Source organism: Lolium rigidum, chromosome 7, assembly GCF_022539505.1.
Source record: "Lolium rigidum isolate FL_2022 chromosome 7, APGP_CSIRO_Lrig_0.1, whole genome shotgun sequence".
Classification (NCBI taxonomy): domain Eukaryota; kingdom Viridiplantae; phylum Streptophyta; class Magnoliopsida; order Poales; family Poaceae; genus Lolium; species Lolium rigidum.
In genome coordinates this window covers 93,287,013-93,358,188 of record NC_061514.1, presented here as the reverse complement: position 1 = coordinate 93,358,188, position 71,176 = coordinate 93,287,013, and the positions used below count along the sequence as shown (strand labels likewise).

The window sequence follows — 71,176 nt, the reverse complement described above, 5'->3', positions numbered from 1 at the left end:
ATGCCATTAGGGTTTCTTCCAGTGTAAGCCACCCTCTCCCCTATATAAGGAGAGGGGGCAGCCCTTCTTCACGGGCACGTAGCGAGACCATAGAGAGATCTGTGTACTGAGAAACTTGTAACCATGTTGAGATCAACGAAGCTAGCGATCTAGTAAAGAGTTCTTCCTCTTGTCTCTCTTCTTGCATACCTGCCTTTGGTTGTGTTCTTGAGGAGAGCATCCGGAAGTTCTTCCCATCTAATCGCAAACCCTCCCCCGAATCCTCATACGTCCATTCGGCCCCAACTTAAGCCATCCTATGGCATCTGCTCGTTCACCACGACGACAGCCGCCAACGGTCGTGCCGCCGCTCCTCCACCCACCTGCCGTCGCGCCAGACCACTGTCCGCCGAAGTGCACTGCCGCCCGCCAAGGTCCCCACGCCCCCAGCGCAGCGACAGGTAAAGACGACCCCGCCACCGCCGGCACCGCCCAGGCAAGGCCCGGCGGCTCCCGCCAACGGCGGCGACAAGGGGGTAGCGTGAGGGGAGGGGGAGCGCCGGCCGGGGAGAGGGCGCGGCTCGGCCGCCGCGGTGGGTGGGGCGGCGCGGGTCGCGGGAGAGGGAAGGGTTTTTTTCGTTCGCTCCTTTTACTACACGGTGCCGCAACCCTCGACACCAACCAATCAGTAAGAAGGACCTAGGTATCAAACGCTATGGTTGACAAATGCTGGTGGAGGAGTTTGTAAAACTGAACATAAATATTGCGTTGTCTGCAGAAAATTACACGGGAGCTACGGATGTTGTCATTAGGGATGATGGAGATATGTTCGTTGCGGGGTACACCGCACGTCGCAAATGCAGCCATGGCCGAAGCCGTTGCCCTTCAAGATGGTCTCCCCCTTGTGGGACAACGTGGATGCAATAGGATTGAGCTCAATAGCGACTGTTTGGAGGTTGTTAACACAATGCAGAACGGAGAAGACTCTATCAGTGTTGCAGCTGCTGTTTATGAGGAATGCTCTTTTCTAGCTCGTAATTTTACAGTAGGGCTAGGGAAGAGATCAAAGGAAAGTCATCGTACCCCCTCGCGTCATCTCCTCTGGGCGATCGGGGGGCGAACCCTAACCTCCGCCGCTGCCGCCTCTTCCCCCACCTCCCCTCCCTCCCCTCACCGTCCCCTGAGGATGTTGTCGGCTAAGCTCCGCAGAGTCGGTGAAGGGGGCGGCGGGGATCTGCACGCGGGATCCCCTGGCGCGGTGGCACATAGGCTGGCTGTCGTGTGTGGGGGGCATGGCCTCTGTCGCTGGCAGCTCAACAGCCCTCCTTCCCCCGTCCTCCTCTCCGGCCTCGTCAGTGTTGGACGTTGGTGGCCGGCGGCTAGGGTGCTGCCCGTCGTGGCTTTGGCTGGGGCCATGGATCTGGGCGGTGGCCCTTCTGGCGTGGCGATGGCGTGCTCGCGGCAGGCGTCGTCACGGGTGGTTCTGGCTGTCGGCCTCGTCCTCTCGGGTGGTGCGACCGGGGCTGCGGCTTGGAGGTCTTCCTTCTCGTCAAATCTGGTGCGTGTCTCCCCGTCTGGATCTCTCTCCTCCACCGATTTGGTTGAGGGTGGCGGTTGCTCCCTGACCTCGAACATGGTGGGTGTTGGTGGTTTGCTTGGGATCAGGGGAAACCCTAGGTTGTCTGGCTCGTCCTAGCGGCGGGGGTCGTTCTTCCTCCTTGGGGCGTGGATGAGGTCCCATGTTTACACCCCGACCTACCTCTCGGGCGAAAGCCCAAAATCTTGTGGATTGGGCGACATCGACGTGTTGCACGCCGTGTCCTTGTTGGAGGCGTCGCCTGGGGAGTGCGGTGCTCTGTGAGAAGAGTTGAAGGCGGGAGCTTTGACATGTGCAGTTGCTTCCCGTGGCTTTCCTTCCTCTCTCAGGTTCTCCAAGGTCGGCAATGGTTTGGCGGATGTGGTGTGCTCCCTTCCTTCGGTGGCCGTGGTTTGGGGCTGTCCCGGGGCTCGAGTCCAACTCCTCTCCAGCTCTCGGGTGAGCTGATCTCATGTCCGACGGTTCGACGCGTTCGAGCCAAGGCGAGAGGGTAGGGGTCCTCTTCGGCGTGAGAACGGGAGGTGTCTGATGCTTGCAAACCAGGGTGTCTTCCTCGAGCACAATCTCCATCCTGCTTCATGGCAGTGCCTCGTCGTGCCTTCCGTTCTTGATGTCTTAGTGTCGGAGCGTGGTAGTCTTCACCTTGCAAGTTCCTTCGGTGCTTGCGTGTGGTGTTGAGTTGTAAGTTGTTCAGGGTGCTTCTTGTATCGTTCGGCCGTTGTGGTGTGTGGTGTGTGGTGTTGTGTTGTGGGTGGGTGGCCTTGTGTAATCCCTGGCCGCTTGATGACTTTGTTAATTCAAAGTCAGGCTCCTCTAAGCCTACTGTTTATAAAAGCTCGTAATTTTACTTATGTTAAATTTGATCGTTGTCCTAGAGAAAGCAACTTCGTAGCTCATATTTTAACTTGTAATGCGGAGGGACCTCAATCAATAGTTTGGCGTGAGGTTCTGCCTAAATTTTTTTCGAGCCTTTTGGTAAACGATGTAAGCTTGTTCAATAATTAATAAAGTTGCCGTTGTGGTTTTCTCTCATAAAAGAAGAACCGAGTAAATTTTGAGGTTTTTCTGACTGCATCCTTAATTGTGTCCAGTGATGCAGCAGTGCCTATCCATTATCCACAATGCGGCTGATTTGAATCATCTGGCGATCTGGGGGTCTTCATTCTTCAGTACTGCCCGATCACAGACCACAGTGGTCCTCGCTCCACCAGAGATACCAGAACGGCTATGTCTCCGATCGGAAATCCTTTTTTTTCGTAATAAATTACTATTATTATTATTAATGGTTTAAAGATAGAATCTTCATTTGAAGTGGAAATGTTGCAATTTGACCTCATATGGCTCCCTCCCATCTCACTAAATTGCCTCACTCAAAGAAAAAAAAATCAACGGGTGATTTGGAAGACAGCACTGTTTTTCGGCTCGCCAGTTCAACAGCCACAAATTATTCATACACCTTCAACAGCCACAAATTATTCACACCTTCTTCCATCGGCTGTAGAAAAAAAATCATGAACCGAATTCTTTGTCAGCATGACCATGAGATGCAAGTAAGGAATTCTGCAAGCACGATCTGACACAGAAGGCAGTCAAAACATGAATCGCAGATACAATTGTACTACAACTCACTGGGTAACTAGGCATATACTCCGGACTGTAGAGATACACACAATAACTAATTTTTTGTAATATGGACATCACTGTAGTCACTTTTAAGACATTGCTATTAGCACATTTAGGATACAAAAATGTACACCACATCAGCGGAGACTCAGGTGTGAAGTCGAAAGAGATGGCAATCAAGTGGAGTACATTTACACTTCTTCACTTCCGCTGCTACTGCCGCTTTTCCGGATACTGAACTTGCACAGAGGGCATGTTGCGTTGATGTGCAGCCACTTGTCAATGCAGGTGCAGTGGAAGTGGTGGCCACAAGGGAGTTCACGCAACTCTGCACCATCATCATATGCTGAAATGCAAATACAGCACTCCTGCATTGACAAGGTGAACAATGAATGAATTCTTAGTATCACAAAGTGTCACTTGTGCAAACAATACAGCATGGTGCATGGACATAATGAGTATATTGTGCATCCGCTGGTTTTAGAAATTAAGTAAAGTTATGCATGGCTAATATATTTTCCCAGACCAAATGATTAAGTGCACCAAACTCAGGTATTTCATTAGTATGGGCTGTCTAAAAAAGCACAAAATCACCCATGATTGTCATGATGAATGATGATCGAAAAATACTGCTACCTGAGATGGTCCAAAGTATAATTGAAGAGGTTCAGAGATTCTGTAGCTCATGCATTGTTCGGGCCAAAGATATGCATGACCAAAAGACGATAACATGAGAACTTACTGCATCTTCCGCTGCAAGTGCTTTCTCAATAGGTTGGTTGGTGCCACACTCTGTCATTATTCCACCAGAAGACTCAGGGGTATCAACGGAATCCTTTTCAGGTTCATCCACCCTACGGAATTTGTACTTCGGAATTTGACGAATGTCATCTTCAGATGCCCCTTCCTGATTTTAGTTAGATGATTAGAAAGGTTATTGGTTGCAAGATTGGCATACTTGAGTTAATTGCATTTAAATCTGCAAGAGAATCAATGTGACACCGAACTGGATCTTGTTGTTCTAGATTGTATATGTAGTAAGCATACTTATATTGCCATATTTCACATACTTCAAAGCCATACCTGGTCAGAGACGGCATATAGAATCGCTATAATGCAAGGGAGGCAGCAACAAACAGCGATACCAATAATGCAAGCCAGGGCAACACAGAATACAACAAAGAACACATCAAACGCCAGAAAGACTATGCAGAGCCTGCAGAGCAAGACATACAAAAACATGTTACATACCAAACGGAAGAAATAAGGAGAGCATAAATGTCAGCTATTACTTCAAACATATATGTACCAGTAAAGTTGAGGTGCATCACGGATAACATCTTCAGCCCCAGCAGATATCCAGTAGAATCCAATTATCCACCATATGAAGGAGAACATTGTATTTGCAGACTCCAGATGCTTTGCAATACTGCCAGAGTAAACAATAGTGAAACCATAAGATACAAATGAATAATACATAATGGAAAAGGTGCATGCTGACAGATGAAAACTCTTAGGTTGAACCACGTAATGGATAATCATATATACACAACACGAATTCACCAACAGTGAGACATTAACAATAAATTCATGTTTGGTCAAACTAAAGAAACAAGGAGATGCATCTATAAACTAGTCATAAACCAAAAAAAATATAGAAACATGTTAAAGAAACAAGAAAGAAAAAGCTATGCCAGTACCATCACAGAGGATAGAAAAACACAGGGCTATTATCAAGTCCACAGCACTAGATTCCTCAAATCCCTTCTGTAGCAGTAGCAGAAGTGCACATGAAAGAGCAGTGCAGGCCAAAATTCCAGCCATAACAGAACAAAATGAACTTCTAACCATATTAAGTCATGACTTTGCACGACAGATTAACCCCACATTTCTTGCAACAGCCACACTTCTCTATTCTCAACAATCGGCAAAGTACAACAATAAAGAGAACATAAACACACCGCTGCAGGACTGTATAATACTTGTTTTAGCTAGAGAACTGTAATAGACACGGGTTATGCAATAATCGGCTGTATTTCCTTGTAGAATGGCTCACAGGCGCTCTACGAATTGAACAGGGAAATTCACTACCGTGGTTAACGAATACATAATAAGGAGAATCCGATTAGGAACTACAACACTGTTCGTAAAGAGTTGGCCAAATTATAGGGAAGGAACGTGTGATTAGAGTTTTAAGAGTTTTGCTGAACTTTCTAGGTTAGCTTGAAACGAGCAAAAACAGCTTAAGAAACACCGATTGCTTGCCAGATCCTTCCAATTACCTGACGTAATCGGTGCCGCGGCCACGAAGGTTGTGCTCGCTGGCATCCTCGTCGCTGGACGAGGAGGAGCCGTCGCTGCCCCTCCCTTCGTCGGCGGGCACCGCGGCGGCCCCGCCGCCGCGCCGGGCGTGGCGCATCCGGTACTCGACGGCGACGCAGACCATGTGGACGACGCACTGCAGGGCGTAGCCGACGACCCAGGTCCGGAGCGGCATGGGGGGGTCCTCGCCGCGGCTGAGCACGAGCACGACGGCGGCGACGGTGATGAAGGAGACGTTCCAGAGGAGATCGAGCGCGACGACGGGGCGGGAGTAGGCCCAGTCGGCCTGCCGCTCCTCGAGGTGCTCGGCCGCGGCCTCCCGCACGAGCATCGACGGCTCGCGCATCGCCCGCCGCCCGCTGCGGCGCAGCAGGCGCGCCGCGCCGCGGAGCGACGGCCGGCGGAGCGCGTTGCCCCGGCGGTGTCCCCCGCCCCCTCCGCCGCCGGCGCCGAGCAGCGGCGCCGAGTCGAGGAGCGCGCCGGCGCGGTTGCTCGACATCGAGGGAGATCGAGAGAAGGAGAGGGGAAGAAGAAGTCTCTTCCCTCGGGGGAATGGAATTGGGAATGGAGACTGGAGAGTCCTTTCTCGTTTTTCCCCTTTTCCTTTCCCGATTCTATGATGGGGCTATGCCGATTGGACCAGCTGTGATCCATGATGTCACCCTGTCAGGCAGCTCTCAACTCAGCCAAGTTCTCAACTGAATATAGCAAAAAAAATTCCAACAAAAATGGATTAACGTACGTATTATCTTTTTTGCAATTAAATTATTATTATTGATTTATTTATTTGAATTTTCATGGAGTCAACTATGTGACTTATTTCATATTAAACTGATGTGTTTCTTATGTAAATACTTCTTTTAATCGGGCTATCTTCTTGGTCAAATGATTCTCACGAAAAAATGTGTCACGTGGAATTAGATCCGTCTGACTGTTCGACAAATTTGACAAAGTTAAGACATGTTCATAAGATGAAGAAAGTACAACTTCTAAAATATGCAATTACTCGGTATTTATATTAGAGAGAAGCAATGTTCATTATTGTTAAATTTTTAAGACGTATAAATATTTGCTCCTTTAGCTATAGAGCTTTCAGTTTTATTTTCATTATACCAGCTAACCAAAATTTCCCACAAACGTACGGTCTTTCAAGTATATAAAATTCTTTCATTTAGAAGTAAAATGCGTCCACAAGAAGTCGGTTAATATTTTTCCATTCTCGTGAGTTTAGAATATAGCACAATCGATCGTATCAATACTTAGTGAGTTGTAAGTTGATGGCATAAATGGTGGTGTGGTTTTATATGGAAGATGGAACATGCTTATATGATCATGTGTCCCCATTATTCACATGGTGCACATGTGTAGTTGTGACACATGCAGATTTCTCAACGATCTTATATGACCACTTGTACCCGATACTTAGGATGGTGCACATGTTTAATTGTGAAACATGCAAAATTGTAAAGAATGTTAATAGAACCACAATGATCTGGCCAAGTGTGTGGCCTTCTTTAGATGGGAAATATGTTGTTATGTAATTCATGTAGTCTAGATGAACTAAGATGATGTTTCTGTTGTGGTGGTTGGACTTTGTAAAACTTAGTTTCTTTAAATAAAATCGGGATAAACCCTCTAACCTTGTAGTAAATACATGAAACATTATTTGTATGATACCTACTATTATGAACTACCATCTCAAAAAAAAACTAGAGAGATACTCTCATTGGCGCATTCACATTTTTTTCGTCTTCCTATTATTACCCAACCCTCTTAGTGTGGCTCTATTGTTGCTTGGGAAGTGAGGAAGGAAAGTTCTACTTGATTTATCTACCATATGTTTACTACACCCCTTTGCTTCATAATGTGTCGACCATGTCATTATCGATACTTACGGAATGGAGTAGAACCATGCCACACATGTTTCCACTCCATCACACATATAGCGACGAAATGTAATAGGTACTACGATGCAAAACATAGTATGTAGTAGCTTAGTCTGTGTTTGCCCACGTAGGTTTGGTGATTCTAGGATGTTTTGCAATCACCATGTCTACGTGGATCTTCGACAAATGTTGCTTTGCCGGAATCAAAGCTACATGTTATTGTGGTGTTGTTAGCTTTAGGCAATTGATTGATGTCCACCGTAACCAAAATTGCTTTCATCAAATCGTTCCATTACTACGATCTTGGTCGACTTCATTGGCCGACTTTCCTCATCACTTTCATGGCAGTGATGTGTTGTTCATTGGTGCTTAGTTTGTTTTATTATCTGATCATCTATATACTTATGTGATATATTATCTCCCTGGAAGCATGTTTGTGAGGTAGACTTCAATGAAAATTGAGATTTTGCCTTCAAGAGTGAAGAAGACCCATATGATTGTACAAAAATAAATAACGAAAATGCCCTTAATCACCGGCCTTGATCGCAGCCGTCCACCGGCCGGTCGTCTTCAAAGCGACCCTAAGGGCATCTCCAGCGGCGCGACGCATTTCGGACGTCCGAAATGTCCGTTTGCGTCGCGCGGCGGACGCGAGACAGACCGTTTTTGTCCGCGCGTCCGTTTGCACCCTGGGTGGCTCCAGCGGCGCGACGCATTTCCGCGTTTGCATCAAATATGAAGTTTTGAAACAACAAATAGGATTTCAACGAAGTCATAGTTATAACATTTAAATTTTTAAAAGTCTACATGAAAATAAGATACTAGTCCTCTAGGCATGATCTTCATGGCCAGCCATGGTCCATTGATGCTCAATCAGATCCGTCTGCAGCTGTTTGGAGACGGTATCGTTTGTGACTTTTACATTCATATGTAGATAGTCCTGCCAAGATGAAGCTCCGGGAAGTGGCGCAACCAACTCACCTTGGAATTCCCCATTGGTTCTCATTGCGGCCATCGGGACGCTCGTTCTCAACGATCATGTTGTGCATGATCACGCAGCATGTCATCACCTCATGCATGGTCTTCGGGGACCATGTTCTTGCCGGGTGACGGACAATTGCCCACCGAGCTTGGAGCACACCAAATCCACGCTCCACATCTTTCCCTGCAAGCCTCTTGCATCTTGGCAAACCTCTTCGTCTTCTCGGAGTTTGGATTACGGACAGTCTTCACCAATGTGGCCCAGTCAGGGTAGATGCCATCAGCAAGATAATATGGCTTGTCATATGCATTTCCATTGATCTCATAGCTCACCCGGGGAGCTTTTCCTTGCATGAGCCTTTCGAAAACCGGTGATCGGTGCAACACATTGATATCATTGTTGGAACCGGCCATGCCAAAGAATGAATGCCAAATCCATAAATCTTGAGATATGACAGCTTCAAGAATGATAGTCCGTCCCTCCTCATGCCCGCTGTACTGACCCTGCCATCCAAATGGACAGTTTTTCCACTCCCAGTGCATGCAATCTATGCTGCCAATCATTCCTGGAAAGCCTCTAGACTCGTTGATAGATAGGAGGCGTCTTGTATCCTCAACAGTTGGCTCCCTACAGTAATACTGTCCGAACACGGCAATCACGGCTCGGCAAAACCTGTACATGGACTCAAGGCAGGTGCTCTCACCCAGTGGCGGAGCTTGAAAAATATTCATGGGCGGGCCAAGCTAAAAAAAATTATATTCCAAACCATACTATTTCACATTATTTCTTTTTCTTTCCATGACAAAGTCAATTCTCCTATGAGACTATGAGTGGTCTTTCCATGGCGCTTGGCTGTTGCAATCTACAAACTTAATGAAAAAATCACGACCTTTTTCCGTAAGGCTATTCCGTAACAATATTTATGTACGTCTAGGATTTCCGCCTTTATCCACCTAATTCGATGAACGCTCCCGTATGATTTGGCCCAGTGGGACAAAGATCACCTAACGATGGTCAAAGTTGGAAACCTCGTAGCACGGCTACAGCTACCCACGACCACGAGCTCTCTGAACTTTGATCCGTCTCCCTGGTCCAAGCAAAGACGTCTCTGATTATACTGACTAGATTTATGGTGCGCCTTGGCGCACGATCCCGTAAGATTCATGTATAGACGTGAAAAACGGTAATACTTTTTTAGCTTTTACAAATCGTTGCGAACGACAGTAAATTGCAAACAGTACGAAAATAGTGGAACTCATGCCGATGAACAATCTGTATAAGTACGATAAAAATAGGTTGGAAAATAATAATATGTTTCTTAGATTTCAGAAAACGGAGTCGATAGAATGAAATTTGGAGTGATCATCAACATTCTCAAATTCACCAATATATCGTACGGTCAGAAAAGCATCATCGCTTCATCAGCCTATGTACACATATACATCATAGTTGACATACTTTTCTTTAGTATAAGTCAGGTCGCGCAAAAATTATTCCGAGAAAAGACCAAGCATAAATATTTTGACATGGTGATCTAACAGAAAGCAAATACACCAGAGATACCCACAGAAGTGGCAGTTGGTATTTGGCAGTCAGTTTAGTGTGTTACTCCAATATTACTACTACAATGATCTCGGTCTTGTAAGGTTCCAAGAATGGAATGTCTGCGATTTTATACAAAATATGTAAGATCTCCTGCAGTATGCAAACCAAATCAGTTAGCGATAACATACAAGCAGTGATATATGAAGTTTATGATAACAACAATATTCTGAATATACAGAAAGAGAATTAAATCTAATAAGTGGCATGAAGAGAACAACAGCAACACATGTAGTGGTATATGAGAAGTTGAATTTGAAAAACTGAGTACAAAATCAACACTACAATAAGCAGCCTAAGCAACAGTTAGATGGCAAGGAGATTTATGGCTGTCATATGGCAGTAAGTGATACATCTATCCAGGAAAACTGAAAACAGGCCCGTAGAGTAAACTCTTAGATCTCCTATGGTATAGATTTTGAAAAATATTTCGTTTCTTGAACAACATTTTCAAGATTCATTATTTGAAATAAGCTCCAAAACACCATTTTACATGTTCACGGAAAAGTTGTTGCTAAACAAATTAACTATGAAAACTGTAAGTACACTCTGGACATGTTCACCATAGACACCCCTTGTAGAGAAGCATGCAGCCATTGCTTAAACCATCACTACATCAGACAAAGAGCAGGGCAAGGGCGTACCGAACAAGAAGTGGCCGCGCGGCATCGCATGGTTGAGCAAGGTAGGGTCGTAGAGAAAATCTTCTGGCACGACCTCCTCGTGGTCAGGCAGGAGATTGAGATGGCAAGGTGTGAGGGGTGTCTTGGGAGACAACGGCGACCAGCCCAGCTCCTACATCGCTGACCCTATCACCCACATCCCTATCTATTTAATAATCAATGTACTGCATAAAACAAAAAAGAAACGTGATGAAGAAAAATGAATAAAACATGCAGATGATTAAAAAAGACAAGTAGCCTGCACTCCAAACATGACATCGTCCTTAGTTTTACTGTGTTATGTGAATCAACTATTTGTTTTCCATGCCTAGCATTCATGCAGCCTAATTAAAGGAATGTCAAAAAAAAATGGCAATAGTAGACTATCCAATAGGAAAACATGGATTTCAAGATTAACTCATTGTCAAAGAGGACATGGTTCATGCTCAAAAACAGGTAAAAAGGAAGAATCCTAAGCATCTTGAGCTCCTTCATGTGAATAAGAACATCCTGAGCTCCTTTATGTACCTTGCTCTTGTTTGAAACTAACGATTCTATATAAGTCAGGATAAGGTTACATCCTGAAATACGATAAAAAAAATGGTGACCTGGGCCAGCTATGTTTGTATGCAACAATATCAATTCAAGTGACATGGGTATACCACTATATAAGCTCTGCAAGCAACAAACTTCACCTCAGTACTTATATGACTTGCAAATTTTGAAAAAGCAAAGAGTACAAAGAAACTGTTCTTCAACAAACCATGCAAGGGTCCAAGCAAATGATCTAGTACCTCTGATATTTCACTTTAATAAAGTCACAAAAACATGAGTATGTTATAACTCAATTTCAAATTAAAAAAAACAGGGTTAGCCATTGAACAATTAATATATAAAAACATGAAATATTGTAGTCTTAATGTGAGAGCTATAATGCAACTGGTTTAGTAAAACCACGCATTACCTCTCTACGGAATTATTGTGTTCAAAACTGAGAAACCATAAAGTGACTCATTAAAATAGAACAAAGGAAGGCAATCAAGCTTCCTCAGATGAGTGAACTGTAGGTGCTTTGGCACATATACTCATGTATCCATTTACGATTTCCCTCAACGAAAATATATGCAAACGTTTTTTGCATGTTCTTTCTCTAAAAAAATGCTAGAATCTCTTAGCAACCACGACACTGAAACATATACCACAGCTGGAACTAAAGCCATGACATCACTAAACCATGTTTTACAGAAATCTAACATCTACATCTTAAATTTTAGAAGCCATCTAGAGGTTCCTTGATTTAAAGAAATTCAGATCATTTGGTGCCGTAACTGGACAATCATCTGATGTGTAGTGTTTATGCAGCTCAATTTGAACATAAAAGACAGATTTTTGCGTATTTCTCTCCTATCAATAACGTGAGTGGGCTTCCTTTAACTGCTATCATAATTAAGAAAGAACACTGATTAGAGCCCTAGTAACCTGAGTTGACTACCTACACAAAATGAAATGAAATCACTGTTCGTGACTTCGTGTAACAGTGAATAATAAGATACAAAAATCTTACGCAATACTAAAACTTTATTCTGGAGGATGAAAATAAGCATATGAACGCTGACCTGATGGAGTGCTTAAATTTGAATGGTGGTCCTGGCAGACTTCGCTAGAAATCTTCACCACATGGCACAATTTGAAATGCTCGTCTTGGCTTGAAGACCCAACTGAAAATCACTTACGTGCTGCCATAGTCCACCCTACACATTTCAGAGAATTTAGCATAAGACTATGCAAGCAGAAAAGGCACATAGGAGCATCATGACAGAATGAACTTCTAAATGACCACTGCCTCCTATGACAACACGGAAAGTATGTCCACCCAATGCTACAAAAAATCAGCATGATAATCAAACACTACTTGCAGAGTTTGTCTCAAGTCAATCCAATCCAAATGTCATGTCATTGTTCCATTCGACATCTTTCAACCAAAAAGATGGTGAAAAAGGATATCCCTATCAATTGCATGATAAATCACACCGAATTACGTGAGGGGAAATCCTCAAGGATGCATCCATCAAATGACTTGCTAGTGAAAACCATGTTACCCTCCTTCTAATCATAGACATTACATGCAAAAGAAGGTAGATCATGGATTCCTAACCAGAGAATGTGATGATTCAGCTATTTAGTAGACATTTCCATTTGCTCACCCATGTTAGAACCAATGCTGAGCAGCACTAGTGGGTGCTGCACCTCAATCTTCCAGAGAGGACCTCCAAAAGCTGTGATTTGGTCAAGGTGAGCTGATCAAGATGTGTAGTACCTTTCTGAATTTTGCATTGGAGACATCCACTATCTGCTAGACCTTGCCATTTGCATTGGAGACATCCACTATGAAATCATCTCAACACTTAATAAGCTCTTTAATCTTCTGGTCCTTCTCCTATATATATAACCATCTACAAAACGATAAAGCAACATAAGGAAAATTGCAATTCAATGAATAAATATCTAGAACTGGTACAGAGAAAACAAAAAAAGGATGAGCTCGCAATGGTTGGTTCATCGATGTGACTAATGTGGTGAGGAGATGATTCATGGCCTATAGGAATGAAATGAACATGAAAAAATACGACAATTCATCACGTGAAACAAAGAAATCAATCACCTTTTTTCCAATCTGTCCACCAAAAATGAAAGAAATATAACTACTGCATTGCTAAAATAATATATATGGGTTTCTACAATCATAGGACTAAAATGATGGTGTATGCCACATCATATTAAAGCATGTGACTATATATATAGAAGTATCAGTTCAGTGAGTTGATTGGGAAGGACGGTTATTACGGATATAATCTGATGGTGTATCATGGAGAGGCATTATCACTAATTCTTTCCATTGAGACAATATATCAGAAAAGTAATTGAGAGGATAATCCTTCTTGGATTGACATCTTATGTTCTCCCCATCTCAGGTTTACAAAAACACTCTGTATCTGTTATGCTCCCAGTAAATTTATAGCAATCCTCATGCAAGAACAGAAAGGTGCTAAATGAAGATTACTGGAATTACAAAGAAAATAAGTCTAATCCAGAACCAATTCAGCTATTTCAGAAACATGACAATTAAAGTCAAATAGAGAGTTTATACCTAATTCTGTAGCAAAAGAGGTAAGGCATCTCGTCTATCCTCGTCTAGCTGGGACATCGGCCACGCCAAGTAGTGTGCCGGTCATAGCAGTGTTTGATGTTGGCCACGTCAAGTAGACTGTGAAAATGTTGGTTGTCTCCGGCGAGCCTATGAGCAGAGGCCATGGCCAGTTGCTGGCATCTCCCATGCCAACTACTCTGAACAACTACAAAGAAGACATAAATCAATTAGTTGGAACTGAAGAAATAAAACCAAGCAAGTACAGTCATACAAATAAGAGATCAAGATCAGGAACACTACGTAGTGAGATAAATAGTTTTGTGCTGTATTTATTGTACTATATATGCTTGCATACTCCATTTCAATTGGGTCATTTTTATTTGTAGAAACAAATACGGGCGCCTACATACACATTCGACCACTCTGTCGGCTGGCAACAATGCCACCATGCTCCAAGACAGGCCATACACCAAATCAAAGTAGATTACTGAATGCAAAAGGATCATGCATACCTGATGAAACATTATATGAACTCTAACATTATAGACATCATTGTATCAATTCAACATTACTCAGCAATAGAAGTAATAAGCTGAACTGCACAGCTCTACTAATTGTATCATTGTATCGATTAATGGAAGATGATTCATCTATGCTATAGTATACTGAATTAGCAACCCAGATCCTATATCAATGGGGGCATTGTTTTAACAAATATATCCTCTTTATCGGTTCAGCCAAGGGACTATGATTAACCAATTTCCTGAACTCTTTCCACTAAGAAACTTTTCTAAAAAAATGGGGAGCTTGTAATGTGCTTTCTTTCATAGATCAAATAGCTACATGTTTCTTTTTACAAGGAGGATACTACCTGACTATAGCGCCTCTCACAAACTGTAAAGGAACAAGGATAGACTGCAAAACAAATGTGCTGCAAACTGTAGCCAACATAAGTAGAACAAAGAATGGTGTCCATCACCAACAAACTTACCAGAGAAAGGCAAATGAGATTTCTGTAATGGAAGTCGAAACCTTACCATTCTCTTCCAATCATGGATGTTGATTGTATCCATGGATTGAACAATAACCCTCTATGATATCCATATCTGATAATTGAGTGCACTCCACCAGGGAACAAAACCTTGTAAATAGTCTTTCAGAATATTGCATCAACAAAAGGAGTTACATGGCATATATCAATAAAAAGAGAGGTCCTACACCAACTTATATTTGTTATCATGTTGTAGAGAATGCAAAGCGCTGCCAGGCAGGCCAACCATAACACTTCTTTAAATGCGAGAACTAAGAGGATCCATCACATAACATGAGTCAATTCCACTACTTGAATGCAGAGCCTCACAAAGTAAAAATTTGAAGCCAAAAGTTACACTCGTCAGGCCAACTATTGACCATATGTGATGAACCTCTAACTATGCAGCATATTAATATCTTAAATTAATATTAATAAATCCCCATGTATATTTCAATTTTCATGTCAGCATGTGCATTAGCAGATCTAAACTCGACCTGACAACATGTAGGAAACCCCAGTCTTCATTTTCTCAAAACATCAATATACATGGTAATATTACGTTGATGATATGCACAGGGATAGTAAGCATTGTATGAATACCTTGTCGTTTCAAAATCCAAGGCATGTAAGCATCTGCATTAGTTGTTGGAGGGCATTAACTGATCTTGTCTTGCTTGTATGCTCCTGACATAAAATTTATAGATATGAGAATATTGCCGGGAGATGTAATTTCTAAAATATTCATTAGAAAATAAGCCTGCAAATAATATGGAAAGGAAAATCAGGAAGATGACAGTGGTTCCTAGTTGTATTATTTCAGAGTTACCTCGTCTACCTCAAACAAAGGGTCCAATTTTCGGTTCTTAATTTCATTAAATCACAAATGCACGCATTGAGATTGTCTGATGTTCAGTTTCCTCTTTCACATGTTGGCTGTCTCTGACAATAAAAAAATATGCATAGAAATAGATGATGTTCAGAGACGAATCTCAATCAGCTTCAACAACGGCGAATAGGTCCAATGAGCAAGGTGGAGCCGTTGAGTGCAAGGTAGAGAGGTTGCAAACTCCAAGGGAAAAACAAAAGCACTTCTCAGTTTAGCACATCACACAGCAGATCAACTTGGATCAAAATTGGATATGCTCTCTCCAGCTCGGATGAAAGGCAACCTACCACCGTTTTCTGCTTAGGGAAAATTTGCATGTTCACAAATTATCTCGTCCCCGTATACCCAATCAGAGGCAGAGGAGAAAGATCAAGGAACGAAAAGCTAGAGAGATAAACCTAAGATGGACGTACACTCAGCTTTGTTGATGCAAGCACGATGGCGGGAAGACGGATAGCGGTGTTGTCCTCGGGCATACACAACATCAACCACCAGATCCGGCGCCGCACTGCCATCACTGGTACCTGGATCACCGCGGTTGCTGGCTAGGATAGAAAATAATACAATCTGAGGTGAAGAAGAGTAGCCGTATGAGATCAAGGACGGGGAGAGTAATGGCGTAAACATACAAAATTAGCAACATCACCTAGCCACCTCACACAGCCACCTCACGCCGCAATAGATTCCTCTGCCTCCATGAATCTGAAACAAGCAACAAAATGCACGGATATAGTTTAGCCTTCATGAGGTAAATCAAGTGGCTAAAAATTTCAAGATAATCCACCTGCACCATAATAACAAAAGTAAAAATATCAAGGTGAAGCTTTCAAAAAAATTGAAAATGTTTTAGTAAGAAGATTAATACTTCTAACAGAGATTATGACCTATCCAAAAAATCGGCAAAAGTTATTTATAGCTCTTCTTTTTAGTAAGCAAGGAATATTCATCCCAAATTTGTACTTGTAATTTTATTCAGCTATAATTATTTAGAGATCTTCTTTTTAGTTAGCAATGTCGACCACAAAATAAGATGCAGAAATAGATCAATACACAAAGGACAACTACTCTAGCAATTGCTAGCATGGAAAACCTTCAGGCAGCTATGTCTATGTCACTTTCAATCTGAAAAATAGGAGCTAATCTTCTAGAGATTGACATTACAGAGAGATGGAGATAAATAGAGAGAGTGGGAAGAGGAAGACGAACCTGACATGGAGGTCGAGGAAGCTGTCGCACTTTCCCTATCTGCTGAACCAGGTGAGGCACTTCCACTCCCGCCCCTCTCCACCCAGGACCACCACGAAATTTCGCATGCCGCGAGCTGCTTCCACTCCCCCATCTATGTCTCCTCCCAGCGCCGCCCCTTTTATTCGTTGGCTGGGAGGGTGCAGCGGTGACCGGGGCGCTGCAAACTGCCTCGGTGGCCCACGAATCCTCAATGGCGCAGCTCCCACGCTACACGTACGGCCGCTGAGCTCCTTCTACCTGGTCCAGAGTTGGAGGAAGTGAGGAGAGAGGATAGGGGAGGGCACAGACTTGCCAGGGCCGGTCGCCGCCGACTTCCCGCTCGCCCTGGGCAACTGTCTCGGCGGCACGTGCTCCACGGGCGGCTTGACGAAGACGATATGGATAAGCGCGGGCTGTTACGCCACTGGTTGGGAGGGCGACCGCCGCAGCTAGCAGCCGTGCTCCACCGGCGGTGCCGCCCCCGAAGAGGCACAAGCATAGGATGTGGGAGAGGAGCCTCACCTAGGCGTTTCCCTCTGGTAGGATTTGGCGGCTTCTCTTGCTCCATGAGGGCGAGGATCGCGGCGGCGTGCACAGCGGAGAAGCCCGGGCACCGAGGAGCGACGAGGACCACCTCCTCCTCCATCTCTCTGCGTCGTCGTTGGGCGGCGAGTGACGAGGATGGCGGCGGTTGTCCATTGGCGCGCACGCCACCTGCTGCTCCCACGGCGAGGCGATTGCCTCGTCCTCAGCTTGCTCCTCCTCCGCCTCCAACGCCGCCTGCTCTCTCCGGCGCCAACCACCAGTCCAAAGGCACGCGCTACCGCTCGTGCAGCGAGGCGGTTGCTGGCAGCGGGGAGCACGTGGATGTGACGGTGGTGGCGCGTGTGGCCGCGGGCGTGGCGGCGAGGAGGGGCGATGGAGAGGAAGGGACGGGACGAGCTAGGGTTTGAGGGGATTGGACGAGGCAGTCGTGGGCAACCCAATCGTGGGCGACGACCAAGGAGAAGACTCATTGGGGAGGACGAGCCACGGAGCCGCCCGCACCGACCCCTGATGAAATGTCGAAAGTACCCCTATCTACCCCACGCGGAGAAGATATTTTGGACGGCTGGCGCGAGACGAGCGCGACCCAGAGAACGACCCACAGCGACTGCCGCGCGGGCCCGACCGACTGTAGGACCCGAATGCAGCCAGACGCGGGTAGATATTGGCCATCGCATGGTTTTCGCTAGCGGTATGGATCGACAGGTAAAAATCGGGCGCGTGTTCCGCACCAATCAGAGCCACGCTGCTGCCCAGGAACGAACGGTTTAGATTGATTTTAGGCCAGCCTGTGCACAAATCGGACGGTTCACCTTCTCAGGTCGCTGTGAGGAGCCCATGGAGGTGCAGCAATCATACCTTTAGATTTCTGAATCGCTCAGCAGCTGCGACTGTTGGACCCAGCAGTTGCGACCTCCAATGGACGGCCAAGTCGACTCGTACAGGGAGAGACATTGACTGATGGTGGGCTGGGCCTCAGATGCATAGGGTTAACATTTTTTTGGCAAAAATCCTGGGCGGGCCATGGCCCAGTTTGGCCCTAACTAAGCTCCGCCAGTGCTCTCACCCATTCGAAGATACTTATCGAATATATCAGCAGCCATTCCATATGAGAGCATGCGAATAGCCGCAGAGCATTTTTGGTAGGAGGTGAAGCCTAGCGCACATGTTGAATCGGGCCTGCATTGGAAGTAGGGGTCGTAGTTCCTGACGCCCCGTAGAATGACCAAGAACAGGTCCCTTGACATCCTGTATCGGTGCCGGAACAATTTTTCCGGAAAGATCGGATTGGTGAGGTGGAAGTAGTCCTTGTGGAGGCGGGCCTGCCCTGCCACTCGTTGCGCGCGGAGTTTTCGAGTGCCCCTTCACGAGCCCCGGTGCTGCGGCCCGGGTTTGAGGTGAACTCGTGGATCATGGAGGCCGCAGTAGTTGCCAATGTGTGCGCCGAATGATCGGACTCGTCGTCCGAAGAGGAGTCAACGATCTCCGCGCGGAACTTCTCCACCATATGCCACGCGTCCATCTGCGTCGATACGAACTCTTGATCAATGGCCGCGCTGTTATCACCAGAATTTGACCGAGTCAGAGGTGGGCCGCGATCAAGATGGGCTTGAAGAAATATATATAGAAGGAATATGTGAATCGGCCTTTTTTACCAAGTTGGGCTTAATTGCCCGTGTATCTGTAACATATTAGATCGCATCTCAGTTTAGAAGTTAGAATCTTACTCGTGCACGGTTTGGTGCACGCCCACATTAGAAAGTCCCCTGGACTATAAATATGTATCTAGGGTTTATGGAATAAACAACCAACGTTCAACCACAAACAAATCTCGGCGCATCGCCAACTCCTTCGTCTCGAGGGTTTCTACCGGTAAGCACCATGCTGCCTAGATCGCATCTTGCGATCTAGGCGGCCTAAGCTTGCCCACGTTGTTCATGCGTTGCTCGTATCGAAGCCTTTTTGATGGCGAGCAACGTAGTTATCTTAGACATGTTAGGGTTAGCCTTGTTCTTCATATTACATGCTTTCGTAGTGCAACCCTTGCATGTCTAGCCGCCCTTACACCTATCTTAGGTGTAGGGGCGACACCCGCTTGATCATAGTTTAGTAGATCTGATCCGTTACGATTGCTTCTTGTTCTACAAGGATTAGTTTAATATCTCGCAATAGTTAGGCCTTACAAGGGGGAGGATCCGGCGGCACGTAGGGTGTCGTTCGTTGGCCCTAAGCGGGATGTTCCGGGATCAACCTCGTGTTGGTTTTTAGGCCTTGTTTAGGATCGGCTTACGATCACCGTGCGTGGCCGCGAGGCCTAACCTGGAGTAGGACGATCCGATTATGCGGTGAAAACCCTAAATCGTCGTAGATCTCATTAGCTTTATCTTGATCAAGCGGGACCACCATATATTCGGACACCCCGTCCGAATCATGGGTGGATCGGCTCTTTGAGCCGATTCACGGGATAACTCAGAGCCGATCGAGGCTCGTATTTAACGTTTACGTGTGTGCCTCTGCAGGAAACTAAGCGAGGCATCATCCACACCTTCACGACCAGGTATAGGTCGGGTGGCACGCCCTTGCGGTTGGCATCGGCGCGTGCGACCAGGAGGCTTTGCGGGCCGTCGCTCTGAGGGACTGGGGCCAGCCGCAGCCCTAGTTGTTCCCGGCTCTACCGTGTTGACCGTCTCTGCCCGCCAGGGGGTTTCTGACGTCAACACGCGCACAAAATCGCGCCGAAAAAACGAGAAGGAATAGGTCGAACAGGTCGTGGGCGGCGCGGAAGGGCGGCGCAACCGGCAACGTTTCGCCCGAAAACAGCCGGCAGGTTCGCGCCGGAGCCCCAACCCCGAGTACGATCCTGCTCTCCCGCGCGGCGACAACGGTGCCGGTGGCGAGTACTGCGGCGGACGGCGGGGATTGGGGCGGGGCCGTCGCACTAGGGCACCAACGAGGGTGAAAAAAGAAATCAGGTAGAAGCGGTCGATTTTGCTCTCGCTGACTTGCGGGACCGGGTAAGAAATTGAGGACGCTCGCCTCATCCGCCAAGCGTTCGCGGAGACGCAAACCTGACCCAGGTTTACGTCTCCGCGGACGGGCCGATCACTTTGTGTCGCCCCGCTGGAGCAGAGCCCAGACGCATTTCCGATCACGGCGGAAGAAAACGGTCGCTCGCCGATGGAGATGCCCTAAGCCGAAACGAAACCCTCGCGCCGCTGGCCGGGCATTTTCCCCCACTTTCCCACTTTTCCCTCCACAACCCGCGCGGTTTTCCCTCCCTCGGCTCAACCCAACCCAGCCCAGCGCCATGGCCGCCGCCTCCTCCGCCGCCGCCGCCGCCCCGGCCCCCGCCGACACGTACAACATCCCGTGGGTGGAGAAGTACCGCCCCAGCCGCGTCGCGGACGTCGTCGGCAACTCCGACGCCGTCAGCCGCCTCGAGGTCATCGCCCGCGACGGCAACATGCCCAACCTCATCCTCTCCGTAAGCGCCATTTCCTCGAACACCTTCCGCGCGCATCCTCGGGACACCTCAAAACTCACACCTTCTCCTTCCTTCCAGGGGCCTCCGGGGACCGGGAAGACCACGAGCATCCTGGCGCTGGCCCACGAGATGCTCGGGCCCAGCTACCGCGAGGGCGTGCTCGAGCTCAACGCCTCGGACGACAGGTTGCTGCCGCCCGCCGTGACCTGATTTTGCACTGTCGGCTCGTGGCTGTGTGTAGGGATTGGTTGTGTGATGTACTGATGGTCGATCTGTGCGTTTGCAGGGGGCTGGATGTGGTGCGGAACAAGATCAAGATGTTCGCGCAGAAGAAGGTCACGCTGCCGCCTGGACGGCACAAGATCGTCATACTGGACGAGGCTGACAGGTAATGCCACCCCCGGAGCCGGATTGATTTGTGGTCGGCAGTTACCTGAGAATTGAAAGTAGGATGTGTCAGTGACCTTGTTGCTAGTTCATCATCGAACTAGCTATAGGTTGCCATATAGGCAGGGGATACTGCAGAGTCTTGTTCTAGGCCCAGAATGTCAGTACACATCACCAAGAAAAATACACTTCACCTGAATATTACACCAGAAAGTTTATTATAATAGTAACACACAAGGTATAAAAAAGAGACTCACCGTCAACTTTGAATCTGCAGTTGTTGTGAAGGCTTCAAATCATGGATCGAATTGTTGTTACCGACATAGGTAACTATTTTTTAGTTTCTGTTCGGACTAACACATGCTATGTGCAGCATGACAACTGGGGCGCAGCAAGCACTCAGAAGAACCATGGAGATCTATTCCAACACCACAAGATTCGCTCTTGCGTGCAATACTTCATCTAAAATCATTGAACCCATCCAAAGTCGCTGCGCTATTGTCCGGTTCTCGAGGCTTTCAGATCAGGAGATCCTTGGCCGCCTTATGGTTGTGGTGGCAGCTGAGAAGGTAATTTGTTAGCCCCTGTAATCGTAAGGACTTAGAAGTGTGTGTACTTAAACAGCTCCATTCATATCGCCATAATAATCCAAAACATTTACCTAATTTGGACTTATATATTTGATATCCATCGGTATCCGTCTTAACCACTTAAGGCTGCTCATAGTGGAGAGTAACTTAGTCTAGTAACATATGTCATGTTGCTAGTCTAAGTTACTATCTCCATAGTGGGTAGTAACTTAGATGTGGTTTCATGCAATGTGTCATTAATTATGTTGTAGACTCATATTGCTTTGGGATGTGTGATGTTATGGTAACATAGCTAGTTACCACCTCACTCTCTTTTTTCTTTTATTGCCATGCCATGTCACCAAAATGCCTTGAGACGTGTGATGTTACCACCTATGTTACCCCCACTATGAGCAGTCTAAAACCCTTACGGAAAGATCGCATGAGCATTCCCATCTACCTTATCTACCTTAATCTACGGTCCATTTTAAGGTGCTTTCCCATTAAATATTATCCATCTTAAGCCCCTTTCTGACATGTAATCCTGCATATGTAGGTCTGTATTATTTTTGTTCTTCTAATTTTATTTATTTCAAATATCCTCTTCTATTCACTTTTGACCTTTTGCTGTGGTTCTTATATGTGCATAATGACTGTGATGTACATGCATTAATATGATTAGAGCTTATATAAGAGCATGCACATGACTGTCCTGTTCTGCAGTTAAAGGAAAATAAAACTAGCCTTTTTCTGTACAAGAGATATGGCGTAACTTATATAAAGAAGCTTAATTTGTGGTATTATAAAGAAGTATTTCCTAGTTGTAGAGCCAATGCAAAGTGCTGATAGGTAGCTTGCAGTTTAGGGTATGAATACCAATTACCATCAACTAAGTGATATTTGCCGGTGTCCTCCTTTTGTCATTACATAATTTTGTGGCTTCACCACAGCTCTTAATTCTAGGCTTTGCTGCCGATATGATATTTGACCCATCAATGCTCCTGATCCCTAATGTTAAGTAATTGGCCCAGATAAATGTTTTATGCTACTTGAGTGTTCTTGCTCTAGAACTTGCTGTTTTCCAAATCAATTTGTGATTGTACTGTAACTAATCTATGTAGAGTGAATGTTAGTCTGTTACTGTTAACTGATTACGATCCTGTAATCGGATGGTCAGAAAATCACACACTGGGGGTGTGTTTGATTGGGCTTTTGCGGTGGCTTTCTCTGCTTATAAGCCATAAGCCCAACCAAACAGCAAACCCATCGAACACACAAACGGAAAGCCACCGGAAAAATAGCGCACGGGAGAAAGCACGCCAGGAGTTGTTTTTGTGGCTTTGGCTTGGAGTCCTTTCGATTTTGCCCCTAAAGTTGTGGTAATTTACCTGCCTCCTGCCACCCAACTCACGAGGCATCTCCCTGGCCAGTCCCTCTCTCGTGATAGGGTTAGGCGCCGCCAGCCCGCCACCTTCTCCCTGACCATCGGCTAGCTCCCCCCGCCGATGCCAGCTGGCCCCGCCTCTGTAGCAGGTCCCTCCGCCTCCACCCCTCGCGTTAGGCTTCTCGCTGCCATCCCTCGCGTCAGCCTCTGTTCTCGCCGCCGCCACACGTCACTGCAGTTCGAGAAAGGGTGCCACCTCTAGGAAAACTGGTTCGCTCGACTGCCGCTGCTGTCGTCCTCCTCTTTGGTTTCTCCCCCAACCTCTACCTCCTCTCTGATTCCTCCCCGACTGTCGTCATCGTCCACATCAGTTCCTACTGACGGCCGCTGCCCTCCTCTACAGCTGCTCCTCAAGACATTTCCTGCAAATCCAACACCGGAGCTGGAGGAGGGGCATCCTGCCACTGTCCCAAACTGTTTCCAACACCAGGTTGTCCCCTTCCGTTCCTCACTGCAGATCCACCATGGGAGAGTACGCTGTTTGGACCTGTGGAATACTAGCTGATCGTTGATTGCTTTGTCGAAGTTAAGACATTTAGTTTAATTAGGCACATACTCCCTCCATTCTAATTTAGTCTACATTCTAGAGAAAAATGAGACAAACTAGTATTGCATTTATTAGTAGTATTTCTGCTGACTAAAAGCTAGAATGTAGAGTAGTATTTTAGAACAAATTTTGGGACTAGAATGTAGACTATTTCAGAACGGAGGGAGTATGTTGTAAATGACCAAACTTGAGGATTCGCACTTGTGCTCACGGGATGCAAAGTATGGTTTTAAACATTTTGTGAATTAAGTCAGAAAAGTCAATATAACAATTAACAAGATAATATGTCAATTGATCAGGAATTCTATCAAATAATTTATAGATAATCGATCAATTAGTTACAACAACACTATTCATGGCAAGATCAACCTCTAATGAAGTCCATTAAACAATTTGTAAACAATCTCTCATCCACAACCACAATTCAGACAGGGGTATTACGGACATATATCCTCACAACCACAATTCAGACAGCTGCCAGATGGCTTTGGGGCTTTCTCACAGCACAGAGCCCAGAACTGCTTTTCCACAGCACACAGCTCACATCAGCTTTCAGATAAGCCACAGGCCAACCAAACACACCCTGAGCTTGTCCGGTCAGGATAAGTTAACTTAGCTTTAACAAGTACCTGCCTTACTGGTTTACTGAATGTACCTTGATGCTCCGATTGGTTGAGTCTACAGGTGCATATCCTGTTAGTCATCCTAAAATGCTCTTCAATAGACCGAGCTGTTAGATTGAGAAACTTAATATGTCTTGTAAAAAAGATGATTAGTATGGGACCTCAAGGCACTTTTTTACCTGAAAGACTGCCAGCAGGCAACACCCGGCTGCCTTATAAAATTCAATGTTTTCTTTATTTTGCAGCATTGAAACTCATTTGATCATGCCAACACTAGGGATATTTTGCTCGTATTACCTGAATGTTGGTTAAACCTTGAAACTAGGGTCTGATCTAACAGCCCTAAAGGATATGTTGTCTGTTTGTCCTGGGTGCCAGGTCTAAATGTCTAATGTATCTATTCTTGTTCAATGAAGGTCCCTTATGTGCCAGAAGGTCTTGAAGCCATTATTTTTACTGCTGATGGTGACATGAGACAAGCTCTGAACAACTTGCAAGCTACAGTTAGTGGGTTTCGTTTTGTTAATCAAGAAAATGTGTTCAAGGTTGGTACAAAACAAGTTATATCACCATGCATCATCTAAATTCTGCTTTTTTTTCTTCAGTTAACAGTAATAATGAATTTGTTCAGGTATGCGACCAACCACATCCTTTACATGTCAAGAATATAGTGAAAAATGTACTTGATGGAAAGTTTGATGAGGCCTGCTCTGGCCTAAAGCAACTCTATGATCTGGGCTACTCTCCTACTGACATAATCACTACCCTTTTCCGTGTTGTCAAGAACTATGACATGGCTGAATATCTGAAGCTTGAATTCCTGAAGGTAAACACAGTCCTGTTACTTAAGTGGTTGACTGTTCTCAGTTTATCTTGTGTGGGCTAAAATTTCATGTTTATTTACACAGGAAACTGGATTTGCCCACATGAGGATCTGTGATGGTGTTGGGTCGTTCCTTCAGCTTTCTGGCCTTCTGGCTAAGTATGCCCTGGCGAGAGAAACAGCAAAAGAGTAACATTGTGCAGCAGCTCTGATATCAGTTCACAGTGTTGAACGGATTTCTTATTACAACTCTGCCGTGGTATTGTGTAAGATAGTGCTTCACTGGAGTAAACCTAGTTATGTTAATCTAGTGTAGCAGATGTAGCCTGTAGTGATTAGTGAAGACTGAAACAGCTTGCCCAAACATCTGTGGTTCGTCCATTGCTGTATCTGAATTGTTCTGGCCCTGTAGACCGTTGCGCTGCTACCGTACCAGTGTCATAAAAGGAACTATAACTGATCCAAGTCAATTTCATATCATGCTGATGACCTAGCATTGTTAGGAAATGGATCCATCTTTTCTTTCCATGTAATGATTGCCTGAACTTATGAGCAGAGTTAGAGCTACCTTCCCATTTTAGGTGCACCGTGCACCAAAGTTGTTAGAGCATCTCTAGCAGAGCTCCGTAAACCACGCTAGAACTATATTTTTTCGGCCGATTTACGGATTCGGGTCGAAAGTGGTGCAGAACAGAGATTGAACTCGCCGGTCGGCGCGAAAAAAAATTTCAGGGACCCGAAAATTTTTAGACTCGACCCCTATTAATACGCGGTGGCGGACAGGCTGCGCAGCGGCTGCATACGAGCGGCCGATAGCACAGCTGCATACGCGCGTGGCCAAGAGCTGCAGCTAGCAGCTGCAATCAATCTAAAGCTAGCTGCATCGCGCGCGGCCAGCTGCATACGCGCGTGGCCAAGAGCTGCAGCTAGCAGCTGCAATCAATCTAAAGCTAGTATCAATTTCATCTGTAGAGCAAGGTGGAGCGGCAGCAGCAATCACGGTCGTGTCTGGCCGGACCTACGCCTCATTGAGCTATGCGCGACCATCCTCGCCTAATTCTAAGCTCGCGGCTGTAGCCCCAAGCGTGGCCGTTGGTCTGCGCGGGGAGATCTAGGCATCGTTCCGAACACGATGATGATTTTTCAAATATTCCGTACAGCGCGGCCGTTGGTCTGCGCGGGAAGATCTAGGCAGCGTCCCGAACGCGATGATGATTTTTCAAATATTCCGTTTTTCGGTTTTAGTTTACGGGGTATGTTCTACGCAAGCAGTTTTGCAACCCGTAAACACGTTTCGGAAGATTGAACCCGAGTTTTTCGGTTTACACTTTTACAGGCTCTGTTAGAGATGCTCTTACATGACAAAAGAAACTGCGAAGTGATCTGAAAATCTTAGAAGTTAACATAGCAAAGTTGATTCTTTCTAGGAAACAGGTTTGCCAGAGACCACTATCTGAACCTAATACTACCTCAAAAGAAAAGAACTTATGGCATGACGAGCATTGCAATTCTGAGCTCCTACAGAAAGCACCACATGCCGCTGTAACAAAAGCATGGAACAGCTGCCAACAAAAAACTTAGATGACACCTACTCACTACAAATCATAACACCAGCCTCCAACAGTCTTTCCAAAATGAGTCAATACCCGAACCACCACCATTGCTCTGTGCTAAGGACCTGCGCCGCCTGATCCTTACCACCTAGCAAAGGCCACTCCTATTTCGCGGTTCGCTCTTGACTCAGACTCGTCACTGGCTGCTAACTCCAGGCCAAAATGTCTTTCGTCTTCACTAATCAGACATCATTGCACTGCAGCGCCGTCTTGATCCTGTTGATGGTGCAAGAGATTAGGGTCTTCACGGTCTGCACTGACTCCATGGTGAGCTTTCCGGTGGGCTGGCTGCTGTTCACAAGTATCTGGAATGCCACGGTGAGCAACGAGCCGCACGCCTTGTGCTCGTCTCCAGATATGCTAGGCCCGGCAGGAAGAACAACGAAACCGGATGGCAATAGCGCAATCGATCTTGAGTCACCTCCTCCGTCCATGAGAAGGCGCACTGCTGGGATGTCCACCGGGGCGTACACGACCATCGAGCCAGATGCATCTGTGCATGTCTCCTGTAGGATCAGAATGCTGCTGTCCTGTAGGTCTATGGCCTGCACCATGTATGACATTAGGGTTATGCTAGAAATGGAAAATAGAAAGAATAGATACTGTCACACGGAACATGTACGAACACCCTGAATCAAAAACATGACAGAGATTTTTTGCTACTGAAGATGCCTATGGAGACCAGGATATACCGAATAAATGTTCACAGAAACTAGATGGAATTTCACACAGGAACGCAAGTTTGCTACTTGCAAAGAATGTAGACACAAGGATGCCACCTAATCTACTACCTACTTTCAATCTCTTGTTGGTTTTCCTTCTAATACAAAACCATACACATTTGGGTGTGTGCCCCAGGGGGAGGAAATCTCTTGCTGTTTCACATCTCTCCTCCGATAAATACATTCAAATACCTTTGCTAGTTCTATGCTAGTTGAAATTATATGAAACATTTGATATGAAATGCTTTGTACGAGTGTATAGCTGTAGTAAATTTTTAAGCTTGACTGCATGCATCCTGAAAGTACATATAATTTGGTATTGGAATAGAGATGGTAACTGGTAAGTAGTACTAAGGTTGGTGAAAACATCTTATATGTTCTTCACCAATAATATAAATCTCACAAACTTCAGACCATTCATACTTCATCATGCTCATAATTAAACTATGCCTGATCATATCTACACCCTAAACAAACATTCGGAGCACACCACCAAGTTTTAGCCTTTTAGGTATATGTGTTCCTTCTTTATCTGAAAGCCTGGAAGTAAATGGGTTCAGATCTTACATAATTAAAAAGCTTCGTGACTACTAGTCGGTTAAGCATGTGATGTTTCCAGAAAGCAGAGAAGGAGCAGCAACTAGGACGAGCAGTATATAATACTCACATTGGCCTTCAGCAGAGATACAGCGTTGCCATCCTGCTGCCCCTTGGCAATTTTTGTCAACTCCTGCATAGGGCCACTCTTGCTTAGGATGTCCCATTCAGCACGTGTTTCCTCGTTGCACAGGAAGTTGAACAGCCGTTTGGGTGTTACAAGCATCCATACTGATGTGGCAGCACACAGCACCACACCAGGTGGCACCCCTGGTTCATCCACACTCTGCCTTGCCATGACACGCACATCCTCCCCAATGTTGCCTGTGAAGCCATCCAGTTTGCTCCATGCAGCAGATGATGTGCTCACCCCTGCACGGAAGTTGTCCATCATCCTCTGCGCCAACTTCAGCAAGCTCCGTGTTCCATCCACCATGACATCTGTGGAAAATGTAGCACATTGCCTTTTAATTGAAAGGAAGCCTGGCACATAGATGTTGCACGTTGTCATATTTCTGTACCTGATGAGTCTTGCTTCGGTGCTGTGACAGATGGCATGAGAATGTCCAAGCCCTCACACTGGCGCTGTAGTGTCGCGAACCACCGCCCTGCACCAAGGGCGAGGCCAGAACGAAGGAGAGGCCGGTAGAGTTGGTGCACAGAGGATTCATCATATTCTGTATGTTCAATCCATATGACCTGCAGGATTCAGTTGCATCTGTTAGCACATAAGTGCATGAGTGCATGGCCAAACACATTCTCGAGCTGTGCCGTGCAATTCTACTAGGATATATCAGGTACACCTGTGTAACTACCAGTTAGACAGTGCTAACAAATCATGTTTTTTACGTTTTGATGAAATATATTGGCCAAGTTTTGGAACATAAAAAAGAGCAGACAAGTTATAGACTAATTCTATGCAAGATGACCTTCCCACATTGTAACTTGTACTGAATGTTTACATTCGCAATAAACAATCTTACAGTAGGACTGTATTAATTGACACATTACTGTTGCTTGCATCTATACTTAACAAGTGACCAAACATTGAAGGGAAGATAAACAGGAGTCGCACAACAATACTGGAAATGACTGATATAGGAACAGAAGATCTTTCTGCACATGGTCTGGCCTATCTGAAATGGCACACGTCTACAAGAATAGCTGACATATTACATCTTGATCATGCCATTCCTGGAACCTCAAACCATTGGTACATTCCTATTGAAAGCTTGAGCGTGCCCTATGAGTTGTGATACATGTCGATCACCCAATGACAAACTAACCCAACAAATACCACTTCTAGGAGTGGCTTCAGTAGCATAGCTGGTAGTAAACTATGAATGTTTTTGTAGATGAGTTTCCCACGTGCTAACATGGCTATCAATTGCCAACCTAACAGTGCAGATGTTTACGAGGTGAACCACATAAAAGTCTCTTAAGAACATGATGTATACAAGTGAATGGTGATAGGATGGTGTACCTTGCAGAGGCCATTGGCGGTATCTTGCACCACACAACCAGAAGGCAGCCTCCGGCACCTCATGTTTGCAGTGGTGTATTTCACAGCTAGGCCTTGCTCCATCACCAATCCATCAATGGAAACATCCACTACAGCCCACGCACGATCACCCAACTGTTTGCAGAACCTGAGAAAGGTCACCTCCCTAGCAGGGACAAGAGGTGAAAGAACACAAAGCTCTGCCTGCATCTGTTGCAATGATAAGAGGAGACAGTTAGACGCTGCAGTTAACTACAGGATGTGCAGATAGACACTGGATAGTGTTGTTCAACACTCACAAGCAGCAATGCACCATCTCTACTTCCTGCAACTCCAGTCGATATCTCCTCCATGATCGATGATTTGGCGATGATGCACGAGAACATATGGGACCACCGTCTCTGCAGCAAGATATCAAACAGCCAATGTTAAGTTCAGACATGCAGGGAACAGATAGAATATGAAGGGGGCATGTTGGTGAGAGTAGGACAAACCTCATCCATGAGGGTCTCCACAAGCGCAGCACTACTGTCACTGATCACAATGCCGGACTCCCTAGAGGCCTCGGACACAAACCCCGCAGGCCTCGCCCCTGTGATGCACGGCGAGAAGATGTTCAGGTACTCTTCGTGGTTCAGTGTGCCCTTGGCGAGGGAGCCAGGCAAGGGAACACCTGGAGTCCAGAGCGGCTCATCCATATGCGCCATCTTGACGAGCTCATCCATCGCGCTCGCTGCAAGCTTCATCAACACGGACTTGTCAACGCCAGCCTTCGTCATGGCCATTGAGCAGCCGCTGCCAGCAGTGAACTCGGTGACCGTGGAGTTGGCCACTGTGGCCGACGACGGAAGTGAGCCAACACACTCCCCTGGCATCGGTTGTGGCGCCAGGAGGGAGATGGATTTGCCGAGGAGCTTGGAAGCGAGCGCGCAGAAGCGGCTGAGCTCGGCCCTGAGGCTGGCGTTCTGGACGCGCAGGTCCTCTTCCTCCTGCCGGGACGCCGACCCCCGAAGGACCGCCGAGGACGGGTGGGCGCAGCCGCCACACGCCTGGTGCATCATCGCCTCCCGGATGGACGCGTTCTCGGCGCGCAGCTTGTCGTTCTCCATCTGCAGCTGCGCGTTCTCGTCCTGCAGAGCCTCCCTCTTGCAAGATCAACGAACAGAGGGAAGGAAGGAAGCAGGCGTGTCAGGAAGCGCGCGCGCGCATGCAAGCGAGCAGCGCGAAGCGGACGAGGTGAAGGGTTGAGGATAAAGTTGGCTGCTTGCTTACTTTCACATGCGTGCGCCGGTTCTGGAACCAGAACTTGATCTGGATGGGCCTGAGGCCGAGCTTCTTGGCCAGGGCCGCCCGCTGCTTGCCATCTGGGTGGGCGCAGTCCCGGAAGAAGCTGCACCGAAGAACAAACGCACCCACGCACGCATGATCAGTTTAAGCGAGCGAAGCAACGGGAGGAATCGCACGTGTAGGGGGCGAGCAAGGACGCGTACGCTTGGAGCTCCTGGATCTGGTCCGGCGTGTGGCGGCCGTAGGTCGTCCTGTTGCGCTTGCCGGAGCGGCCGAGCTCCGCCGCATCATCGGCGCTGAAGTCGACTCCGGCAGAGACGACGGTGTCGAGGTGGTCTATCCCCGACCGGCTATCGTTCTCCGCCACCGAGGCGCTCCGCTTCACCTTCACGCCGCCGCCGCGGTCACGGCCTGGTCCGTCCGCCTGAAATAAAACCACGCGGAAGAGTGAGGAAACGAGAAAAGGCACGCCTTTCCGTCCCACTCGCAGGGCGGCGCAAAAAAGAGACCAAGACGTTGATAAAGAAGTACGGCGAGGCGCTGCGTACCGGCGGCGAGGACGTGAGGACGCCGGGACCGGCGTCGGAGAGGTAGGGGAACTCCTCCATGTCGGGCGCGGCGCAGCCGTCGTCGTCGTGGAAGAAACCCCAAAAGCTCATAGCCTTTTCGCTTGGCATGATGGGGAGGAGACTGGAGAGGAGGAGAAGGGAGGGCGGCCAGGCCAAGAAGCGCAGGGAGAACTGGGCGTGCTTGTCGAGGGAGGCGGCGCCCTGCGTGTCAACCAGTCTCCCCGTTTTCAACTATCGCAGTCTCCATAAAGTAGGACCGAGCAGAGCAGCGCAGTGGCCTAGGCAGGCTAGTCCCCCGAAAACCTTCGCCGCGAAGACAAAATGGCGAAGCCATGGCGGGATGGATGGGGCAGCCGAAAACCCCGTGGACGGACGGACGACTTGGTCAAACTGGATTTGGGGTTTTGTACCCTTCTCTTGTTGGGGTTTTTGCTGTTGTCAAAAAATTGCACCAACGTTCCAATTTACAAATAGTTGTTCAGGGTGAATTTTCATACCAAAAGTTGCCTGTTGGAGGAGTGGTATAAAAACTAAACATGCGGGTGCAAATTTGTAAAAAAAAGCTTACCATTAAGTCGCATGCGTTATGTGTATTTTGCAGAAACCCCCTGGATATTTTTGAAATCATGTTATTCATTCCTCAAGTGTGTGTACCCCTAGAACCTAGTTTTTTTTTCCAAATTTGCAACCCTAGAGGTAGACTGGGGCGGCGAGCGGCGTGGAGATGGCTAGGCAATGAGTGGCGCGACGGCTGGGCCAGATGGAGCCTACTACATTGAGGGTCAGCAATAGTTGTGCCATCTAGGAGTGTTATGTCGTGCTCGATGCAGGCGGCGCCACCGGCATCGATGGTGATGATGATGATTGGGCTAAGTTTACTAGTGTGGCCTAATAAGACCCACAAGGATTATTGAAGGTACGGATTTTAATTCAATTAGTGTAAAATTTCCTCAATTATTGTGGTAGAATCATCTTACTAAGCTATCAATTGACAACACAAGATTATGGGACATGAGAAACAAAATAAACAATTTAACAACACGTTGTCAACACTGAATTATTAAACCAACACATTATCTTAACACCGACTTACAAACTGATAGTGCTTCTTTGCTCGCTCTTCCTTCATCATCATCATCTTCTTCTTCTTCCCATTTCTGACGATGTTGATCCAATTCTTGATTCTCCACTTAATCATGTACAAAGTGGTAGCCATAATCACATCATGAACTAGTCGTGTCGGCACCATCGTCGGAACCAACTGGGTAGAGCTCTGATAATCACCTACTTCCATTGCTGGATACATCGCCACCTTAGGATGCAACCCGTTGACCCTACGCCGGCAGCTCGGACATGATGTGCATACTTGGTCGACATGCTCATCGACATGGTGGGGCCATTAGTATGAAGTTGGTGGCTAGGATCTATATCAGGGTGTAATATCCCAGAACATAGGACTAACGAAGGGTAGAATTAGAAATGGGATGTGCATTTCATCGCAAAACGGGGGAAATTTTCGCGCTTTATTGTATAAACCTAAGAAGGATCGAGGTTTCTCTCTCGTTGCTATTAGGGTTAGAGCAAGAAGAGTATGATGAATTTCGACATGACTTCTTTTGAAACTTAGGGTTTTGGGAGAGGATTTAGTTTGCATTTCAAATTGAGTTCAAAACAAAGAAGTAATAATTTAACACTATTTAAATGAATTATGAATTCATAATTCAAACACACATCACACTTACATGAATAATTCAAAAGCATCTCAAATTTATACAAATATTTCATAAGTGAATATTAAAGTTACATAATAGCTCATAAAACAAAACTTGAGATTTATTGATATGCACACATAGTTACATTGTCATTACAATATCCATTATACAAGAATTGATGAATAATAAAAGACAGAAAATAAAGATTACATCAATTGAAATTATCCTAAACTAAAATCTTCATCAATCTTCATCTTGTCATTCTCCAATTCTTGATTCATCTTGGGAACCTGCAAAAAAGAAAATAGAAAAATATGTCCAGTACCAAGTGTCATTGACACTTGGCAAGCAAAAGAAATGGAAATGGAGCTGATAAGCTTGGCAGGCAGGGAGCAAGTTCCAACCCAGGACAAGGGGAACAGAACAGCAGTGCACCATTCTGAGCAAGGAGTGGAGCACAAGATAGCACAACACACACACATACATGAGCTGTCGACCAAGGAGTCCAGCATATGGTGCTATAAATAGCACAGTGCTTAGAGATAGGTTGAGTTCACCAGATCATCAGGAAGAAAGCAAGAACTGCTCAAGAACCACCAGTAAAGAATTTCATACATTTATCCAGGGAAACCAAACACCAAAACCCAACCAATCATCCATAGATCTTGGTGACATAAGGAGTAGATCAAACAGGAGCTACGAGGTGAAGGGCTGAGATCATAGCAACCATCCAGAAGCACTGCAACACCACAAAACCACTTTCTAGGAGCTGGAGCAAGGTATACATCATACCTGCATGGATCTCATGATCCAATCCACCATAAGCATGCTCATACACACTTGGTGTGGAGCAGATTGCTCCACTGGGTATATCATTTACCAAGTGATGCCAGGCAGAAGAGGCCAGACCAAGAACTAGAGAATATAGTCACTGGATATGCTTAAGTGCAAGCTATCCATGTCACTAAAACCCTAGAACAGTAGCCAACTAGCTAACGTAGCACCAACTGGTGTGTTAAACCATCAGATACACCCATTTTTCATCAAAAGCATCCACAGGGAATTCACCTAGATGATTCCCAATTGTGGAGTTTGTTCATGTTTTCATAAAACCCACCAAATAGCCAAATAGGATGCAACCAGATGCAGTAGCTAGCTACTGAGGTCACATACTAGCTTAACATACAAACAAAGCCACACATGCAGATTGTCTTCATCACCACATAGGTTTAGACAAGAATATTTATTTCAAAATCATACTGGAATTCATTTAAGCAACAACTTATACAGTTGAATCATAACCAACACATGGTTCATCAAGAATAACTGACAGAAATCAATACATGGCAACAACATGACATGCACAGAAGGATTACTGAAGCAATTGCTTCAGTAATGCCTATCTGGCTACTAAAGCTAATTAACCAAGCATTACTACAAGCTTAAGTAACTCAATTAACCACTAAGCATGCACATAAGCCACTGGTAAAGCACCAATAGCATCTCAAGATATACAAAGTGAGAGATAATCCCCAATAAGCATCACAGACTAACAATTTGGCAACCGGCAAGGTCTGGAGTGTCTAGCCAAAGGCTAGAACAACAACCAAGCAATGTAGAGAGCTAGTCACTAGTATGTGATGATCCAATGGATCAATTGGATCATGTACAAGACACAGGAGCACACCACTAGCAACATAAGTGTCAAGGTAATAGCATAACATGACATCAAGCATCACCAGCAAGCAATTGCATAGCAGCAAACCTAGACAAGCAAGGATATGGCACCAGTAAGCCTAGGCAGCATATCAAGCATGGTACATCATAGCATAGAAGTAGAAAATGGAACAGCACAGCCGGGAGAGGAACAACACAGAGCAGCATATAACATTGGCCAGTGACCAGCAAGGGTTTGGGCTGGCCAGGGCTTGTGTTGAGGAAGGATTCGATGCAAGGAGCAACAGCAGCAATGTCCTGCATGATCCTAGGATCATCAGGAGTCTAGGCGAAGAGAGAAGAAGGGTAGCAGAAGCAAGGAGGTGCATAGGCATGGAGATTAGAGGGAGGAAGACAAAGGAGACTTACCCGCGCCCTGGAAGCAGAAGCTACGACATGGCGAGGCAGTGCCCGCGCGGCTGTAGCAGGTGCAAGACCAGGGAGGACGCCGGTGTTACGCCGACGAAATCCACGAACAACACAGCACCCTGGTGAAAGGATCGTATGCCACACCTAGAGGGGGGGTGAATAGGTGCTAACCAATTTTTAGTTCTTTTTCAATTTAGGCTTGACACAAAGGTAAATTCTCTAGATATGCAACTAAGTGAATTTACCTATATGACAAGATAGGCAACTAAGCAAGATATAGCTACGCAATATAAGAGATAGAATAGGATAGAGGTAACCGAGAGTGGAGCACGCGATGACACGGAGATGATTCCCGTAGTTCCCTTCCTTTGCAAGAAGGTACGTCTACGTTTGGAGGAGTGTGGTTGCTACGAAAGCCAAACCAACATCCACGAAGGCTTCACTCAGATCTCCGGTGAGCAACGCCACGAAGGCCTAGCCCACTTCCACTAAGGCCTTGTTTGGAAACAGTGGATTCCAGTGTTTTGAAGTGTATAATACAACGTGTTTTTGGTGAATACACTTCCGTCACCCAATTCCCTTTCTCCCACCCAATACTCTCACACCATAATACTCTCCATCCAATCCCATCGTTTGGCACACAGGGATTAATCTGATCGCATTTGAACACAAACTGGGAGCAAATGGCATGTTGCATTGTGAAGTAATAAAAATCAAAATTGTATGCCATTACGTTTCACGGGGATTAATCTGATCGCATTTGAACACACCGGAGTGAACGTCAGCCTTCCAACATCCAGGAGGCGACGGCCAGGAAGCGGTCGGGTGGAGCGGCGGTGGCAGGCGGCCTTCAAGGCGGCGGGATCTGGCGGCCGAGGGACTGCAGAGAGGATGGTGGAGGTAGATGGACAGTGGGATCGACCGGCGTCAGGGAGCTCCGCTGCAAGAGCTCGCGCTGCCCCCGCGAGACGGCGAGAGGTCGCTCCGCCGCCGCGAGTGTAAAAACGCGTCGCCCACCTCGCGTCCGGAATACCCGTCAACCCGACGTGTATTTGGATTTTCTCTCGGGCTTACACGCCTCAATACCGGGCTGCCAAATGGGCTGTAGCGGGTATTTCCGAGTAACAGGCTGGGCCGGTAATATACACGCGAATACCCCTAGAACCCGGGCTGCCAAACGAGGCCTAAGGGATTTCCTCGAGGCGGAAACCGGGCCTTTACAAGGTTCTTGGGGAACACATCCACAACTGAATTGGAGGCTCCCAAATCTGTAACAATACAACAATCAACAACAACACATCAACACAAATCAACTAGGGAACCAAATAGGAACACTAGCATGAGATCCTTCAAACAAATGAGGGGGAAATGAAAAACGCTTCGGTGAGGATGTAGATCGGTGTCTTCTCCTTCGAATCTCCAAAGATCAAGAGCTTTGGTTGGGGGGGGGGGAAGGAGATCTTGCAAATCTTGTGTTCTTGAGGTGGCTCTAATGGTGGTGAAGCTTGGCAGATTTTTCTTGCAATGATTGAGCGGCTTGTCCCTTTGGAGAAGAGAGCTATTTATATGATTGGAGCTCTCAGATCTGACCGTTGGGGCGAAATCCACTAACACCGGAAGTTCCGCCCAGGAGGGCCGAAAGTTCCGGCTGGCACCGAAAGTACCGGCCAGGAGGGCCGGAACTTCCGCCAGGAAGATTCTTCGTCAGATGACCTGGTCAACAAAGATTGGGGCGGAACTAGGGCGGAACTTCCGGCGACCGGAAGTTCCGGCCAAGTTCCGGAATTCCGAGAAAACCATACTGGACATGTCTGAGCCACAATTCGACATTTCCGGAACTTGCCCGGAAGTTGGGCGGAAGTTCCGCTGACCGGAACTTTCGGCCAACTTCACCGGAACTTCCGGTCAGGGAACAGAAACAGCAAACAGAACTGCGCTGAAGGGCCTCTGCAGGAAGCAACAGGGCGGAACTTCCGCCTGCAGGGGCCGGAACTTCCGCCAGAAACAAAAAGGCCTTCAGAACTTCAGAACAGCCATACCATTTCACCGATCAAATATATTTCTCGAAAACTTGTACCTGACTACATCAACACACATAAATATATACTTAGTGTTGACATCAAACACACAAAACCCAAAAGGGCGGGAAATGTTCTTTCAATCTCCCCCTTTTTGGTGTTTGATGACAACACAAGTATTTGCAAGGAATGAATAATGTAAACCAACACAAGTATTTACAAGTATCTAGAGGAGCTCCCCCTAGATATGAGCATTGGTACATAAGAAGCTCCCCCTAAATCTTGCATCCGTCTTCCATGGGTTAGCAATACAACATAGTGATAAACATATGGATAAGAAGATCATGCACACATAGATAACCATGGAAGACTCACATACGGAGTTTACCATACACATAGATAAGGTTCCAAACACATCGATAGAGTTTACAAGCCAAATAAACTAAGAACATAGTTCGACACCACAAGGATAAATAGAATCACAAGCGATAAAAAACAAAGCCAACACGAGCTTGTGACTCCCCCATGCAAATACCCAACGGAGAGCAACCTAATAAGGTCTCACTCTCCCCCTTTGGCACCAAGGCACCAAAAAGGGAAAGGAGAAACTACACGCCCCAAGGGTCGGCGTTAGCCCAGCCGGGAGGGAGATCCGATGGAGCGCCGGGGTAGGGTGGAGTGTGAGGAGGAGACTCGATCTCGAGACCATCTGGAGGGAGAGGCACACCATGCTGAGAAACCCACTCGGCCTCCAGAGTGATATTCTCCTCGGATCCGGGAGGAGACACTTCCACATCAAGAGCCCTCATGATGCTCTTCTGACGAACCCGAGACTTCTTGGCTTCTGCATGCTGCTGATACTGACGGTGATTGACTGCAGGGGTGAGGCAAAAGATCTGACGCATGCGGCGAGCAAGCAAAGACGCCCAGCTAGGTGGCTTCTCAACCATGGGAGGAACATCTTCAATGGGCGAGTTGTGGCGCTTGGTCCTCAGAACCTTCACTTCATGGGATGTGATGTTGAGAGGAATAGAGTGAAGGAGGGTACTCTCACAAGTATCAACCCAAGTGTCCTCAATGAGCTTCATAATGTACGGAGCAAACGAGGGAAGCTTCTTCTCCATCACACATGACCACATCTCATGGTAGATGTAGTCCATCACATCAAGCTTCTCACCGGTGCCCTTCTTAGCAAAGGAGTTTGCCATTAGATCCACCTCATATAGATGTAACTCATCAAGGTTGCCACCCTTTGGTCCAATGGTTTCCCGGTATACTCTAAGCATAATGTCCCAAGTAGGGAGAAGATCCGCACTCTTGCCCGGAATACCCCAACCTTTGATGTAGAGGTGCTCCAAGACTTCCCTTGTTTGAGCAAATGAACTATCATGGCACCTCCAACCATTTGCATCTATGCCCGGGTAGCGAGGGTATCCAAGGGCACTTCCAAACTTTGCCAAGTTAGACTCAAGGAGCCTTTCATGAGACATCCACCGGAATGTTCTAGCTTCATCTGATTCAAAGTGGACGGTGGCATAGAATTGTTGAATCAACCCGATATCATAATCCTTGTTGAGCTCCATAATGGGATAGAGCCCAAACTCACCACACATAGCATAGGCTTCTTGAAAGTACCTAGAAGCGGCCATCTTTCCGGTGTCAATGGCATGTTGAGGGGCTACCCCCTTCTTGAATGGCACATACACCTCATAGAAAATCTCCTCTTGAGTCTTGTTGTGGAACCGCTTATCCCCAACCCTATTGCTCCGAGGGGTGAGGTAAGGGTTCATGTCACGGAGCTCCTTGTACTCAAGATACTGCATGTTCTTCACGGATACATGGATATTCTTGCCTCTAACTGCGGGTGTCTTCTGCCTTTGAGCAGATTGCTGACGAGCGGTGAGCTTGGATGGTCTAGTTTGCTCAAGTTCTTCCTCAATCTCATCCACATGACCCTTGCCTCTCTTCTTGGAACCACCTGGGATGGAATCAACATGATAGGAATGATAAATGAGTGCACACTAGCAAGGAGGCCAAAACCAGAGCCTGCACAGGATATTGAGTAACAACAGAAAATTTTTCCAGGCCGGAAGTTCCGATGAGAACCGGCGGAAGTTCCGCCCGGGGCGAAAGTTCCGACGTGCAGAGCCGGAACTTCCGGCTGTTCGAAAACAGCAGCAGTTTCTCACCAGATCTGCGCCAATGGCTTGGTGAACCGCATTACCACAACATCCTATGCAAGATCTAGTAAAGGAAAGGCATCTAGAGATGTTCTACCATAGCTTTGCCTAGAGTATGCCCTATAGTTCATCTAGTGAGGTCTACCCACACATAGAGAGGGAGAGGGCACAAACCGGGGGGAGCCATGGAGGAGGAGAGGGAGGGGATGCCAATCCACGGAGCCGATCCGGCGGAGGTCGCCGGAGGAGGGAGATCCGACCGGAGGGAGGTGCAGCCGCCACAGGGAGAGAGAAGCCTTCAAACAGATCTTGGATGGGGAAAAGTGAGGGGGCAGGAACTGCCTCCCCATTCCCGACCAGATAAGTAGTGGGATCGTAAGGGCGGAAGTTCCGCTCGTTGGAGCCGGAACTTCCGGTCCCTCAGAAACCACACCCACTGATCAGGTTCGGCGGGCGAGAACCGGCGAGAAGATTCCAGCCGGAAGTACCGGTCGAAACGACCAGGAGCTTCCGTGTAACGAAAAACCGTGTCGGGAACGGGTTTTGACGAGAAAGTGGTGCACCGGAGAGGGAAGAGGATATGGCTTAGATGAGATAGGCTTAGGACGGATGCGCCAAAGCTGTGAGATGGTACATGATCACTCATTTTTGCAAATAATGCAAATGAAGGCCAAAAGTGAGTGATTTCCCATAAACAAGGAGATGTCAATAAAAACCAATGAAGATCCAGATAACTCCAACTCTTCACAAAGAAGAGTGTGGTGGCCTAGGCCACCATATATGAGTGTTATGGTATGGCACCGCGAAGATATATCTTGGGTCCAAACCAATACTCATCATTGAAGCTCACATATCAACATATGATATAACGAGAATGAAATCTTTAATGTTGGCATTATGGGGGAGGGATAGCTCAATAATTTAAACCGCACTCCCCCTATTTCCATGCCCACATCTAAACCAAATAAAGTTTTGAGACAAAGGTGTGTTTGCAAGATGGTCAGGCTATACTCCTTGAATCAATGATATTTAGCTCATTCCTCAAATAAGAGAACCTTGCTTCATCAAGAGGCTTCGTGAATATATCGGCAAGTTGATCTTTGGTAGGAACATAGATAAGCTCAATATCACCACGGGCAACATGATCCCTAATGAAATGATTCCGGATCTCAATATGCTTCGTTCTTGAATGTTGCACCGGATTATAGGCAATCTTGATGGCACTTTCATTGTCACATAATAGAGGCACTTTGTCACAAATGACACCGTATTCCTTTAAAGTTTGCCTCATCCATAACAATTGAGTGCATCCACTTGTGGCGGCAACATATTCGGCTTCGGCGGTGGAGAGAGATATACACTTTTGCTTCTTAGAAGACCAACACACCAAGGACCTACCAAGGAATTGGCAAGCCCCGGAAGTTGATTTCCTATCATCCTTGTCACCCGCCCAATCCTCATCGGTATAACCATTGAGAATAAAACTTGAGCCTTTGGGGTACCAAATACCATATCTTGGGGTATCAACCAAATAGCGAAAGATTCTTTTGAGAGCCATCATGTGGCTCTCCTTAGGAGAAGCTTGATACCTTGCACACACACCAACACTCAACACTTTTTCGGTCTAGATGCACAACGGTAAAGCAAGGATCCAATCATGGAGCGATATACCTTTTGATCCACCTCTTTACCATTGGGATCTAGTGCAAGATGACATTTGGTAACCATAGGAGTGGCCACACCCTTCAACTCGGTCATCTTGAACCTCTTGAGCATGTCTTGGAGATATTTTGCTTGGTTGATGAAGGTTCCTTCCCTCAATTGCTTGATCTCAAAACCAAGGAAGAACTTCATCTCTCCCATCATAGACATCTCAAACCTATCGGTCATAAGCTTTGAGAATTCATCATTGAAAGATTTGTTAGTAGAGCCAAAGATAATATCATCAACATATAATTGGCAAACGAAAAGCTCCCCATTGACCCTCTTAGTAAAAAGAGTGGGATCGATTAGCCCAACATCAAATCCACGGTCTACCAATAATTCTTTAAGGTGCTCATACCAAGCTCTAGGAGCTTGTTTGAGACCATAAAGAGCTTTATCAAGCTTGTAGACATGATTAGGAAAGTTGAGATCCTCGAACCCCGGGGTTGCTTAACATAAACCTCTTCATGCAAAGGACCATTAAGAAAAGCACTTTTCACATCCATTTGTTGTAACTTAAAGTTATGATGTGATGCATAAGCAAGAAGGATACGGATGGACTCAAGGCGAGCCACGGGAGCATAGGTTTCTCCAAAGTCAATTCCCTCAACTTGAGAGAACCCTTGAGCCACCAACCTTGCCTTGTTCCTCACAACATTTCCAAACTCATCTTGCTTGTTCTTGAATATCCATTTAGTGCCTATAACATTGCGGCACTCCTTTGGCTTCTCTACTAAGGACCATACTTTGTTGCGCTTTAAGTTGTTGAGTTCTTCGTGCATAGCTTCCAACCAATCCGAATCTTCAAGGGCTTCAAATACTTTCTTGGGTTCCACTAAGGAGATATAAGCATGATGATTGCTAAAGTTAGCCAATTGCCTTCTTGTGGAAACCTTTGCCCTTACATCACCAAGAACCTTGTCATGTGTGTGTTCAAGACGCTCAAGTTGCCTTTCTCTTCTTGCTAGACGACGGGCCTCGATATCCTCCTTGGTTCTACTTGGCCTTGGAGGTGTCACTTGATCAACTTGATCTTTTGGGTCCCCGTCTTGACCTTCAACTTGAGCTTCCTCAATTTCTTGAGGTTGCTCATCCTCATGTGCTTGATCTTGAACAATATTCGGAGAATGAAAAGAGTTGATTGGATCCACATTGGAGCCATCATGAATGCTTGGTTGATCTTGTCCTTGATCTTGCACACAAGAGGGAGGGTCTTGTTCTTGTTCTTGGCTTGGTGCATCATTTGCTTCACTAGATGGGGTTTGTTGATGTTGAGAAGATGAGGGCTCCACCGTGGTAGAGCATAGTCCTAACCTAGACGCCACACCGTGTCCCTCAATGGGGCGGAAAAATCCCACACCCATTCTTACTATGGCATCTTGAGGTATTTCATCACCTGCACAAACATCAACTTGCCCCACTTGGGAGCCATCATTTTCTTCGAACTTCACACTACAAGATTCAATGATAATCTTGGAAGATATATCAAAGATTCTATAAGTGTGAGATTCGGCACCGTAACCAACAAATATACCCTCCAAAGCTTTAGGAGCAAATTTAGTTAAACGAACTCCTTTGATTTTGTAGAAACACTTACACCCGAACACCTTGAAGTATGAGATATTAGGCTTGTTCCCGGTGAGTATTTCATATGGAGTCTTGTTCAAGCCCTTGCGGAGATAGAGCCGGTTAGAGGAGTGGCAAGCGGTGGAGATGGCTTCGGCCCAAAAGTTATAGCGGGATTTATACTCTGCCATCATAGATCTTGCCATATCCATAAGAGTCCGGTTCTTCCTCTCCGCAACACCATTTTGTTGAGGGGTGTAAGCAGCGGAATATTGATGACGAATCCCCTCATCACTCGGTAGCAAAGTCAATGAATATTTGTTGAGTCTCATCTTTCGTCTTGAGAAAGTAGACCCAAGTATATCTTGAGTAGTCATCAACAATCACCAAGCAATGTTTCTTCGCACCAAGACTTGCATGAGTGACGGGACCAAAGAGATCCACATGAAGGAGCTCCAAGATCCTCTTGGAAGAGATGATAGTCTTGCTTGGATGCGGAGAGTCATGCATTTTGCCTTCAACACAAGCCCTACAAACACGATCTTTGGCAAAAGACACATTTTCCATTAGTCCCACAATATGGTTCCCCTTGTGAAGACTTTGCAAAGTTCTCATGTTGACATGGGCCAAGCGGCGATGCCACAACCAACCCACATCCGCCTTTCCGAATAGGCACATCGCACTTGACGTGGTTTTCCCCGAAAAGTCAACCACATACAAGTTGTGTTCGCGATACCCAACAAAAGCGACTTTTAGAGTCTTGCTCCACAAGAGGACCACAATATCACTATCAATAAAGACGGCGAAACCCATCTTGCCAAGGGCGGAAACGGAAAGTAAATTATAACCAAGGGTTTTGACAAGCATGACATCCACAAGAGTAATGTTGTGTGCAACCACAACCTTGCCAAAACCCAATACCTCGGATGTAGAATTATCGCCAAAGGAGACGGTGATATTGTTTATGTTAGGCCTCAACTCCTTGACGAGGTTCTTGCGCCGGTCATATGACTTGTATATCCACTATCAAGTACCCATTTTGAACCTCCAGCGGCATAGTCCTACATGAGATCAATTCTTGGATTTAGGTACCCATTTCGCAGTGGGTCCTCTTTTGTTAGCAACAAGGGTCTTTGGGACCCAAATAGACCAAGCAACATAACCATCATATGGGCCAACATATTTAGCATAAACATCACCATAATAATCTTTAAATAAAACATAGTGAGGGTTAGCAATTCCCGCATCATCATCATTAATGGTTTTGCCCTTGGAGGCTTCACCATTAGTGATGACTTTCTTCTTCTCTTGTGCGGGCTTGGCCTTTTGCTTGATTGCCTTCTTTGCCTTGGCATTATAACCAAGGCCCTCCTTCCCATTGTTTGATCTTTGCTTACTCAAGAGATCATCCAAGGAAAGTTTAGTTTGGGGAGAGGAGGCCTTAGCAAGTTCATTCTTCAACCTAGCATTTTCCTCAATAATATTTGCATGATCACATGAAGGAGTAGAGGTACTAGGTATGTCATATGAAGCGAGCCTAATTTGAAGTTGCTCATAAGACTTGGAGAGGAGAGAGTATTCACTCTTCAAGGCTTTGTGTGCCTTGTCTAGATCATCTAGATATCTCACAAGTTTCTCACGATCAACACTAAATTTGGCCTTTTCCTTTGAAAGCACTTTAGACTTAGCTCTAGCAAGATCTCTAGCTTTAGTGAGCTTGTTAATTTTATCTTGAGGATCTCCAAGATTTTCTAACCTCTCTTCAAGATAAGCTATGGTTTCTTGACTTTCCTCAAGGGCATTTCTAAGAGCATGTAGTTCAAGAGCGTCTTCTCTCTCTATTTGGCATTTTTTCTCAAGAGTACCATTTAGTTGAGCCATACGAACCATGAGATTTGAAACATGCTTTTTAGTATTACCTTGTAGGTTAAGAATGAAATCATCAAACTCTAGCATTTCTTGTTTCACTTTTAGACTAGCAAGATCAACCCCTAGATCATTTGAAATGTTAGGCATAGAGGGGTTAGGAGATGATACCTCGGAGGATTTAGCCATGAGGCAACTTTCTTCCTCCACATGAATGACCTCATTGGGAGATTCACTTGGTGATGAAGAGTTAGTGGAGAGGGAGGCAAGAGCGACCAATCCATTAGAGGTTGCATCTTCTTCATCATCAACATCATCATCTCCGGAGGTATATTCTTCTTGAGTTGATAGCACAATAGATGTGTCCAAGGAGGACCTTGCCATGAAGCAATGTGCATTCTTGATATGAGGATTCTCATTGGGGGATTCAAAGAGAGATGAAGAGGGAATGTTGGTGGTGACAATGGCGGCCACTTCCTTTGAGCTTTCTTCATCATCATCATCACTAGAGCTTTCAACTTCATCGGAAGAATATTCTTCCCTAGTCACTAGCACAATTTTTGAGGGCCTCTTGCCCTTCTTGGTCTTGTTGTTGTAGAATTTCTTCTTGGGGGCTTTTGAAAATTTGCCCTTTGAGTCTTTGCTCTTGTCCTTGGGAATGAGCCTTCCACCATGAGTTTCCCTATTCTCATAGGGGCACTCGGCAATGAAATGGCGCTTGTCATCACAATTGTAGCAAGATCTTGTCCTTGGGCCCGAACTTGTGAACCCCCTTGAGTTGTTTCTCTTGATGTTGTCTTCCTTGGCCTTGTATGGGTCAACCCAAAAGGAGTTAGCATGGAATGTCATGTGGTCATGGTAGTGGTGTTCCAAGTCTTCCGGATAGGACATACTCCAAGATGCCCTATAAGATTCTTGAGGAATCACTTCTTCAACGAAGTTGACCGCCAAGGCAAGGTTGGACCCTTTTGTCATCCCAAGAGCTCGATTGCGAGAATCATGAGAGTTTTGCTCAAGCACCTTGAGAGCTTGCATCTCGTGCACGACTTGTTGAGAAGTGAGAGAGGGATAGCATTCTCTACCGACAAGAGTCTTGACGTCAATGGGTACAAACGGCATCAAGCATTCAATGTACTTCTCCTTGATCCAAGAGTCATTGATGTGGGTGGCACCAATAAGCCGGAAGGAATCGGCAACGGTGAGAAGTCTTCCATACATGACTTCATGATCTTCATCCGGTAGCCTCATGAATCCTTCGGCTTTATTCCGAAGAGCATTATACTTGTTCCTTCTCGTGCTCTCACTTCCAATGCAACTAGCGGCCAAACCATCCCAAGCTTCATTGGCGGTGGTGTAGTTCCGAACACGAGACAAATCCTTTGTCCCCACACTAGTTTGAATCATGTGCAAGGCGGTGTTGTTGAGTTGACTATCAACCACTTCTCTTCTAGTCAACTTGTCGGGGTTGTATGGCTTGAAGCCTTCCACGATGATTCTCCAAAGTTCATTGGAGGCACCGCAAACATGAGAGCGAAACTCAAATTGCCAAGTATCGAAATTCTCAACGGAAAACTTAGGTGGGTCGCCCGAATGTTCATATGGGGATGGGGAACCGGTATATCGGGAGATAGAAAAGGTGGAGCTACTCGATTGTAGCTCTCACCTCCACTAGTTCCCCTAGGAGATGCAATGGGAGATTTGATAGTGTTTAAGTTATCACCTTCCACGGGTTTGGTAGAGAAGGGTAATGCCGAAGCATCTCCCTCTTCTAACGCACCCGTGTCCTTTACCTCTACGATGGGAGCCTTGGGAGGGACCGGAGTCAAAAGCTCGGAAATCATCTTTTTCATGCTTTCCATTTGGGCTTCCATGGAGGACTTCAACGAATTGAAGTCTTCCATGGAGACCGTCTTAGCGGCCCCTTCCGAAGGCACCTCGTCCGGCATACTGTTAGGCGGTTAAGCCCGAAATAAGAGCCGAGGCTCTGATACCAATTGAAAGGATCGTATGCCGCACCTAGAGGGGGGGAGGGTGAATAGGTGCTAACCAAATTTTTGTTCTTTTTCAATTTAGGCTTGACACAAAGGTAAATTCTCTAGATATGCAACTAAGTGAATTTACCTATATGACAAGATAGGCAACTAAGCAAGATATAGCTACGCAATATAAGAGATAGAATAGGATAGAGGTAACCGAGAGTGGAGCACGCGATGACACGGAGATGATTCCAGTAGTTCCCTTCCTTTGCAAGAAGGTACGTCTACGTTTGGAGGAGTGTGGTTGCTACGAAAGCCAAACCAACAGCCACGAAGGCTTCACTCGGATCTCCGGTGAGCAACGCCACGAAGGCCTAGCCCACTTCCACTAAGGGATTTCCTCGAGGCGGAAACCGGGCCTTTACAAGGTTCTTGGGGCACACATCCACAACTGAATTGGAGGCTCCCAAATCCGTAACAATACAACAATCAACAACAACACATCAACACAAATCAACTAGGGAACCAAATAGGAACACTAGCATGAGATCCCTCAAACAAATGAGGGGGAAATGAAAAACGCTTCGGTGAGGATGTAGATCGGTGTCTTCTCCTTCGAATCTCCAAAGATCAAGAGCTTTGGTTGGGGGAGGAAGGAGATCTTGCAAATCTTGTGTTCTTGAGGTGGCTCTAATGGTGGTGAAGCTTGGCAGATTTTTCTTGCAATGATTGAGCGGCTTGTCCCTTTGGAGAAGAGAGCTATTTATATGATTGGAGCTCTCAGATCTGACCGTTGGGGTGAAATCCACTAACATCGGAAGTTCCGGCCAGGAGGGCCGGAAGTTCCGGCTGGCACCGGAAGTACCGGCCAGGAGGGCCGGAACTTCCGCCAGGAAGATTCTTCGTCAGATGACCTGGTCAACAAAGATTGGGGCGGAACTAGGGCGGAACTTCTGGCGACCGGAAGTTCCGGCCAAGTTCCGGCCAAGTTCCGGAATTCCGAGAAAACCATACTGGACATGTCTGAGCCACAATTCGACATTTCCGGAACTTGCCCGGAAGTTGGGCGGAAGTTCCGCTGACCGGAACTTCCGGCCAACTTCACCGGAACTTCCGGTCAGGGAACAAAAACTGCAAACAGAACTGCGCTGAAGGGCCTCTGCAGGAAGCAACAGGGCGGAACTTCCGCCTACAGGGGCCGGAACTTCCGCCAGAAACAAAAAAGGCCTTCAGAACTTCAGAACAGCCATACCATTTCACTGATCAAATATATTTCTCGAAAACTTGTACCTGTCTACATCAACACACATAAATATATACTTAGTGTTGACATCAAACACACAAAACCCAAAAGGGCGGGAAATGTTCTTTCACCTCGGGACGACGGCACAGACGCTGCCGAAGCAGCACCCGCGCCAGGTCAGTCCCAGGAGGGCGCTAGCAGGAGATTTGCCTCCAGATCTGGCAGGGTGGCGATCTGGAGGAGGAGGAAGATTCAACGAAACCGTGCGGACAGATCGATAGATCTTTGCACGTCGGTTCAGGCGGTGCCGGTGGCGTGGCCAGGGGCGGCCGGAGCTGGCCGGAGTGTGGCGGCCGCCATGGCGGCGACGCTATCGCCACACAGTCGCCTGAGCGGTTAGGGTTAGGTTAGACACGAGAGAGAAAGAGTGGAGTGGGCCGACACGGTCGACTCGGGCCGAGTTGGTCCGACTCGACTAGGTGGGCTTGCCAGTGGGACCCACAAGGGGTATTTTAGTCTTGTAGCTTAACGAGGCGCTGCGGCTGCTAGAGGACGTTGTGGCCTACCAAACTCTAGCGGCCACACGGCGGACGAAGTGGCGGGAGGCGGAGAAGGTGATGAGGAGGGATGGAGGCAACGACGGGGCCGGGCCGTCCAGCGGCAAGTAGTTTAGGGCTTGTTTCTCCTTTATTTCGTATCACTTCAATGAAAAATTTGTTGGAAAAACAACATGAGTCGCCCCGCTGAGACCACACCCACACGCAAACGGACACTCGGTAAAAAACGACCAATTTCGTGTCCGCGGGGTGACTCAAACAGACGCGCACGACCATTTCCGTCGCCCCGTTGGAGATGCCCCTTAGGCCATCTCCAACGGGGAGACCCAAATCGGCACGCCCGCGCGTCCGTTTGTGACTGTTTGGGAGCCGCATGTGCTAGGCCGTTTGGGTCGCACGCTGCGCCCAACGCGGCGACCCATAAAAGGCTCGTCTTCCCTGGGCGGCCATGCGCCATGGAAGGCCTCGACGGGACAGCAATGGCGAGCGGGAGAACGCGTGGGAAAGTTCCCGCGCGCGCGAATGGGCACTAGGATGCGTGCTCACTCACACTGAAAGGGCACTAGTGCGCGCTCGCACTAGGGTTTGCCAAGGCCACCGGGCATAAAAGGCGCCATGCGTGGCCTCGTAGATCTCACAGCAGCCTCCACCTCCCCACTCTCTCTACCTTCTCTGGCGTCCTCTCCTCCTCCATCACCATGCCGCGCAGCCTGCAGACCACGTGGGCGAAGCTCTCCCTCGTCACCCGCGCTAGGTTCCCACGGATGATGGGTCGCCGACAACGATGCAATCCGTGTTGCGGCCGTGGGGGCGGCGAAGGAGGTAGAGGACGCTGAGAAGATGGAGGCAAAAGGGATGGCTGGTACGAGGCCCCCGACGGCTGGTACGAGGCCACGGAGGAGGCGTCAGCGCCCAACCCCGGAAGGAACGCGGCGCGTCTCGCGTTCCACCCACGCCGTCGAGGAGGAGGCGGACGTCGTCCACCACCACGAGATGGCAAAGCTCAATGCCACCATCGAGGAGCGTCTCACTGAGATGGCACGCAAGAGCACGGAGCACGATGCCTCCGTTCGGGCCGCTCGCCGCCGTTTAGGCGACCTTGTCGGGCAGAAAAACGAGCTCATCGGCCAGGTGGCTGCCCACCGCCTCCTCCAGGTGCTCTCGCCCGAGCGGTGCGCCCACGAGGTGGGTGAGGAGGAGCTCTACCTCGAGGCTGAGCTAGGCCAGCAGCAACATCAGCGTTGCCGAAAGGGGAACTAGGAGGCCCGGGATGCCGGCCTCGCCCGCCTTGAGGCACTGCAAGTTGTGGACCTCCAGGAACGCACCGCCACGCGCGCTAGATGAACGGGGAGCGCACCATCACACCGGAGGAGGCCGAGCCACGTAAACCTAGCCCAGATTTGGACCGGCTTTAGATCGTCCGGAACACCACCCCGAACACCGCGACCATCGACTTTGGGATGCACCCGCACGTTGGGTCACAAATTTGTCCGGTTCGACCCATCCGTAAACGCGGGCACGGGATGGATTCGCCCAATTGAAGATGGCCTTACTTTCCATATTCAACGTTTTAACATTGGAACTTGCATCCTTTTGCGCATGGATCCGTGCTTGGGGCCTGAGGGCATCTCCAACGCAACGACCCAAATGAATGTGTTGGGTTATCCGTTTTGGGTCGTTTGGGTGGCCGCGCGGACACGAAGACAGCGCCCCGCGTTCGCGTGTCCGTTTGGGTCGCACGCTGAGCCCAACGCGGTCAGATATGGGTCGCGGCCACGGAATTTGGTATTTGCCTTTAAATTCAATATAAGTCATATAAAATCATAAAAAATATAAATACGTTTAAATGCTCAAGATTTATTACATAAGATTATTTTCCAACCTATTCAATGACAAAGTACTTATTCAAATATCAAATAAAAATGTAAAATGATACAAATGGCATAGATATTATTTTCTTCGAGATTTTCTTCATTGTTGTTGTTTGCAGCATTGTTGCCAACATGCGCCCACGTGTGCTCAACCAAATCATCCTAGAGCTGGTTGTGGAATGCTTGATCCCGAATTTCGTAATGCACGTGGAGAATATCATGTAATGATGCCGGACCACCTTGAGTAGCAACCAACTATCCCTAGCCATCCCAATCATTATCAAACAGTGAATCATCCCGCTCTACCTCAACAATCATGTTGTGCATGATTACACAAGAGATCATCACCTCCCACATGATTTGCACATTCCATGCTCTAGCAGGGTGCCTGATGATAGCCCAACGAGCTTGGAGGACACCAAACTCTCGCTCGACATCTTTCCGAGCTGCCTCTTACTATTTGACAAATTTTGCCTCCTGCTCTGAATTGGGACGACGAATTGTCTTCACAAGCGTAGACCAAGGTGGATAGATACAATGAACAAGGTAGTACCCCTTGTTGTAGTGGCCATTAATCTCAAAATTCACATTAGGGGACTGACCGTGCTAGCCTATCAAACACCAGAGAGTATTGCAACACATAGATGGTATTGTGTGAGCCGGCCATTCCGAAGAATAAGTGTCAAATCCATGTGTCATGTGAAGCAATAACTTCAAGAATCACTACACACCCCTCAGAATGTCCTTTGTACACCCCCCGCCAACCAAAGGGGGAGTTCTTCCACTCCCAGTGCATGTAGTCTATGCTATCAAGCATCCTAGAAAACCCCCTGGAAGCGTTGATTGACAATAGACGGGTTGTGCCATCTACATTAAGTTGCCGTAGATATTGTTCACTGAACACAGCGATCACTGCTCTGCAGAACCTGTACATCGCTTTCAAGCAGCTAGACTCACTCATTCGGATGTACTCATCTACGTAATCATCGGTAACACCATATGAGAGCATCCTTATAGATGTCGCGCATTTCTGATATGAAGAGAGACCTACCTTGCCAATTGCATCCTTTTTGTCGATGAAGTAGTCGTCGTAGACCTTGACGCCATCCATTATCCGGTTGAACAATGGTTTGGACATCCGAAAACGACGGTGAAACAAAGTCGACGTGAACAATGCCTTGCGGTAGAAGTAGTCGTGGTACACGGGGAAGGACCCTTGGTACACGGGGATCTGCGCGATATGGTGCTCGTGGATGATCAACGCAGCCTCCGTGAGAAAGTTGTCCTCGGACTCGTCGTCTGAGGACGTATCGATGAAGTTCTTGTAGAAGAACTCGTCGCCGATGTCCACCATGATCTACAGATGAAATGGGAAAAATAATTAGTTCGCCCATTTCATCGAACACCTCGCGGGCGGGGGCAATCCAATGCCTCTGTAGGGACATGCAGGCAATGGTCGTCTCAGCCGAGTTGCGTCCTGGAAGCACGGAGCACGCGAGCTCACCTCTGGCGGTAATGACGAAGCTGATGATGACGGGAGGTCTCGCGACGGCGAGAGGACAACAACGTCGGCGACGGCGTCCTCCGACGCTGCAATGAGGCCGCGGAAGCATAGGCGAAGCGTCGAGCCACGACCTATGTTGCTGCACCGCTTGTCGGCGTCTCGACATCGGTGGTCGGCTTCCAAACGGTTGCAAATTGCCGGTTCCAAGGTGGGAGCGGAGAGGAGGAAAATTCATGTGAGGAGACAGTGTTTTAGAAGGCAGATAGGCGGATCAGAGGTGGACAAGAGAAGACGCCATAGGCCAGCCCCTGTGTCCGCGTGTTCCATACGGTACCGTATTGCCATTCTCTGCCTGGTTCCGCCTCTCCCTGTTCCCTCTTTTTCCACACGAGACCCTCCGCGGGCCGCGGCGAGGGCAAAAAGCGAGCTCTGCCGGAGCTTTGTCGGTGCGTAACCGCCTGGCCGCAGGTGAGGCCACGCTACACGCGTCTGGGCGCAGAGGAACCCGGTGAGATGACGATCGACGGAGCAGGGAGCCAGGGAACAAGACAGGCAAACGCGACAGGCACAGCCGTCACCATGGGCGTGGCCACAGCTACAGTCACACGCAACCGACCACTGCGGCGGGGCTGTATCCGAGGCGGCGGTACGGCGACCCGGAAGGGAAGGGAAGGGAGTTCGATACGTATCCCGTGATTGCCGCCGGGTGTGCACTGTGCAGTTGCCCGAGGTGCGTGCGGGGTTGACAGCCAGGGATGGCGACACGGCAGAGGTGACCGCGGGGCCGACGGCTGACCCAGGCGGCGAGTCGCGCGGCGCACGCGTGAGGCGTGACCTATCGCCAACGTACTCCTGGCGCGCGCCTCTGTGATGGCTTGATGGGGATGGGCTGGCGCCGGTCTGCAGTGACATCTGCCCCGCATCAACAACTGCGAAGCCTCTCTTTTGTTTTGCTAACTGTTTTGAACGTAGACTTCTATCGAAAGTTTAATTCTAAAATTCAATCCGGTTCCCAGTTGTATATGGTCCCTCCACCGGAGGAAAAACATATTTCTAACTGTTATAAACAAATTTAACACAACAATTTGCATGTAAAACTAGACAATCTATGTGCGTCCGTACAATTTTTGCGGAAACCAAATATTTTTGTGGTCGGTGTAAAGAGATAAAACATGTCTAAAAATGGTCTTATTTCTAGCACCAATTGTTTTTTTACACAACTCAAACGACAAATCAAATTTTCATGGAAATGTTTCTTACGCACGTAGCATGTGAAGATGTATATGTGAATTTTTTTTATTAAATTTTTAAATATATAAACTGAACTTGGTACTAACTCAAATGTTTGCTATTTGGGTTCAAAATGTTGTCCCGGCAGAAACTTTAGGCAATTGAGTAATACTCCCTCCTTTATATAAGTCGTGACGCAAAATTAGATATATCTATTTATAAAAATATGTATAGATGTATCTAAATTTTCAACAAAAATATATCCTAAATCGAGGTTGGAGAGGCTAACCGCGGAGTTGGAAGTTTCTGCCCGCGCCTCAGTGCCATCTTCGGCCACCGCGACTACCATGGAGCTCTCCCCAGGCCTCCTCTTCCATGCTTGATGACCTCGCCCACGCCTATGCTTGATCTTGCCGCTCCGCCATGGCGACGAGGCCGTCGCTGACCCGGTGACCCCAAGACAGTTGGCCACGAGATCACGGTCTCGATCACGACCCCGACCGATGACATTGCAGTGTGGTAGGAGCGCACGAGGCGTCGCGTCGGCCGACTCGTCGACGGGATGTGCATGGAACGAGCCCTTACGTGTGGTGCCACACCCGTGGGGCGGGTGTTAGGGGTGAGGGTAGCCCAACGTCTTGAGATTGATGAAGGCACCACAGCCATCTCACTATCGACGAAAAGACTGCCTCCTACTGAAGAATATTCCATCTTTATGAGACACGAAAGTGTGAATCTCTGGTTTAAACTCATGTGAGGTAGGGTGCCACTGCCATCCTAACCACCCAAACACATGTTGGTTTTCAAGTGTTTGTTTGAGGGTGGATTTTTGTAGCTCAAGCTACACATAGCTTGTTTTTTTTTTCAGAAACTGGAAAATGATATTTTGAGGTTTTTTAAAAATATGAAAAAAAACCTGATGTAGACATTGTTGTGATCCGCGTACTGGAAATACCTTATATTGTGAGCTGCAAAAAAACAAAAACTAACAGATTTTAAAGTTTTAAAATGTTGCATTCTTAGGTGCCAGATTTTATCATTTTTGTGCATTCCACAATATAAGGTATTTCTAAAACTTTAAACTGTTGAATTTGAAATTTTCAAAGACCAAGCTACCTACTTGTGGTTTCCGTACTTTGTATTCTATACTCAGGTTCGTGCGATACCAGTGTGTACAGAACAAGCACCGTGACGTGGCACCGCCAAGGCTGCACCAAGCTGCAGCGAATCTGTCTGGTCGTCCATGCAAACTACAACCCAGCAAGGTAGCTCATCAGTCATCACGGAGGGCAGGTTCAGGCGCTGCAGGCTGCGGGCACTCTACATTGACCTGGGACGGCACCTTTCACACATGGGAAAGACACCACGCTTCTACCCTTTTCGCATCAGTCGTTTTCTGCTCGGCCCCTGTGCTCACAAGGCACTACCAGAGGCAGAGTCGACGTGAAACCTAGACCATGACAATTTTCACGCTAAGAGACGTCAGCCTATCTAAGCTTCAGCAAAAGAAAGCCCGTCCAATATTCAATTGAAGTTGTCCTCGTTTTCATGTTTTTTATTTGACTAAAATTGTATTCCAAATATATTAACATTGTTGATATAAAATTAGCATTATTAGAAAGTGTTTTTCAATAAAAACCAACGATATTAATTATGTACAATATAGCCAAGTTTGTTTTTTTGCGGGATAAGTTCATCTTGAAATAGTTGGACGTCTTATTCATCTAAACGGAGGTATTACATTCAAAGAGCATCCCAGTCGCGTCTTTCAAACGGTGTCCCACTTACACACCGGACAAACCGTTTGGGGGGCACCGATGCGAGGTGCCGCCTTTGGGGAGCCTATGCCTAGCAACATCCTCCAAAATGGTCGTCTGGCTAGGGTTTATCCTTTTTTCTTCAGTTCCACCGGTGGTTGCAAAATAAATATTGTACCATACAAATAAATAGTTTAGCATACAAATAAATATTGTAGGACACAAATATATTTTGGTACAATAAGTAATGCTATAAAATAAGTAAAGTTGTCTAATTGTCTACTTTGAGGCTCCACACGTGCTCCGCAAGATCATTTTACAAGTGCGTATGTGTACATGCATCGCGGAATTCTACTTGCATAGCGAGGAAATCTGCAAAATCGGCATGCACCTGATTATCAACTCGGCAAGAAGATCGTCGCCATCATACGGATGATCATCCATTGACGGGTCTTTGTAGTCACTCTAGATAATCATGCTATGCAAGATACACACTAATTCACCACCTTCCATATCTCATCCTAAGACCAAGTAAGAGCAAGATACATGACAATGGCAAATCGAGCTTGTAGCACATCAAAAGCTCGCTCCACATACTTTCAACAACTCTCCTGGCAATGGAAAATCGAGATTGTAGCATTGGCTTCCTCCTCCATCAACATATGCATCATCATCATCTCGTCATCGCTATACATATTTACATATGAAGAAATAGATGATTCAATGGACTAAACGGTGGCGCGGTGGTGCAAAAGTCGGCTCACATATACAAGAAAACACCTTGTGAACAAGGCGGGCACGTGAGATTGACACACCTTCCGCAACGGCGAAGGGCCAACAAGATGAGGGAGAACAAGCGGTGCTGAGGCATGTGCGGCTCGGGGTCAAGCTCCAGCTTTGGTTGGCGGAACACGATGGTGGAGGTGACGTGTCATGCGGGCGGCGACGAGCACTATGTCTTCGGCACACAGAGAGGCGGCCCCGAGCGAGATGACCCGATACCCGTGGCCGTACATCACCTCGTCGATGTCGCGGTCGTCCTAATACGGTAAGAGCATCTCCATCGGAGTCCCCGATAGTGATTTGGGGGCCGGGAGCGAAAATGGGCTCGCACGGCGGCCAATTTTCAAGCCCAGTAGGATCGCCGGCAACCCCGTACCGGCCCCTTGGCCAAGGGCGCGAATCGGGCGTGCCGGCGTCTCGCGAGGCTGAAAATTTTGAGCGTGGGAGCCGAGCCATACATCTCAAAAGTCGACGCTAGCTGGGAGTGGCGGGTCCGATGCGTCAGCGGCTCATTCAATTTTAACCTAATCGTCGCCTAGCTCGCGACGGGAGTTATTGGAGCGCAGCGACGGTGCAGTTTCCGCAGACTCTGTATTAGTTTGTGGATAACCATGTTCCAAACTATATCTTCGTGTAAACCAGATTCCCAATTATATGTATTACTCCCTCCGATCCGGAAAAGAGTCGGAGCGGCCATTTTGCAAAAACAGCCTCGTGTTTTCTTTTTTCTTGACCCGTAGTCCAGCTTATCCTCTTTGTCTCTCACCAGCAACAACGGTTGGAAAAAAAAAGAACCAGAAATAAGGAGAGAAGGAGACGCACGCGACCCACCCATCTCCCTCGTTCCCACACAGCTTATCCTCGTACTCTCTCGTACATTAACCCCACCAAGATCCCGATCCAATCCGCTCTGTCCCCGCCCTTACTCGTCGGCCGCTCAAGCCCTCCACCGTCGCCGGCAGACCCTCCTTCCCCGCGCATCAGTTCGTCCGTCGACGAATCTCTGGCGGCTCAGCTTCAAGCAACTGCAACACGTCGACGAGGCGGGAGGCGGAACGGATCTGGCTGGGCCTCGCCGGCGTCGCGCGGTGTGCGCTGGACCTGGACCCTGGACGCCCCTCGTCCCTCAACACGATGGTCTCCGCTCTCTCACCGACCGCCCCGCAGAGGATCCACATTTTTCTAATTTGAGAAGGGTTTATTTGTAAAATGCATTTGTATTAACAACCGGACACTTTTTCCGGATCGGAGGGAGTAGTTTGTGGAATGAAATGTTTATTCTATTTATTTGATTTTCTGTGTATTTATTTGTGATTTTAATTCAAAACATCTATAGAGATTGTCGGTGTGGGAACAGCTCTCCTAAACAGAGGATGCAATATCGACGACGCCCAAACGAAAATGTCGGCGCCTCTACCGACGACTATTTAGAAGGCACCAGTGAAAATGCTCTAATACGTGTGGCGGTCGACACGGTTGTACGGCCCACCGTACGAGCATACGTCGCCACAAGCGTCGCCTCACACTCCGCCTCGAACTGGGGCACCCGTAGGGCGCTCTAGACCCGCCCGCTACCGAAATTTTGGCAAAAGAGACCATCTGCCCCAATAAATTGGCAAAAAAAACCACCTGCGAATTAAATTGACAAAAAAGACCACCTTCTTAGTGGCGGCAGCGCCACCAGCTGACACGTGGAAACGTGCCGCCAGAGTAGATGGCGGCATGGCTTGCCGTCGCCAGGCGTGGCGGCACGTTTGCCCGGCAATGCCAGCCGTCAGACGACGTTAAACGGTGTGGGATTTGCCACCCCTGGGCGTGGCGGCAAGGCCACCTGTAGCGTGCCGCCCCTAGCCTTGGCGGCAGGACCGATCCTCTGGTCCCGACCAAGCTAGCTCACGGAGCTGTCTTTTTTTCACGCCCCAGCTTCACGTGGCTTCTACCACTGCTGCTGGCCTGCTGCTTTTTTTTTTTTTTTTTTTGATCTTGTAGTACTTTCTACTTGCTGTGTACTACCCTATAGGCTGAAAAAGATATGTGAGTATGAGAGCATCTCTAGTCGCCTACTTCAAATCGAATTTTCCAAATGATGCCGAATTAAGTGTTTGGGGACGTGTTTTGTTCGTGCTGCGTTTGGGGGACGTCACTTCACAGTCGCATCCCCAAACGCCGTCCCCAAATGAATGTTTAGTGCACGAAAATAAAGGGTTTCGTTCAAATTTGATTATATATTACAAAGTTTGAATGAAAACGGCTAGATTTCATCTAAACCCTAGCCTACTGACCGCCCGGGTGCGTTCGACGGTCCTGCCCCATCGTCGCCTCCCTTCCGCCGCAGCTCCTGCTGCGCGCGTCGCCTCTCCATGTGTAGGGCGGTGGCCAGACGCCGCTGCACCAGCAGCACGTCGTCGCATACCCTCCCCTGCTGCGTCATCTGGAGGGAAAGCTCGACGGCGCGGTGAATCTGCGCCTCTTCGCGGGCACGGGCGGCATCCTGGAGCTTCTTCTCCGACTCGAAGGACTCAACGAGCGCGCGTTGCTGATCGGCCGTCTCATCCGGGTGCGGCCCGCCATCGTCGGACCACTCGAACTCGTCGTCCTCCTGCTCCGTCTCCTCCTCCTCTGCCTCGGCCTCCGTCTCCTCCTCCTCCTACTCCATTCGCGCCTCCAGGCGCGCCGCCAACGCATCGGCCTCCGCACCAACGCATCTGCCCGCCTCCTCCAGGCCGCTTCCATTGCCGCCAGCGCCGCCTCCCGCTGCTGACGCTCCTCCGCCGCCGGTCGCTGGCCGGTGCTCCATCGCCTCCCGCCGCCGGCGCTCGATCGCCTCCCGCCGTTCACGGTATTGCGCATCCCGCTCCTCGCGGCGCGCCGGCGCTCGTCACGCCCAGCCGTCGGCCAATCTCCTCCGTCCGGCGCCGCCAAGCCTCTTCTGCCGTGGCGGCGTCGAACGTCGCAATGGTTTCCGGCAGCGCCTCCTCCTCCCACGCCGCGTTCTCGTCAGCTGCGGGGTCTCCCGCTGCTGTCGCCGCCACCGCCGCCTCATGCTGCTGACGGGCCCGCTGCTCGAGTCCTCCCGCTGCTGCCGCTGCCCTTCACGCCAAACCAAATCCCCGCGCCGCCGCCGCTCTTCCTGGACGGCGGCGGAGACGTCGAACTGCGAATCTGGTGGTGGAGGTGGTGGTGGAGGAGATGGCGGTGGAGGGAACTGGCCATCACCGGGGCGGTTCATCATTGCGCAGTGGTGGTGGAGGAGACAACAGTGGAGCGACGAGGGCTTGTGGCGGAGAAAGGGGTGCTGGTGGCTGTGGTGGCTACCATTGAGCCGGGAGCTTTTATAGACGCCGGCGTCGGGAAGAAAGCGCGGAAAGAGGCGAGAGGCGGCGGGAAGAAAGCGCGGGAACGCGGAGAGGCGTGCGAACGCCGGCGACGCGTGGAGGTTGCGCAGCACCGACGAGACGTCTCGCCTGCCCCTCCGTCGCTATTAAGGCAAAGCTGCGATGCTTCGGTCGTGTGTCACTGCGCGCGAGTAACTTCCGCCGCGAGGTAGGCGACGGTTAGGTACAAACTTGAATGTGTCGCTGACGCGTCAGCCCTGCCACTCCCCGCCTCGCTTTTCATTGTGTCCGGCGTGTCCAGAGCGTCCCCTGTGTAGCGGGGACGGCCTCGGGGCGCCGGACACCGTATCGGACCGCTAAAAAAATATTAGTGCTAAAACTGTTGTTTTTTGTTGTAAAATACCATTTTTATTATTAAATCACTTGTTTTGTTAGATATTCTAGTAGATACTATTGCTATATTCGTATAATTAAGTGTGGAGCTAGCTATGCAAAGAGTAGTACTAGCAGGTACCAAATGTGGAGCCCACCCATGTAAACACTGCCATGCACAGTGAAGCTTGTGCACTCGACGTGAGATCGTGAGGCATGCAACAGCTAGCTCCCAACTTTAATTAGGCATCACACACTACATGCACAGGGCGCGACCAGAGGAAACTAGCAAGAGACGCGACGCGACGTGGAGGAGGATCCTGCCGCCAAGGCTAGAGGCGGCACGCTTCACGTGGCCTTGCCACCACGACCGGGGGCGGCAGGTCCCACACCGTTTAACGGTGGCTGACGGATGGCGCTGGCTGGCAAACGTGCCGCCACACCTGCTGACGGCTATCCCTGCCGCCATCTACTCCGGGGGCACGTTTCCACGTGTTAGCTGAGGGCGCTGCCGCCACTGAAAAGGTGGTCTTTTTTGTCAATTTAATTCATAGATGGTCCTTTTTACCAATTCTTTGAGGCAGGTGGTCTCTTTTGTCAAAATTTCCCTGCTACCATGGAGGGAGTGCCACCCAGCGCAGGGCGATGTGCGCCTCCAGTTCCCGCCTTCCCGGCCTTCTAGGACCGGCGGCACTGCGACCTTCCATGATTCCATCCCTCCTGCCCGGGCGACTGCCCGAGCTTCTGTCTCCGTCGCCTCCTGGTTCTAGCGATTCCTCGGAAGGAATTCCCTGGCCGAAGGCAGCGTTGCCCGGGCTTGATCGAGCTGATTTTGGGCAATGCCCAGGCGAGCAATTTTTGGACCTTACTTTGGGCCATCCAGCCACCGTAACCTAGTGACTAGTGAGTTGTGCATACATACGGACCAATCGTTTCCAAAAACAAAAAGCTACCGATGGATATTGATTCGTTCCCAATTCCCAAATCGACTCGCTCGTCGCTGTGACTGAAACACTCGTCCTACCGGCGACCGAGACAAACCCATCTTTCGACAGTCTGCCGCTTGGTCGGGAAGCAATCCGGCGAGGTGGCGACCTCGGGCGCTCCGCCCGATGGCTTCCCGTGATGGGGGCGAGCTTCCCACGCGTCGAGCCGCATCCGGGAACAATGAATGACCTCTCATTTATTTCATCTTGAAATAACCTTTCCTCCCGCTTTATAAATAAAGTACTAATTTTTTTTTAAAAAAAACCCCAACGGCTGAACCGATACAAGGTGGAAAGGAGAACCTCTTTACAAAGCAGATTAAAGAAAAAACAAGAAAAGAACATAGAAACCCAAACTTACCACCGGGGACAATGGCCAGAAACCGAGTTCAAAAAGGACTCCACGACGACGTCCCCAAGAGGGTAACGACGCACTGTGTCGCCATCACTGATACCGCGAGGTCAGGGGTTTTCGCTCGGAGTTGTACCGTGGGGCGAATACCCACAACGACGCTCCCAAGTGGGTTACGACACTCGCAGACATCACCGCCATTAGCGCCGAGGCGCTGAGCTTTCACCCAGAAGCATCCGCACACCACACCCAAGAACTCAGACGGCCGCCGTCCCCAAGTTAGGCCTCCAAAACACGATCTGGGAGTAGCCAGAGCCGAAGCGCCAACAAAACCAGGATCACCCACCGTCTGCTCCTCGCCATCCCCATGACCGAAGAAGGAGACCACCACCACCGCCACGTTGCCCGCCGTAGAGCCACCCATGCACTCCACCTTCCGGGCCGCTGCCCCGGCATCCCCACGAACTTGAGCCCATGACTTGATCAGCAAACCGCAACGCAAGTTGGACTGGGTATGTTGGCACCATAGGCAGCACCTGTCAGAGCGCACGCCAACCTCTGGGAGGGGAATGACCCCCCGCCACCAAAGGTGTACTGCCGCCGTCGGACCGAACCCGCGTAGCCCCGAGGAGCACCGCCGCCAGCTGCTTCTGCCCCGCGCAGAACCACTCACGCGCTGGTAAGGGAAGACCCACCGCCGCCGACACCACGTGCGCTTCGCCCGACGGTCCTCGTCGACGGCGGCGGGGGAGGAAGGGAAGGGGAGGGGTGAGACGCGATGGCTAGGGTTAGCTCCTGCCGTCGCTCGCGGGAGCGACGCGCATGAGCGGAGAGAAGCCACGCTCTCCACCTCTCATTTTTTCACACTTTGGCTTGCCCAGGCTTTGGAAATTTTCTAGGTCCGCCTATGACTATGTGGGCCGCCCGCGCTAATCCGATGGGCCGTGGGCAGCAGCCAGTCCGGCGATACCAGCATGCGGTTAGCTTGCAGCACCATCGTCTCTCCGATGGTCAGGTTGCGCAGCATGTACCGGTCGTCACCGTCGGGCCGGTCTCCATCGTTGTTCATCGCTGCTTTTAGGGTGGCGAGAGGGAGTGCGTGGAGCCGTGGACAAAGGCGAAGTGTGAGCAGTGGTCGAGTGAAGCGCTGGGTGTTCAAAAGGATCCGACGGTAGGTGTGGCGTTTGGTCTTCACCATTAACGACGGCGTCAAGCGACGAGCCGTCACGAGTTGGAGCTCGGCGGAGACGAGCCTTCCCTCGGAAACTGTCACTTGTCGTGGTCTTCTTTTTCGATTGACCATACGCACATTGTCACTTTCAGGACGAGCCTGCCTTTTTTCCGTGTGCTGCGCATTGCCGACGCCAACGTTCGACCTCCACGCCACGCACGGAAGTTCACGCCAGCAACGTCGGAGGGAACCTTTTTGCCCAACACCCTTTGTGGAGCCTTTGGTTGTACCGTCGATGCGTTTAGAGCATCTCCAACCGTCCCCAAAAGGTGTGAGACGTGTAGGACAAAAAATCGTTCCTAGCGGGCGCGTTCCAAAGGCTATTTCCGTTCAACGCGGCCCAATATGCTGTCTGGCGTTCTAAGTCCGTCCTCGCTACACAAGAGACTCTCCGGACACGCCGGACACAACAAAAAGTGAGGCGAGGAGATGCGGGCCTGACGCGTCAGCGACTCGGAAGCCTAAAACCCCGTCGCCTACCTTTGGTCAAGCGACATTAATTGCGTCCCAGCTTTACCAAGCGATGCAGGGACGCGTCTCGTCGTGCATGGCCGCGTGACCATCCGCGCCGGTGTTTATTGCGTCCAACGCCCCGCTGCCGCTTCGCCTGGCGCCACTGCATAATACGAACGCCCCTCCTTCCGTCCCCATCACAATCTCTTGCTGCTCCGAAATTTCATCCTCCCTCGCCAATGTCGTCGTCCCGCAAGATCGTCGCGGCGAACGGTTTCGGCCGCTGCAGCCTCACCGTGGTGGAGGCGTGGACGCTGTACCGCGCGGGATATCCCGTCCCGTCGGACATGCGCCTGCCAAGCAGCGGCAGGTGGAGGATGGCCGTCAACGGCGTAGGCGTCCCGCCGCCATCGTCTCCGGGCACGAAGCGCTGGAGGGACGCGATTAGGGCTTGACGGTCTCGCCTCACCATCGAGGAGCGGGCCGATCCAACATGGGCAGCCACCGGCAACGACGCCTGGTGGTATCCTACTTCCAGGTGCATCACAACGTCGAGATGAACAACACCGCCAACCTCATCGGCCGGCGGAACAGCTGGAACAAGGATGAGCATCTCCTCTTCTGGGGCGTTCCTGGGCGCACCCTGGTGTCGAGGGTACTCCTCGGCAATGCCCTCCGATTGGGGCTTAGGGTTGATGGAATCCTGCAAGCCGATACGAGACATCGGTTCACAGACAAGCAGGGAGAGCGATTTACCCAGGTTCGGGGCCCTCGATGAGGTAAAACCCTTACGTCCTGCCTGTCTGATCTTGATTATGAAGATATTGAGTTACAATGGGGTGCCGAAGGGTTCGGCTGTGTTTTCGTCGAGAGGCTAAGCGCTATGATGACCTAGCTCTAGACCTTTGGTGGCTAAGATTGCTAAGATTGTTCGTGTTTTTCGGCAGCCCCTCTCCTGACCTTTATATTGGTGGCCAGGTCTCAAGAGGTCTCACCGAGTACGACTAGGTTTACAATAGTTCTAGCTCTAAACTTTCCTTGTTCGGCTCCTTCCTTGTCTTGCCCGCCAAGGAATCTTCTGCTCCAAGTGGCCCATCTTGCCATTGAATACCTTCATGGGCCTCCAGTTAGATCGTATAGGGTAGGGCAATGTCGGTTACCCGAAGGGTAATGCCCACGTCAATAGCCCCCGAGTGTCTAGCCGAAAATTGTTCGGGTAGAGACTGAAGCATGCCTCCTCTTAATGTTCTTCTCCTTGATTGTTCTTGCTCATCCTGAATCAGCATCATCTTCTTCTGTCGGGTGCGCATCCAGCACTCCCGATGGGAGTAGCCCCGAGTCTAGGTGCGGATACTTGCAATCCGTGCGTAGACTCAAGTTGTACCACTCAAACGTTTTGCTCTGCCGAAGTTTTTCTGCAAGTCTTCATAGGTCATCCGATATATTCGCCGCACGCAAGGGATAACGAGTAACGTGCCCAGCTTTTGCTGGTTAACTACCGATGGCAAAACAACGTTACCCTACACAGAATCAAGTCCCCGGGTATGATCCTGGAGTGCAAAAAAGTACTGTCGGGTGCGCATCCAGCGCTCCCGATGGGAGTAGCTCCCGAGTCTGGGCACGGGTGCTCGCAACCGGGTGCCGACTCGAGCTGAGCAATCATCTTTTCCTTCAGTCTTTTTCTTCGAATCCTCATTCTGTCGGGTGCGCATCCAGCGCTCCCGATGGGAGTAGCCCCCGAGTCTAGGTACGGATGCTTGCAATCTGTGCATAGACTCAAGTTCACCAGCCGATATCTTTTTTATTCCTTCGAATGCTTCGAACATCCCTCACGACGTCTGATACGTCTCCGACGTATCGATAATTTCTTATGTTCTATGCCATATTATTGATGATACCTACATGTTTTATGCACACTTTATGTCATATTCGTGCATTTTCTGGAACTAACCTATTAACAAGATGCCGAAGTGCCAGTTCTGTTTTTTCGCTGTTTTTGGTTTCGAAATCCTAGTAACGAAATATTCTCGGAATTGGACGAAATAAAAGCCCGGGGGCCTATTTTCTCACGAAGCTTCCAGAAGTCCGAAGGAGAGACGAAGAGGGGCCACGGACGGGCCACACTATAGGGCGGCGCGGCCCCCCCCCCTTGGCCGCGCGGCCCTGTGGTGTGGGGCCCCCGTGCCGCCACTTGACCTACCCTTCCGCCTACAAATAGCCTCCGTGACGAAACCCCTAGTACCGAGAGCCACGATACGGAAAACCTTACTGAGACGCCGTCGCCGCCGATCCCATCTCGGGGGATCCGAGAGATCGCCTCCGGCACCCTGCCGGAGAGGGAATCATCTCCCGGAGGACTCTACGCCGCCATGGTCGCCTCCGGTGTGATGAGTGAGTAGTCTACCCCTGGACTATGGGTCCATAGCAGTAGCTAGATGGTTGTCTTCTCCCCATTGTGCTATCATTGTCGGATCTTGTGAGCTGCCTAACATGATCAAGATCATCTATATGTAATTCTATATGTTGTGTTTGTCGGGATCCGATGGATAGAGAATACCATGTCATGTTAATTATCAAGTTATTATACATGTGTTGTTTATGATCTTGCATGCTCTCCGTTTCTAGTAGAGGCTCCGGCCAAGTTTTTACTTTTAACTCCAAGAGGGAGTACTTATGCTCGATAGTGGGTTCATGCTCGCATTGACACCAGGACGATGTGATGAAAGTTCTAAGGTTGTGTTGTGCTTGTTGCCACTAGGGATAAAACATTGATGCTATGTTCGAGGATGTAGTTGTTGATTACATTACGCACCATACTTAATGCAATTGTCCGTTGTTTAGCAACTTAATACTTGGAGGGGTTCGGATGATAACCTGAAGGTGGACTTTTTAGGCATAGATGCGGTTGGATGGCGGTCTATGTACTTTGTCGTAATGCCCAATTAAATCTCACTATACTTATCATGTCATGTATGTGCATTGTTATGCCCTCTCTATTTGTCAATTGCCCGACTGTAATTTGTTCACCCAACATGCTTTTATCTTATGGGAGAGACACCTCTAGTGAACTGTGGACCCCGGTCCATTCTTTAATACTGAAATACAAATCTGCTTCAATACTTGTTTTACTGTTTTCTCTGCAAACAATCATCTTCCACACAATACGGTTAATCCTTTGTTACGGCAAGCCGGTGAGATTGACAACCTCACTCTGTTTCGTTGGGGCAAAGTACTTTGGTTGTGTTGTGCGGGTTCCACGTTGGCGCCGGAATCTCCGGTGTTGCGCCGCACTACATCCCGCCGCCATCAACCTTCAACGTGCTTCTTGGCTCCTCCTGGTTCGATAAACCTTGGTTTCTTTCTGAGGGAAAACTTGCTGCCGTGCGCATCATACCTTCCTCTTGGGGTTGCCCAACGAACGTGTGAAATACACGCCATCAAGCATATTTTACGGCGCCGTTGCCGGGAGATCAAGACACGCTGCAAGGGGAGTCTCCACTTCTCAATCTCTTTACTTTGTTTTTGTCTTGCTTTATTTTATTTACTACTTTGTTTGCTGCATTATATCAAAACACAAAAAAATTAGTTGCTAGCTTTACTTTATTTGCTGTCTTGTTTGCTATATCAAAAACACAAAAAAATTAGTTTATTTGCATTTACTTTACTTGATTCATCATGTTTCCTTTTGATTTTACCGCAAAGAACATACCGGTAGGACAAGGGTCCATAATTGGGAGGAACAATATAGAAGAATTTTTCACCCATGTTAGTACCATTGAAGATTTTGAAGATAGACACTTGGTAGATCTTGCTCCCACTTATGAAATTGCTGCTGCTGCTTTAGTTCGCTTGTTGGAAACTAAATTTGTTAATCTCAATCCTATAATCCAACACATGTTTCTCACACTTGGTGATATGGAAGAGGGGGAAAAGAAAGATTTTGTTTTAGAAACCCTTCTTAGAGAATTTGGTGGTCTAGCAAGAGAGGCTAGAAAGGTCTTTGCTAAATTTAATATGCTTGGTTCTCATACTAATTTTGTTAGCCTTCTTGAAAAAATGGATATGGATAGGATAAGGTACACTAATAATGCTAATGCTGGTGGGGAGATCAAAGCACCAATACCATGTAAACTCCTAGCTATGAATGATGCACTAGAAAATAACTATGCTTGGCTTGTTCCTGAAAATTTGTTCGATGAGAGTAGCAAGCCCAAGACTAATGAAAAGGGAGACGCTGAAACTTATGTATCCAATATACTATGCATGGTTGAGAAAACTCCAAACCCCGCTGTAGGTGCACCACCCTTCGATAATACTTGAGATACACTTTCTGCGCCTAGCTGAAAGGCGTTAAAGAAAAGCGCTTATGGGAGACAACCCATGTTTTTACCTACAGTACTTTGTTTTTATTTTGTGTCTTGGAAGTTGTTTACTACTGTAGCAACCTCTCCTTATCTTAGTTTTATGTTTTGTTGTGCCAAGTAAAGTCTTTGATAGAAAAGTAAGTACTAGATTTGGATTACTGCGCAGAAACAGATTTCTTTGCTGTCACGAATCTGGGTCTAATTCTCTGTAGGTAACTCAGAAAATTATGCCAATTTACGTGAGTGATCCTCAGATATGTACGCAACTTTCATTCAATTTGAGCATTTTCGTTTGAGCAAGTCTGGTGGCCTAATAAAATCCATCTTTACGGATCTGTTCTGTTTTGACAGATTCTGTCTTTTATTTCGCATTGCCTCTTTTGCTATGTTGGATGAATTTCTTTGATCCATTAATGTCCAGTAGCTTTATGCAATGTCCAGAAGTGTTAAGAATGATTGTGTCACCTCTGAACATGTGAATTTTTATTATGCACTAACCCTCTAATGAGTTGTTTCGAGTTTGGTGTGGAGGAAGTTTTCAAGGATCAAGAGAGGAGTATGATGCAATATGATCAAGGAGAGTGAAAGCTCTAAGCTTGGGGATGCCCCGGTGGTTCACCCCCGCATATATTAAGAAGACTCAAGCGTCTAAGCTTGGGGATGCCCAAGGCATCCCCTTCTTCATCGACAAATTATCGAGTTCCTCCCCTGAAACTATATTTTTATTCGGCCACATCTTATGTACTTTGCTTGGAGCGTCGGTTTGTTTTTGTTTTTGTTTTGTTTGAATAAAATGGATCCTAGCATTCACTTTATGGGAGAGAGACACGCTCCGCTGTTGCATATGGACAAATATGTCCTTAGGTTCTACTCATAGTATTCATGGCGAAGTTTCTCCTTCGTTAAATTGTTATATGGTTGGAATTGGAAAATGCTACATGTAGTAACTCTAAAATGTCTTGGATAATTTGATACTTGGCAATTGTTGTGCTCATGTTTAAGCTCTTGCATCATATACTTTGCACCCATTAATGAAGAAATACTTAGAGCTTGCTAATTTGGTTTGCATATTTGGTTTCTCTAGAGTCTAGATAACATCTAGTATTGAGTTTTGAACAACAAGGAAGACGGTATGGAGTCTTATAATGTTTACCATATGTCTTTTATGTGAGTTTTGCTGTACCGTTCATCCTTGTGTTTGTTTCAAATAACCTTGCTAGCCTAAACCTTGTATCGAGAGGGAATACTTCTCATGCATCCAAAATCCTTGAGCCAACCACTATGCCATTTGTGTCCACCATACCTACCTACTACATGGTATTTATCCGCCATTCCAAAGTAAATTGCTTGAGTGCTACCTTTAAAACTCCATCATTCACCTTTACAATATATAGCTCATGGGACAAATAGCTTAAAAACTATTGTAGTATTGAATATGTACTTATGCACTTTATCTCTTATTAAGTTGCTTGTTGAGCGGTAACCATGTTTCTGGGGATGCCATCAACTATTTCTTGTTGGATATCATGTGAGTTGCTATGCATGTCCGTCTTGTCTGAAGCAAGAGAGATCTACCACCTTCATGGTTGGAGCATGCATGTTGTTAGAGAAGAACTTTGGGCCGCTAACTAAAGCCATGATTCATGGTGGAAGTTTCGGTCTTGGACATATATCCTCAATCTCATATGAGAATAAAAATTGTTGCCACATGCTTATGCATAAAAGAGGAGTCCATTATCCGTTGTCCATGTTGTCCCGGTATGGATGTCTAAGTTGAGAATAATCAAAAGCGAGAAATCCAAAATGCGAGCTTTCTCCTTAGACCTTTGTACAGGCGGCATGGAGGTACCCCATTGTGACACTTGGTCAAAACATGTGCATTGCAAAGATCCGGTAGTCCAAGTTAATTAGGACAAGGTGCGGGCACTATTAGTATACTATGCATGAGACTTGCAACTTGTAAGATATAATGTACATAACTCATATGCTTTATTACTACCGTTGACAAAATTGTTTCATGTTTTCAAAATAAAAGCTCTAGCACAAATATAGCAATCGATGCTTTCCTCTTTGAAGGACCATTCTCTTTACTTTTATGTTGAGTCAGTTCACCCATCTCTCTCCACCTCAAGAAGCAAACACTTGTGTGAACCGTGCATTGATTCTTACATATTTGCATATTGTACTTGTTATATTACTCTATGTTGACAATTATCCATGAGATATACATGTTACAAGTTGAAAGCAACCGCTGAAACTTAATCTTCCTTTGTGTTGCTTCAATGCCTTTACTCTGATTTATTGCTTTATGAGTTAACTCTTATGCAAGACTTATTAATACTTGTCTTGAAGTACTATTCATGAAAAGTCTTTGCTATATGATTCACTTGTTTACTCATGTCATCACCATTGTTTTGATCGCTGCATCCACTACATATGTTTACAAATAGTATGATCAAGGTTATGATGGCATATCACTTCAGAAATTATCTTTGTTATCGTTTTACCCGCTCGGGACGAGCGGAACTAAGCTTGGGGATGCTTGATACGTCTCCGACGTATCGATAATTTCTTATGTTCTATGCCATATTATTGATGATACCTACATGTTTTATGCACACTTTATGTCATATTCGTGCATTTTACTGGAACTAACCTATTAACAAGATGCCGAAGTGCCGATTCTTTGTTTTACTGCTGTTTTTGGTTTCAGAAATCCTAGTAACGAAATATTCTCGGAATTGGACGAAATAAAAGCCCGGGGCCTATTTTCTCACGAAGCTTCCAGAAGTCCGAAGGAGAGACGAAGAGGGGCCACGGAGGGGCCACACTATAGGGCGGCGCGGCCCCCTGCGGCCGCGCGGCCCGTGGTGTGGGGCCCCCGTGCCGCCTCTTGACCTACCCTTCCGCCTACAAATAGCCTCCGTGACGAAACCCCCGGTACCGAGAGCCACGATACGGAAAACCTTGCCGAGACGCCGTCGCCGCCGATCCCATCTCGGGGGATCCGGGAGATCGCCTCCGGCACCTGCCGGAGAGGGGAATCATCTCCCGGAGGACTCTACGCCGCCATGGTCGCCTCCGGTGTGATGAGTGAGTAGTCTACCCCTGGACTATGGGTCCATAGCAGTAGCTAGATGGTTGTCTTCTCCCCATTGTGCTATCATTGTCGGATCTTGTGAGCTGCCTAACATGATCAAGATCATCTATATGTAATTCTATATGTTGTGTTTGTCGGGATCCGATGGATAGAGAATACCATGTCATGTTAATTATCAAGTTATTATACATGTGTTGTTTATGATCTTGCATGCTCTCCGTTTCTAGTAGAGGCTCTGGCCAAGTTTTTACTTTTAACTCCAAGAGGGAGTACTTATGCTCGATAGTGGGTTCATGCCCGCATTGACACACGGGACGATGACGAGAAAATTCTAAGGTTGTGTTGTGCTTGTTGCCACTAGGGATAAAACATTGATGCTATGTTCGAGGATGTAGTTGTTGATTACATTACGCACCATACTTAATGCAATTGTCCGTTGTTTAGCAACTTAATACTGGAGGGGTTCGGATGATAACTCTGAAGGTGGACTTTTTAGGCATAGATGCGGTTGGATGGCGGTCTATGTACTTTGTCGTAATGCCCAATTAAATCTCACTATACTTATCATGTCATGTATGTGCATTGTTATGCCCTCTCTATTTGTCAATTGCCCGATCTGTAATTTGTTCACCCAACATGCTTTTATCTTATGGGAGAGACACCTCTAGTGAGCTGTGGACCCGGTCCATTCTTTAATACTTGAAATACAAATCTCGTTTGCAATACTTGTTTTACTGTTTTCTCTGCAAACAATCATCTTCCACACAATACGGTTAATCCTTTGTTACGACAAGCCGGTGAGATTGACAACCTCACTGTTTCGTTGGGGCAAAGTACTTTGGTTGTGTTGTGCGGGTTCCACGTTGGCGCCGGAATCTCCGGTGTTGCGCCGCACTACATCCCGCCGCCATCAACCTTCAACGTGCTTCTTGGCTCCTCCTGGTTCGATAAACCTTGGTTTCTTTCTGAGGGAAAACTTGCTGCTGTGCGCATCATACCTTCCTCTTGGGGTTGCCCAACGAACGTGTGAAATACACGCCATCAACGTCATTGGTGATGTTTACTGACATCTTGATTTTGACTGACAAGACGCGACCCGCTGGGCCCATTCTTTCTCTGTCTGGCCCTATTTTTAAGCAATATCCGTCCTTCTCGTACAGTTACCAAGGCGTCTCCTCGATTTCCACAATCATCGATGGAAAAAGGCCCCCTTAATGAATTGGCAGCAACGACGCGTGCCCACGCAATCCTCAAGTTCCCCCTTTCTTAAAA

General features: G+C 47.8%; 3 protein-coding genes across 3 annotated transcripts; 1 reads left to right on the top strand and 2 right to left on the bottom strand.

Annotated features, from left to right (window-relative positions):
* Positions 1 to 3,157: 3,157 nt before the first annotated feature.
* Positions 3,158 to 6,035, bottom strand: LOC124673941 (E3 ubiquitin-protein ligase At1g12760-like). The gene is made up of 5 exons (XM_047209982.1): positions 5,482 to 6,035; positions 4,509 to 4,628; positions 4,283 to 4,415; positions 3,942 to 4,106; positions 3,158 to 3,567 (listed from the first exon to the last, which is right to left on the bottom strand). The coding sequence occupies exons 1-5, from the start codon at positions 6,018 to 6,020 to the stop codon at positions 3,391 to 3,393; spliced, it is 1,134 nt and encodes a 377-aa protein (XP_047065938.1). The 5' UTR covers positions 6,021 to 6,035; the 3' UTR covers positions 3,158 to 3,390.
* Positions 6,036 to 20,800: 14,765 nt separating this feature from the next.
* On the top strand, positions 20,801 to 25,850 carry LOC124675214 (replication factor C subunit 4). The gene is made up of 7 exons (XM_047211282.1): positions 20,801 to 20,977; positions 21,056 to 21,162; positions 21,264 to 21,365; positions 21,738 to 21,933; positions 24,964 to 25,092; positions 25,179 to 25,373; positions 25,456 to 25,850. Exons 1-7 carry the CDS (start codon positions 20,801 to 20,803, stop codon positions 25,561 to 25,563), a joined length of 1,014 nt encoding a protein of 337 aa, XP_047067238.1. The 3' UTR covers positions 25,564 to 25,850.
* A 1,315-nt stretch (positions 25,851 to 27,165) lies between these two features.
* On the bottom strand, positions 27,166 to 34,169 carry LOC124671683 (homeobox-leucine zipper protein ROC4-like). Its single transcript, XM_047208027.1, has 10 exons — positions 34,164 to 34,169; positions 31,600 to 31,860; positions 31,294 to 31,514; positions 31,076 to 31,193; positions 30,298 to 30,948; positions 30,103 to 30,204; positions 29,786 to 30,013; positions 28,824 to 29,001; positions 28,373 to 28,743; positions 27,166 to 27,528 (listed from the first exon to the last, which is right to left on the bottom strand). The coding sequence occupies exons 1-10, from the start codon at positions 34,167 to 34,169 to the stop codon at positions 27,166 to 27,168; spliced, it is 2,499 nt and encodes an 832-aa protein (XP_047063983.1).
* Between the last annotated feature and the right edge of the window lie 37,007 nt (positions 34,170 to 71,176).

Bases quoted from the DNA above. Each gene is read 5' to 3' on its own strand.
- LOC124671683 (XM_047208027.1), bottom strand. The intron at 31,194-31,293 runs GTACGCGTCCTT...TCTTCGGTGCAG, and splicing joins CAGATCCAGGAGCTCCAAGC to CTTCTTCCGGGACTGCGCCC. The intron at 29,002-29,785 runs GTACACCATCCT...TGAATCCTGCAG, and splicing joins CCGCCAATGGCCTCTGCAAG to GTCATATGGATTGAACATAC.
- LOC124673941 (XM_047209982.1), bottom strand. From the start codon at position 6,020: ATGTCGAGCAACCGCGCCGGCGCGCTCCTCGACTCGGCGCCGCTGCTC. The intron at 4,416-4,508 runs GTACATATATGT...CTTGCTCTGCAG, and splicing joins GATGCACCTCAACTTTACTG to GCTCTGCATAGTCTTTCTGG. The intron at 4,107-4,282 runs GTATGGCTTTGA...AACTAAAATCAG, and splicing joins TATATGCCGTCTCTGACCAG to GAAGGGGCATCTGAAGATGA.
- LOC124675214 (XM_047211282.1), top strand. From the start codon at position 20,801: ATGGCCGCCGCCTCCTCCGCCGCCGCCGCCGCCCCGGCCCCCGCCGAC. The intron at 21,366-21,737 runs GTAATGCCACCC...TGCTATGTGCAG, and splicing joins ATACTGGACGAGGCTGACAG to CATGACAACTGGGGCGCAGC. The intron at 25,093-25,178 runs GTTGGTACAAAA...GAATTTGTTCAG, and splicing joins ATCAAGAAAATGTGTTCAAG to GTATGCGACCAACCACATCC.